Below are 72,089 nucleotides of genomic sequence, written 5' to 3' on the forward strand. Positions count from 1 at the left end.
TTTTCTAAAGGTGGTCTATCTGTTGTTCTCCTTAGTCCCCAGAACTTTGCTACCTTTCTGTCCTTGGATCTGACCTTGCCTCGCCTCACCCTCCTCCTTATTATATTAGTTCTTCCTATAATATACATCCTATATTTGGAGTTATTTAATGCCTATAATGTTTAATGGACTGTAAGCTCCATGAAGGAAGGGACCATATCTATCTTACCCACCCAGAACTTAATATAATTTTGATCCATAATAGGTTCTCAATAAATGATTGAATAACTTTTTCCTATAACAACACACAAATGCACAGAATACATGTAGAAGTATGTTCATTGCAGCTTTGCTGGCAATAATACTAAATGATTCAAACTAAGTGACCAAGAGAGTTAAGTGAATTAGAGTAATTAGAGCACCTCTGTAATATGGAATAATGTGCTAAGCAAAACTACCAGAGAAAGAAAAGAAATCTCACAATTTATTTCAAAGTCAAGTTAGATATTATTCCTTAATTATGTCCTGCCTTAGATAATCAATGCCTTTGCATTCCTCTCCATCTCACAAAGAGAACTGGTTTGATGCTTCCTTTTGAAAGACTCAAGTCCAAACTTGACATTCTCTGCATGATTTAGGAAGTTGAACATATTTATTAGGATATCCATTGGTTGTCACCAATGATTATGACCATTATCATCTCCGAAAATTTACTCAATCCTTACTATGTGCCAGGCACCATGCAAACACTCGGTGAGTGTTATTCATATTGAATCTAATCAACTTGTGAAGTAGGTATTTTTATACCAACTTTACAGATTAGGCTCAGGGATTGTGGCAGAGAAACCATAAAATAATCCTCAATGGTGCTACCTCCTGGTGTGCACACCTTTGTGTAATCTCCTCCCCTAAGTCTGGGAGGAATTTGTCACTTGATTCTAACCGAATACAGCAAATGTGATAGGATGTCACTCCCATGATTACTTCATACTATATAAGACTAGCAGACTGGAGTCAGAGACTCCCCTTGAGACTTGGATGAGATAAGTAGCCATATTGGAGAAGTTCATGTGGGAAGGAATCATGGGAAGCCTCTAGAATCTGAGGGCAGCTGACAGCCACTAAAAAGAAGGGGGACTTCAGTCATACAATCTGCCATATAGCCTCAAGGAAATGAACTCTGCAGACAACCTGAATGAGCAGATTCTTCCCCAGGTAAGTTTCCACATGAAAGCCAGCCTGGTCCCTACCTTCATGCAGCCTTGTGAGACCCTGAACAGAGGATCCAATTAAGCTGTGCTCAGACTCCTCACCGTGGAAATCATTGAGATAATAAATACATGCTATTTTAAATCACTAGGCTTGTGGTAATTTGTGATGCAGCAATAGAAAACAAATGCAGGGAGGTTACGTTTCTAATCCTAAATCCCCCAGAAGTTGTGGGACTGGCTGTCTGACCCAGGCCTGTTGCCTCACAAATGCAGGTTTATCGGGACCATACCCTGCTTTGGCTCCCCCAAGTGGTGCTTTCAAGATTGTGTGAGCTCCCAGCCTGACTCCAAAACATGACTTAGCTGAGTTTCTCTAATCATTCAAAACAAAGGCTCATCCCTGACCTGGATCACCTAGGGGATCGAACTATCTTTTCACATATGCTGAAGCTGCCTGATGCAGCAACAATAATATGGGTCCGTGTTGGGCCCTAGTCAAGAAATGTCATAGATCAGTGGCTCTGGAAGGACTTCCTCAATATGTGGGCTCTGATACACATTCACCGCACCTCATAGTGGGGCTTGATGTATAGACGGTTAGTTACTCAGTGAGCTGGATGGCAGCAGGCAAATTGTAGCACTTCGCTTTCAATGATTTGCTGTTCAGTGGCATCAGTATAACACCTATCAGTGTCCTATTAATCAGAATGGACAATCATCTAGTCTTGAGCTCCCAGAATTGCCTGAGAATATCAATGTATGAGAAATAATTATGGCATTAGATATGGTGCTGTGCGCTTCTATTATTGTCTAAGTGAAGGCATTTGTAAACCACATCAATTTACTACTACACTAAAGGCAAAATGTTATCTAAGAGATGGATGAAACTATCTCTTATATATTATGGAGACCTAAAACCATAGTAGTTCACTCATCCAATATCATCATATCAGCAACCAGAACTTACAAATTTCTTCTTTACAAGAAGCTCTCATGAAAATATTTTCTTTATTTGCTATATCCTCCTATTAAGGTGGATGGAGAAAATCAATACAGGGATTGATTCTTTTGCGGGGAAGCTAAATGAAAAGGGAAATAAATACATGTATTCTATTTTGTCCTGAGTCTTGTTACAGTTGGAAGCATTTCAAGAAGCAAATGTTAAAAATAATGACATTGAGTAAGTGCATATTTTATGGCTTATTTATTAGTTTAACTCTTATTTGCCATGTATCTACCAAGTTCAGAAGCTTACTGTGTACCTGGAAAGAATACAAAAGTAATAGAAATCTGATCTCTGTTTCTAGAGGCTTTCAAATACATGGATCTAAAAATAACCACTCAGGCTAATTCAAGCACAAAGAGCCACTGAGACACGTCTGGCCATTCTTATAGACATATTTCATCAGTACACATGGACACAGAGAAAAGCCTGGAAGTAAGTACATCACAATGTCAACCATGGTTACCCCTCGATGGTGAGATTATATGTAATTTTTTAAAAGTATTTGTACTTCTTAAGTAAATAAAAATAGTCTTTAAAAATGAAAAGAAAAGGTCTTTCAAACCATTAGGTCTACATTAACTAAACAGATCCACCAAATCCACCAAAACAAGGATGCACATTCATTCTTCTTTTAGCAAAAAGCTATTTAGGGGTAAATAAAGAATATTCACGGTGCCATATTTTGTTAAATTTTGTCTTCTTAGAACTGAGTGATATCGACAATAGTGTTTAAGCATTCCTTCATTACTTTCTTCTCAGTAGAAGTTCAGGCTTAATTTATTATTTTGTTTTTGCTTTGACTAAAATTTCAAAAATTTTATAGCAGCACATGCTATGAAAGACCTGATTGTAACACAACACCTTTGAATAGTTTGCATGAGATAAGCCCCAGGAATGCTGGAGGAAGGGGTTCTTGGGATTGAGAGTTGAGAAAACATCTGGCAGCAGAATTCAGCCACAGATTAAGGGCACACATTGTAGGCCCGTTGGATGTTGGGGAGGAAGTGGTTATGTTGAGCACAAATGCAAAACACTCCATAAATGACTTTCTCTACTGCCCATGTATGAAATAGCTAGAAGGATGTTCTACACTCCCTACAACACCCCCCAGAGAAAAGGAGAGGGGTCTTTGATCTTTCTCCCTGACTGCTCCCCTCCACACTGTCACAGGCCATGCATGCTCATGCTGGACACTTCACCACGTGTCCAGCCTCTGGACAGCAATGCCAGCTGGAATCCCAGACGGCTTTTTCACTGTGGGTGTAGGCGGAGTGAGAAGGGTTCTTTATATGTTGACTTTCATATGTTGAGTTCTCTATTCTTCAAATTAAATACCTTGGCAATGGGTGAACCCCAGAGGGCTGAGTTTGCCACACTCAGTCCCACAGCTGCTTCTCCAGAGCAGGGATCACATCTGCCTTACTCCCCACTGGAGACCTGGCACCTCAAATAGTACCTAGCACATCACAGGGGCTTGATAGGTAATTCAAGCATTTATTTATTTATGTTTTTAGTTTTTATGTATTTATTTTGAGAGAGAGAGTGAGCAGGGGAGGGGCAGAGAGAGAGGGAGAGAGAGAATCCCAAGCAGGGTCTGTGCTATCAGAGCAGAGCCCGATGTGGGACTTGAATCACAAATCGTTCATGACCTGAGCGGAAACCAAGAGTTGGACGCTTAACCAAATGAGCCACCCAGGTGCCCCTCAATAGGCAGTTTAGAAGTGATGTAGTGAAGGAGTGAAGGAATGCAAACTTTCCCTTGGTCACTTTCGAAACCTCCCATCTGGAATAATAACAGTAACCTCCTAACTGACCTCCTCCTTTCTACTTTCGCCCCCTCTATAATCCATTCTCCACACCAGAGCCAGAATGATCTTTTTAAAAACAAATAAGATTCTAAAATTCGATCATGGTGATGGCTGAACAATTCTGTAAATATACTAAAACCATTGAAATGCACACTTCAAATGGGTGAATTTTAGAAGTGTGTAAATTTTATCTCAATAAGGCTATGAAAAAATTGTCATTCCCCTACTCAAAATCCTCCACTGGCTCCCCCATTTCACTTAGAATTCACCAGATTACTTACTGTGACTTGCAAAATCCTATCCCATGGTCTCTGCCTACTCTCCATCCTCATTTCCCACCAGCTACCACTTCCCTGCCACTAATCCCTGAGCCTGCCTATCTTGTTCCTGCCTTAAGGTCTTGCACATGCTTCTAGCTCTGCCCACACTGCTCTTCTCTATAATATTCTGAGTGAGGCCTCTTATTCAGGTCTTCCCATTCTGGCCCATGCTATTGCCAACCACCACCTTTCAATTCCACTTTTCATCATACTAGGTTTTCATCGCACTTCTTACTCTTTGAAAATTATATTGTTTTTTTTCTTTATTGTTTCCTTTACTCAAACATAAATTCTGTGAGGGGAGAGACTCTTCTTGTGTTTACCTCTGAAGAACAATGCCTGAGACACATAGTAGGTGCTAACAAATGTACATTAGATATTGACTGACTGTTTCCCGCATAGACAGTTTATTCTGCCAAGCCTGTCAGGGAAAAATTAGTATCTACCTTAGTATATCTTTATAACTGCATATATATATATATATATATATATATAAAGAAAAAATTCTCATTGCTTTGGAGTAATTTTTAATTTTTTTACATGCATAGCAAAACTAGGTAGCTTCTGTCTGGGAACAGCATTTCCAAAGTTAAAAGATTAAAATAATGTTAATATTCCGCTATATAAAGATATGTTATAATGCTGCTAAAGTTTTAAACATATGTACTTTGGGGGGTTAGGAGTGGAGTTGGCAGGTCTTCCAGTCTGGACGATTACTAAAAGCAGCTGGGTACTTACAAAAACACCTAGACCGTAAGAAGTACGTCCTCATTCTACTTTCCTTGACTGTTTAGAACTCTCAGAAAACCAAGGTGATATTTGTAAAACATATGCGCAATTACAGAAAGTTTTCCTTTTAATTCTACACTCTAATTATAATTTCAAGAATGATACAGCTCAATCAGAGCCACACCCTCTGAACCACTTTTAATAACATCTAACATTCACATAGCTTTAGTTGCTTCAAAGAACTTCCACATGAATTGTCTCATGTGACCTTTGCAACGGACTATGGGAAAGAGAAGTGTTATTATTAGTACTTTTTTGAGGAGGAAACCCAAGTTCAAAGAGTTAAGACTTGAGCAAGGTCTCACTGTTAGTAAGGAGGGATTCTAGCCAAGTGTTATTCTGACAAATCTCTTGCCTTTTTTCCCTAAGGCCTCATTTGGGAAACCGTAACTGTTCCTACGTATTAAGCAACAAAAAGTGATAGCGATCAAAAATGCTGCAAGGAATTAATAGCTGGTAATAGGATTAAGAGAGATTTGTATTCAATGGTTTACTTCATTTTAATAATCTGTGTGTTCCTGAAAAGTCACCAGTTTGGCCTCTAGTATCACAAAGTGCACACATACACAATCTAACTTGTTTGTTGTAGCTCTATTGACTAATGGAAATATCACTAATGCTTAAGCAATCTGGTTTTTATATTTTTAATGATTATTGCCACTGTTCATAAATGGTTTTATAAATCATAGGTTGAACTTTTAAAGCTTTTCATGAGGAAATCAGGTTTTAACAAATAACGCTTTATATCAAGAAATAACTTTTTAGCAACATTTAAGAAGTGCTTGCTTACTTTCAGAGTTTTTAAAAAATCTTTAGTGTCAAGAGATTTGTAAGATTTTATATTCTACATGGAACCTCATTGACATTAGGTAACTGATGGCCTTTTTTAAACCCACAGGATGTCTGATATTTCTGTTCTAGTTTTTATCATGCATTAATTTCTCGTAAGTCTTTGATAAATCTGTCAAGCTAATCTTCAAGGATTTTTCCTTAAGCTGTAACTACTTAGCATTCCCATCAAAACTGACACAGCTTCTCCAAAGCAATTCCAAAAACTAGTATATCCTTACATAAATATCTAAGTGTTTAATCCCTAGAGACACCTCTTGAGCTGCTATTTTGGTTAGTAAGAATAAATTTTGACGTATAAAAACCTTAGGAGAAACTGTAACAATTCTTTCTTGAAAGTTCTGTTGATTACTTGGAATGAGAAAAACCCTCAACCAGTTTATTCACTATTCACGTTTTATTATTATTCTTGGCAACCAACTGTCATTTAGAAATCAAACTATACTCTAAGTAATTTGCATTTTCTTTTTTTTCCCATATCATTCTTTCCCAGTCCCTCTCCCTGCACAGCTCCACCTCCTCCACAAAACCGACAATTATTTTACTTTCTGTGAACAAAGAACATCTCAGTTGCCCACCGTAATGACCCATTTATCTATTCTTTGCCATTAAAAGTAACTCCTATAGGTATCATTAGTCCAATAACTCATCTTCATGCAGGACCTGAGGGGCTACTAGATCTCAAAGTGCTCTCTTTGAATCAAAGGTTTAATGATGTTCTGCAGTTTTTAGATTAAATATATTTTATCAAGAATCAATTGCTTCAAAGTTTGGAACAGCTCTATCATAAAACTAACTTGCTATTTCATCAGCATATGTATCTGAATTACGTCATCTCCTGGTTCTGTTGTGTGAGCCACATACATGGAGATCGAGAGATAAATCTGTTCAAGAAGACATGAGATGCAGAAGACAAAGTAAAAGTCTAATATTCTATGAATGTATTAATCACACAAACATGTGATCTCAGTAAGCTGACAGGAACAATGTTCTCCCAGAACTGCTAAATTTAGCATACTGGCTAATAAACTTTGGTTTGGGCACCACCTAACGGCAGAAAATGTTTCTTAAAAATCCTACTTTGCTTTCTGAGGCTTGCTCATTTTTGTATTTTATATTGATTCAGAAAATGTCTCTTCTTTATTGAACTAAACAGTTTTAAGTGTTCAGTTTTCTTAAAAAGATTAAGCCCTTTCCATGCCTACTTTGGAACAATAAACCACCTCTTACAAGGGGAAAATGCCCCAGTGAAATGAATATTCCAAAAACTGCTACTCCATCCTTATTTAAATTTAGCCTCATAATTTAGAAAGATGTTTTTAATTGAATCATTTTAATTATTTAAGAGTTCTCTAACACTTCCACACCATATATCTTTATAATAACCTGTCACAAAGAAAACAGCTTATCTTCCTGAAAACATGGTACTTTGTAGAATTAAGTGATTTAACATATCTAATTAGCTGCTAAAACCAATTCTGAATGCAATAGTGATATACACACTTTTAAACCATACATGTTTAGTGTTTTTCAAGAGGCCGTTGCCTGAACCTAATGGTTGTTTCGTTTTGTGATTCCACAAAGAGGCAAAATATTTGGGGTAGTACAGACCAAAACCAATGTTTTAAGAAAAAGTATTTATTATTTACACCACTGAAATAGTCCCGTAAGAACAATATACACCATGTTTATTTGAAAGGACTGGATTCCTTTCAAATACAAGATCTGTATAAAGCAATACTGTCAACACAAACAGTGGTCACATTACATATCTGCGGGCTTAGGCATTGCAAATAATTTTTTTTTTAATCTTATGGCTAAATATTTTCACTGAAACACAGTGTTTGCACTTAGACAATATACAGCTGGAACAGAACAAAAACTTTTTGTTCATGCTTTTTAGGGCTGAACCAGTGATACGTCCCACTTAAAAACGTATTGCCTTTAATTGCTTTTATGACAATGGTTTTAGGCAGAAGTGCTTCTACTTAGCCACCAAAAAGACACTTTTGTTCCTTAGTTTTATTCTTCAGTCTTATGTTTTCTATTTCTCATACTATGAGACATACTTGTATCACAGCTGATGTTTTCCAGTTTTACTCAAAGAACACAGACATACATATAGACCAAACTGAGACAGATCAAAGTGTAGAGATGTAAATAGTGCACAGTAAGAAGAGAAATCGTGTCTACAACAAAGGAATAAAAAAAAACTCTCAGTGATTTTAAGCATACCAAACTAGGTTCCTTACGCAAAAACTTTTTTTTTTTTTTTTGGTTTTAAAGGGAAAAGCAGTAGCTTCAACATGGGTTTGGCCTTAGACTTAGTTAGACAACAGCACAATGAGACAAAAACGCAAAACATAACTTGTTTCCAAAGCCACAAAATGACACTGTTGAGTATATATTTTTGTCCACTTTTTTGTGTGTGGGGGGAAAAAAACTCAGTACTCAATGCTGGAGAAAATATTTTTCAAGAGTAACAGTATATTCATATAGGGGGAAAAGGATTTTTTAAGCGTATTGCTATGATCTTCAAAAAATATAAAATTAAATTTACAAAAAAACTGGAAGACCAAGTATAAGCAGTCTGATATTCGCTGCAGTGTCCAGCACTATCATAATGATTTCTAGCAGAAAAGCAAGAAGTTCGTGATCTCAAGTATCCTCGGTAACTGCTCATGTAACTGGTAACTACTGTCCTTGCTTCTTTGACAGATACCTGCAAGAAATAAAATAAAGATGTCTACCCTGTATCACAATAAATTCACAATAACAGTCTAATTCCTCCCAAAGGAAGCAGTTAATTTTAATAACAAAACTTTTCCAGATGAGTAATAATTGTTAATAATCACTAATACCTGTTGACTGTTTATGTGCCATCCACTGGTTTTGTTTGGTTGGGATTTTTTTGTTGTTGTTGTTGTAGAGAGAGAGAAAGAGAGAGAGAGAAAATGAGCAGGGAAGAGACAGGGGGGAGGGAGAGAGAATCCCAAGCAGGCTCCAGCTGTCAGCTCAGAGCCTGATTCGGAGCTTGATACCATGAACCACCTGAGGCGAAATCAAGAGGTGGACACTTAACCCACTGAGCCACGCAGGTGCCCCCCCCCCAATGTTTTAAGTACAGGTATTAATTCGTTTAGTCCTCATAACAGCTCAATGAAGAGCTTTTATTTATTTTGAGAGAGAGACAGAGAGAGAGGGTGCACAAGCAGGGGAGGGGCAGAGAGAGAGAGAGAGAGAGAGAGAGAAAGAATCCCAAGCAAGCTCTGCATTGTCAGCAGGGAGCCCAAAGCAAGGCCTGAACCCAGGAACAATGAGATCATGACCTGAGCCAAAACCAAGAGCTAAACACTTAACTGACTGAGCCACCCAGGCAGGCCAAAAGATCTTTCTTTTAGAATTTATTCCTATTTTACAGGCATGAAAAGGGTAAGCAATTTGCCCAAGTTCAACGAACTAGAAAGTGGCAGAGCTTAGATTCAAAACAAGGCTCTGGAGACTGCACTCTCTCCCTTCGTACTGTATGACTTCCTAATGTGAAAGTGATATATTAACTAACATTGCAATTTTCATAAAGAATTTCACACTCATTTAAAGACCTTATTTTTCTTGAGTAAAGACTGTGGGCCACAGATACTAAAAGACTCTGATCAAGAGTGTAAAGATGTGAAGATGTTAATTTACTAAGTAAACAATTTTTCCTTCACATTATTTTATAGGAATCTACCATTAAATTCAAAGTTTTATCTCTATTTCTCACATGTATAAATTACTATACTTAGTAGTATTGGGTGGGAAAGAGTTCTTAAAATCAGAAGACCTGGACAAGTTTTTTTGTTTTGTTTTGTTTTGAATATTTATTTTTGAGAGGGAGAGAAAGAGGGAGGGAGGGAGGGAGGGAGGGGCAGAGAGAGGCAGGGACAGAGGATCCAAAGCAAGCTCTGTGCTGACAGCAGCAAGCCCAATGCAAGGCTCAGACTCAAGAACCATGAGATCATGACCTAAGCTGAAGTCGGACGCTTAACCAACTGAGCCAAGATGCCCCAAGAAGACCTGGACAAGTTTTTATGGTGCAAAACGTGCTCAATTTGTAGCATTTATTATCTCCATTCCTTAGTTACACCATCTGTAATTTGGAGATGAGAATAAAAATGCCTGCTTTATCTTCCTAATAGAATTATGAGGATCATCTAATAAGAAGCTATATGTCAGCACAGAGCCCAATGCAGGGCTTGAAGCACTTGAACCCACAAAAGAAAGAGCTTTCTTTTAGAGTTTATTCCTGTTTAGCCTATTTTAGCCTATTACATGAATGGTTTCTTTTGTTGCTGTATTAATGCAACCAGATCTTTTAAAGATCTAATTCCAAAAAATTACTTGCAGTACACATAATCCTGTCCACTTCTCCAGAAGTTATCCCTGCTTCATTATCTTGATGTTTATATGCAGTCTATATGTAGATTTGTGCTAATGTAGATATGTTTGTGCTTAGAAAAAAGGCTAGAAGATCATAAATCAAGATGGTAACTGTGGTTCTCTTTAGAAAAGAAAATCATTAAGTAATTGTTTCTCTACTGGATTAAAGTTTTCAAATTTTTCTGCTATACAGAGCAATTACTTGCAGAGTGATTTTTAACAGAAAAAAATTTGTGTGTTTTATTTTATCCTGACTTTATTTTACATATAAGAACAGGGACTACATTCTCATATGATTTATAAAAGGGCGACCTATCTAGCGTCACAGAATTAATTTCCAAGTAGCATCACAAATGTGTACCAATCTCAAATCCTCTCTCCTAGAAGTATTAAAGACCCTAAGAGATGCGGGTTTATGAACCAGTTAGAGGTTAAGATGAAAAGGAAAAATACTTTTGGGGGAGATGTCACTGGATTAGAAAACAGTTTTAGAATTCACGCATCTTAAATAAAATTCAGAATTATGTGTATACCAGGGTCACCAGATAATTTTTTCATTCATTAATGTAAATGGGAAATGAATAAGCAATTAGCACTTACCTTTCCCAATATTTGTGATTTAGGTCCAAAAAGTCATCTAATTTTGCTATTTCCTTGAGGTACTGAGTTAATTTTAAAAGTTCCTTGTCTTTATCTCGATTTAGGTGCGCTTTCATAAAAGGCCTTATCTGTTAGGAAGCAAACATCCAACACTTCACATTACAATAAGGAAACTGGCACAAATCTACCCTACCCTCTCATTAGGATTCAGTAATGAGATTAAAATATCACTAAAGAGGACTTTTGCACTGTCTCAGTGTAATAAACTGACAGTCACGCTATAATGTTCCTAATGCAAGTTAAGAGTTCTTCCACCTCATTTACCTTACGTTACCTTTTCAGTCTGAACCTGGCAACACCAGCTTTCTTACGGTACTTGAACTCTACGTGGCTTCTCTACTTTGTAAAACTGCCAGACTTTTTCCTCTTCTATCAATCCAGCTGCTTCTTACCAATTAATTCATGCCACCTAACTCATAAAATGTTAATCCAAATACAAGCTTGATCTAACAGGGGAGTGAAATAAATTTTAACAATGATGATTTCCATTTCCGTGTTTTTCTATAAAATTTTACATAGCTATTATGTATTTATATAACATATTTTCTCTCGTTTTACCGCAAGTATTTTTATCATTAAAGTCCCCGTAAAAGTATTTTTAGCTCCGCAAGAGTTTTCCCATAAAAAGAAGTCATATTTTCCAGATTTTTAAGGTTGATATATTTTACGATGAAAAGCATTCATTTCAAAAGCATGAAAGTCAGGATGGTAGATAGGGTAGAGAATTGTTAACTAGTAAGGGATATTTCTATCTTGACTTGGTGGTAATTACATGTGTTATCTTTGTATCTATTTGTTAAATTATAAATTTTATGCACTTTTCTTTGTCACAGTTCCAATAAAGAGTTTTGTCTTTTTAGGTTATCAGTTCAAATATCTTTATAAAACTCAAGACAACCTTTCAACAATTTTTAATTAATTTTAGATGAAGCGATGTCTGGGATTTGCTTTAATTACAGAGAGGGAAGTAGGCTGGGTACAGAGCAAACAATCATCTAAGAATTAATAAGTTGTTTAAACTGAATGATGCAAACACAGAAGTTCATTATATAATCCTATATAGTTCTATTTATATTTGGATTTTTCCATTTTATAAAAATTTTTTTTAAAAATCATATTCTTAAAACACACATATAAGGAGAACTGAATAAATCACACTTAGTAAAGTATTAATATATCCTTATCATGATTTAGAGAAAATGCAAACTGCTTATTAGTTATTAATTTTACATAGTAAACTGAAAAACAGAAGACATTTAGTTCTGTCCCCTGTTAAGTACAATGAACCCAAAGAGGTCCATACCCTATCAAGAATAGGAAAGGTCTTAAATATTTTACATATATATATATATATATATATATATATATATATATATATACTTTTCTTCTCTGTTATTGGAAAAACACACCACCAGCTTGAAATGGACAGAAGAAAATTTTCCCTATGTTCTACTCGCATCAGAACAGCTTGGTGTCAGGACCCCCATTAGTCAGTTAGGCTTCCACAACTTTAAGGGCACCAATCAGAGCTGTCAGGGGGAGTCTGCACAGATGCAGGCAGTTGTAGATTCTGCCTCCAAACAGATAGAGTGGTCAGTGCTGTCTCACAGCAGCAGCTATGCATGCAGGAGATCAGGAAAATTCTCTTCAAGAATCAGACCTTGCTTAAGCCCTGGGGCTGGGAGTAAAGAGGCATGATATCAGGATGTGATGAAAGGAGTTTCTACATAATCTTGGGCAGTATTATAATGTTTCAAAGTATTCCTTCATTCAAGTAAAAAAAGATAACATGCTAACTTTTAAACTATTAACATACAATGTGCCAATGGGATTCCTAGTTTAACAGTAGGAAGGGATTTTGACTAAAAGAGAAAGTACAGTTTCTGTGGCTGGTAAATAAGATTTACCAAGGTCCTGCTAAGTTAGGTTGACTTTCTAAATATTTAGTCTTAAGCACTATTAAACAGCAAAACTAAAATACTCCTATGACTCTGGATCTAAAAGTTAAACTAGTTAAGTGCAAAAAAAGTCTATTATTCACCCAACTTCACTTGATCTAGCATAATCATTTCTTTTTGTACCATTCTTCAAAAATGATCTCACTAACAGGACAGGCAACATATGTGACCACTACAGTATCATATCAAAGAAACATTTTTAGGAACTTAAGATGGTCTAGATTATCTGCATTTTCTTATATCATCATTTCCTTGTACAAATAACAATATGAAGTTTTCAGAGTACTGATTTATCCATGACCAAAACTCAAGTTTTGTTAGTTCAGTACTGTATTTATTCATAATTCACAATGCCTTCCATATTCCATGTCAAACCTTAAGATTGGCAAGCTTATATCATAAGTTTGCTCTTTTATTTATTTATTTTTTAATTTTTTTTTAACATTTATTTATTTTTGAGACAGAGAGAGACAGAGCATGAACGGGGGAGGGTCAGAGAGAAGGAGACACAGAATCTGAAACAGGCTCCAGGCTCTGAGCTGTCAGCACAGAGCCCGACACGGGGCTCGAACTCACGGACCGTGAAATCATGACCTGAGCCGAAGTCGGATGCTTAACCGACTGAGCCACCCAGGCCCCCCAAGTTTGCTCTTTTAAAAAGAAGCAGTCTTTAAGATCTCTGTGAAATCTTTTTTGAGACTTCTATCAAGAGCATTATGAAACCATGACAACAAAACACAGTAAGAATATTTCTCAATTTCAAAACGGCTTCTATGTCAATGTGGGCAGATCATTAATAATTACCTTCTTTTTTTTTTTAATGTTTATTTATTTTTGAGAGAGAGATAGAGTGTGAGTGGGGGAGGAGCAGAGAGAGAGGGAGAGACAGAATCTGAAGCAGGCTCCAGGCTCTGAGCTGTCAGCACAGAGCCCGATGTGGGGTTTGAACTCACAAACTGTGAGATCATGACCTGAGCTGAAGTCAGACGCCCAACTGACTGAGCCACCCAGGCGCCCCAATAATTACCTTCTTAAAAGAGGTTTTCAAAAGGAGACATGTGAGAGATTACCTATAGAATGTTTAAAAATATCTCTCCTGAATTAAAATTTGGGCAGTTTGGAGACTTAGGTATTTTTAGGAATTCATTCAGTGATTCTACAGACTACCTTGTTTAAAAAAATAATAATAATCCTGCTCTAAACTAACATGAAGAACTAGAAGTTTATATCATCTTTGCATCCAGAGATAAGTAGGGCCCAAATGTGGGCTGGAAAAATAAAGTTTCTTCTAAACACACATGAAACTAAGGATTATGTAATTTTTTTAAGTTAAAGCTTTCCTCAAAAAATCACTCCTTGAACATCATGATGACTTCACTTCCTGTCCTGAGCAGGTATTAACCACTAGTTTCATTTGGTTTAGATCAAATGAATCTTTCCTCAAGAATTTATTTCTGTACAACACCCGGTAAACTACGCACAAGAAAAACACTTCTTCCAAAGCCTCAAACAGACACCATTTTTAAAGAGGAACATAACCACCAACCTACCTCAAGTACTTTTCATCCAAGTCAATAGCTTTTACAATTGCTGCAACTCACTACTGAGATCAGCATTCTGTCTCTCAGCTATCCTCATACACTAAAGAGTACATCCAGAGTCTATAAGGAAAGCTTAAAAAATGTACTTTCTTGTAAGTTTTCTCTTTTAAAGTTATCAAGAACCCAACTTGTGGAAAGGTTCAGGACTGAGAATAAAAATATCTTAGGGTTCATATTTCCATTTCAGATTGAGATTCCACTTGTATTAGTATAATATGAAGCTATCTTTTCCATTTTCACATCGTACTGACATTCAGGCAACCATAGGTACCAGAAATGTAAAGTTTCAAATTTTTCTCTTACCAATGTTATGCTGCCACCAGGATTAAATGTTACCATCATATCTACAAAACTGCATCTGACTTCATGCTAAAATCACTGGCTTAGGAATCAAGTCACTTAGATTCTAACTCAAATTCTGTCATTAACCAGTCACATACATAACTTTGGGCAAGTTACAAATTTTCTGATCCTCCGATTGTTTACATAAAGTTAAGAAGATAGACAAAATGATTGAGATTCCTAGCTCTGGCATTTTATAACTCTAAGATCTCTACTTTTCCTGTATGAATTTTCAAAACCCTTAGTTTCAGTTTAAACAGGATAAAATAAGCTTTTACTGCCAGCTTTCAAGCTAACATCAACTAACATCAGAAATTCTAAGATTTGTATCGCTAATAAAATGTTTGATGCTTTCATGCTTTCACTTATGATGCTAAAAGTCAACAAAAGCCCGTATGTTGCTCCACAAAGCTGATTAAAAACACCTGGATAAATTGGCAAACTAAGAAGATATCAATGTGGGAAACAGAATGTTCAACTGTAGATGAATTTTTCTAAATATGTAAGCTTTCTTGCCTGTGACCATAATATAGGACTTCTGAAAATTTATGAAACTCAACAGTGCTAAAGTTCTACCACAAATTCCAGATTACATAAGCATAGTAAGTAAAATTATGTCTTACCTTTAATCCATTCTGTGGGTTCATTAGAAAATTTCTTCCAATGTCATCAAACATAATGGTGTTTTTTTTGCTGTAAAACTCCGAAAACTTTCCCCATATAACACCAAGAGGCTTTACCTTAGAATAAAAGTTTAGATTTAACTCAATTTTATCAGTAGTTCATCCTTTCTTAAAAGCAGAGATACCTGAAAATGCCCTGCAGAACTGCATCAGAGCACTCACTTTCTCCTGTAGGATGCTGACAGCTGGCTATGTGAAAGGATCACAGCTGAGATGCAACACATTTTAAAACACAATGGATCTCACAATGTTAACATCTGAAAGGTCTGTTCATGTCTACCTGACTAAACTCACTGTAAGACTTTCCATAATTTTAATGTGAAGATTGGAGGTCAAAGGAGGGGTAATTATTTAAAAAGAATCTGAAGTAATTGAGTAGTCACATGACTTCCTGAGCTAATACGTGCCCCTCAGAGCCTGAATGTCACATGGGGTCTGTTTTCAAAATTAGAAAACCTTAATAATAAACAATGTACCTGGCTCTATTAATACAGAACTTAAATATTTTGTAGAGGAAAGAAAATTGATTCTGCCTTTAATTTAGTGGCACAGGTGCACAACTTCTAGGGCAACTGCTTAACTTCAAACGCACTATAATTTGTAATCTCTTGCTTTTATTTCTGAGCTGTTGTTTTTACAGAAGGAGAGTAAGAAAGCACGTGACCAGGGGGAGAGGGGGAGAGGGAGAGAGATCCTCTTAAGCAGGTTCCACGCTCAGCATGGAACCTGACGTGAGGCTTGATTCCACAACACTGGGATCATGACCTTAGCCAAAATCAAGAGCCAGATGGTCAACTGACTGAACCACCCAGACGCCCCTAGTTCTGAGTTCCTTTTTTTTTTTTTTTTAAGTTTATTTATTTATTTTTGAGAGAGACAGAGACAGCATGAGCAGGGGAGGGGCAGAGAGATAGGGAGTGAAAAATAATCCCAAGCAGACTCCCTGCTGTCAGCAGGGAGCCTGATGCAGGGCTTGAACTCACAAAATGTGAGATCATGACCTGAGCTGAAACAGAGTCAGACGCTTAACCAACTGAGCCACCCAGGCACCCCTAGTTCTGATTTCTTAAAATAAGTCTTCAAAAAGATAATTCCTTACACATTCCTATCTGTTGGTACTTGCATATATTCTCTATAAAACCACACAAGAATGTAGGAAGAGAAGACTAACTGGCTAGAGGGCCAGGTGGGAAGAGGACTTTTCATTACATACTTCATTTTTGAATATCAATTTATTATACACATTTAGAAAATTTTTTAAATAAATTAATTTTTAGAAGTATTTTTTGCTGAAGACAGGAGTCTCATTTATGGTAATATGAGATTCTATGATAATACTATTATCTGAGATTAAATGGTAGTATACAAATGATGACAAAAGTTGTCATTTAAAAATATTCTTTTTTACTTTCTACAACATATTTTAATATGGAGAAAGACTTTTTTCTTCTTAGTGTCTTAGCTACTGCAAAGAATGATATTGAAATTACTTTACTATTTAAAATACTTTAATTTTATTTGCCTTAATTACTTTTAACTATTTGTTTACTACTGAAACAGACCCCCCAAATACTTCAAGACAAAGATCGAACTGACCCAGTAAGCCAATTCTTCATTTTCTTAGCTAACAAAAAGACTTAAGAAAGAGGACAAGAGCTCTGGTTTATGACACCCAGGGTTAGAAATCCTGCATCCTCTTAAATAGTGCTGTCACTTTCTAATTACGTCAAGTGCACTCTGTTCCCTAAAACATGGACTACTTTGTTCTCAATGAAATACTGCTGACTATAGGAAAAAAACATGAAAACACAAAAAAAGCACACAAGAACACTTAAAATTACCTGTAATCCAATCATTACCAAGGATAATAATTAGCTATTCTGATAATACTGTATTTGCCTCCAGTCTTTTTTATAAACATCAACAGCTTTTGAGTTCACAGATGTTTTGTTAGGTGGGAACCTGAACCAAATAAGAGCTAAAAGCTATTTCTAACAGTCAGCAAATACTGCCCTCTAAGTATTTTTTTCACTTTAATGACGTATCATGAAAAATTTTTCATTCACTAAATATTCTATTACATCATTCCATTACATGAACAAAAATTTTTATACCCAATTCTCTACTATTGGATATTGAGGATTTATTCACTTTTTTTTGAAGTATAATTAACACACAGTGTATTATTAGTTTCAAGTGTACAACACAGTGATTCAACAATTCTGCACATTACTTGGTGCTCCCCACGGTAAGTGCAGTCACCATCTATATCACCATACAACGTCATTACAACATTATTGACTATATTGCCTATGCTGTACTTTTCATCTCCATGACTTATTTATTTCATAACTGGAAGTCTGTACCTTTTAATCTCCTTCATCTATTTCACCCATCTCCTCACCTATCTCCTCTCTGGCAACCACCAGATTTATTTTTATTTCTAATTTTTAACTATTATAAACACTACTCTGTTTAACACTTCCCAAACTCGTTTTAGTGTTTAGATTTTATGAATGTACTATTTTAGTACATTATGTTTTTCCCTTCATGTATGAAGTATTTCCTTTACTGAATAAATCTCCATCACTTAAATAAATCTATATATGATTTCAATGATTTCAATACAGTCCCCAATAGGCTTTCCTAGTTTGCTAATAGTTCTCCCCAATTCCTACTAGTTCATGAGCTTCCCAAAGCTATAGACTATGTCTCCTCATCTCCAACAGTGCCTTCCACAATATGTTCTAATAGGAGTTCAATAATAGGACTGGTTACTTGATGAGTAAACAAATTAAAGAACTCTTAATGTTTTTAGCCCAACCTTTTCCTCGGACAGTCTTGTTGCTCTTCTCTAGGGCTACACATACATCATAGCAAAGTACATACATTATGGTATCTGTTTTTATTTATCAAATTTTATATGGCGCGGGGTGAGTATGTTTTGGTTTGCTTCTAGTGTTTTCCTTGATGACACCTACCCTGTTTTTAGCAACACTGTGCTGCCATCATCATGGAATAATTATCCATGACCGTTGACACTCCTACCTCAAGATCTTTAATTCTATCATTAAAATTCCAATCTATTAGCCCTACATATATCTTCCTATGTCAAACTCAACTGATGCTTTCTATCCTCTCAGATATACTTCCTAACTCTTTCTGTAGTTTATTCCATCAATATAAATACAAAAAGTACGCTAGAGGGGCGCTCAGTTGGCTCAGTCAATACAGCATGCAACTCTTGATCTCAGGGTTATGAGTTCAATTCCCACAATGGATGTAGAGATTAGTTACAAAAATAAAATCTTTAAAAAAAAAAAAAAGGTACGCTAGAAAATAAACAAGTCTTTAAACAGAAGATGTTTTTTTTTAAGTTTATTTATTTTGAGAGAGAGAGAGAGAATGAGAATGTGCAAGCATGGGAGAGGCAGAAAAAGAGGGAGAGAGAGGATCCCAAGCAGGCTCCTCACTTTCAGCGGGGAGCCCGATGTGGGGCCTGAACTCCTGAACCCTGGGATCATGACCTGAGCCGAAACTAAGAGTCAGTCTATTAACCAACTGAGCCACCCAGGTACCTTGGAAGTAAAATGATTTCTTACATCTATTAATCCTCTCCTTGGAGTATGTACTGTTATCATAGCAGCACTGTCCAACATGAAGGTAATCTTATAATTTGCATTTGTGCTCACTCCCAGCTCCTATAAATACAAATATTCATGTGGTTAAAACATAATAATATGAAACATTCCAAGCTTTCTGAATACTCCAGCTACAATTTCCTACAATGCCAACTTTCTACCCTACTGGCCACCACACCTTGCTCAACAATTAGCAAGTTTTTTAGTTTCATTTTACTAAGTCAATAAATGAGTCCAAAGAAATTAAACTAGAAACAGACTACATCCCATTTTGTATTTCAGAAGAACATCACTTCTTTAAGTATTACAACCAAGGCAAAAGAAGGGGGGAAAAGGATTGTAAATGGAGGATTAAAAAAATGGGGGAGCTGTGCTGTACTTTTTTTGAAAAAGACTTAATTGTTCAATACAATCCACTATCAAACAGACTTTAAACACACCTCTATTCCTTTTTTTTTTCAATATATGAAATTTATTGTCAAATTGGTTTCCATACAACACCCAGTGCTCATCCCAAAAGGTGCCCTCCTCAATACCCATCACCCACCCTGCCCTCCCTCCCACCCCCCATCAACCCTCAGTTTGTTCTCAGTTTTTAAGAGTCTCTTATGCTTTGGCTCTCTCCCACTCTAACCTCTTTTTTTTTCCTTCCCCTCCCCCATGGGTTTCTGTTAAGTTTCTCAGGATCCACATAAGAGTGAAACCATATGGTATCTGTCTTTCTCTGTATGGCTTATTTCACTTAGCATCACACTCTCCAGTTCCATCCACGTTGCTACAAAGGGCCATATTTCATTCTTTCTCATTGCCACGTAGTACTCCATTGAACACACCTCTATTCCTAATAAACGGCATTTGTTTATCTACTAAATGCCCTCTGATGAGATGAAATCAATTCAACTTGGAACTTCTAAAAAGACAAATGCAATTTCAAAACATTCTTAAATGGATTGTCTAACACTTACTTTCATTTTAGCTTCAATCCACTTCATATTTGTTGCAGCTAAAATATGAAGAATGATAATATGATACAAATGAAAAGCTTGGACTTCATTTAAAATTTTTTTCTTCTCTATAAGTAAGTTTTCTAAGCAAGATTAAAAGTTCAAATGCATCACAAATAAGAATTCCTAACATATTTATGGTAATTTTAAGTATTCTTAAAAATAAACTTATTTTTAGTGTGTCAACACAAAATGGAATTTTAACAACTCTTATCTAAAAGATACAGGTCACCAATGTTCAAAAGAATTTTGAATCTAGGTAATTCATAAATTAAAACCTAAACTCCTTTTTAAAAACAGCCCTAAAACTATTTTCTTATCAATGCAAACTTAAATATAGGGTGCCTGGATCTCCAATCTATTTCCACATTCCCACTGCCATGCAATGCACTGCTATGCAATGCATGCAATGCATAGATATTGGTATCTATGTCAATATAAGCAAATCAGTATTATGTGCCAAAAGTTGATGCCAAAGTTGACTGCTAGGTCCGATGAAAATTAGCATTTTGCCAGGCTCAGGAAACTTAGTGCTAAGTGCTCAGAAACTTAGTGTCTAGGAGCTTTTAACAATGAGTCTGAGACAACTAAATTAATAAATTCTATCTATGTATCTGCTCATTGTGAGACACCAACCAGTTTCTCAAGATCACTGATATTAAAATTCAACCCTGTTTTATATGCCCTTCTGGTCCCAAGTTACTAGACTAAACTACATTTTAAACATTTTACCTAATTTTTTTTTAATTTAAAAAATTTTTTTAAGTAAAATGCTTAAAAAGGAAACGAGTTTAATTATTTAAAGTGTGTATATGTGTATGTATGTATTTTTTAAAGGCAAAATAGGTACCTGAGCTCTCAAAATAAAAATCTTTGCATACATATACAAAAACAGAAAGAATCACCTTACACACAAAACTGGTCAGTTGAACTAGAATTTGAGAGACTGATGTATCTACAATGACAACGATCACAAGATAGGGAAAAACAATTTTTTTTTTAATTCAGTATCTATTTTGGGTCTATAATACCCAAATGAAAATAAAAATATTCATAGCTAATAAAAAGGGTTTCCAATTAAGAAATTACTATACGACAGACATACTGACACTTTTATTCTTGCAACTACCCTGTAATATAGGTTTACTTATCTTCATTTCTCAGACAAGGAACTTAAGGCTCAGAGAGATTAACTGACCTCCCCAGTGTCACAAAGTAAGGACCAAGTCAGAATTAAAACTCTATTTAGCTCTAAAGTAAAGTGCCTTTTTCAACATATGGCCACAAAAATATCATAATTTATAAAAATAACTTATTTTAAACCTATGACGGTAAAAAGTTCTCTAAATTTCTAAGTCTAGTTTAATAACATTTAGAGGAAAACCTTTTTTTCTCAAATGTCATCTTAGGTGTCAGTTGAACAAAAATATGTTCCCAGGAAGCTCTCTTCTCTGTATGTTATAAACCAAGAAATTATGTATTTAACTATGTATTTAACCTTAATGGCTATGAACTCATATTAATACTGAACAGAAATTAATAATTTCCTCTGATTAAAAGGAAAAGTACAAAGGAAATTTAAAGATTGAAGTAACAACTATGTGGTCACTCATCAAAAACCCAGTACAATTAAATGCAGCATCTTTAACTGATGAGATTTTATTTAATTCATAATCAGGATAGCTCATTTATGCCTATGACTTGCCAAGAGGCAACGTTAAATGTTTGAGAGGTAAGATATAAATCATCCCTTAGCAATAAAGTCTTACCAGAAAAAAATGTCCATTGAACTAAACAGTGTGCTCAGTATGTAATAAATTTACTTTTTGGAGCAAACTGATCTTATTACGGACCTGTAAGTTCCTGGAATGGGCCACCAACCACAATTTAAGCAATATTGCTTTAGTCCATCTATTAATTTCCCTTAAGTAAATTCACATTCCTTTACTTCTGAAGAACATCACTGTGATTTTTCTACACATATCTTTCTCCAAGTGTTTTGAAACTACAGTGATAAAGGAGAAAGCAACAATATCTGGAGGCTTCAAAGATTCTACAGTAAAGATCAGAAAGAAAAGTTCTCATCAAGGTGAGGTCTTACGGAAATAAGATCATTTTTGTTCTGACAGCATCATCTACTCTCTTTCTACATTTAACTATTTCAATGGTAATGGTAAATGTAAGTTTAAATTGTGTTGCAAGAAAGTTAAATATGCTTCATTAGAAATTTGCTAAAGCAAATGAAAAACGTATCATATTTAACCTGAGGTCATGTTAAGTCACTTTATAAAGCAGAACAACTTACAGAACAACATTACTTCCATAGAAATCTAAACAAAAAATATAGCTCACACCAAATAACAATGTCATAATCCTCATATGCAGATGTGAGGAATTCGTGAAGATATGGCCGCATTAATTCTACTCCAGTCTCTGCACAAGACCTATGGTCTAAAAGAAAATCAGTCACAGATGATTATTAGTTTGTTATCATAGATAAGTACGTGATATCAACGAAACTTATAAAATGTAATATAAACATTCAGATGCAAATTACGTAAGACTGAATTACATTGGCTGATAAACAGAGGTCTTTCAAAGCACACAATTTAAAATCCTTGCAATCTAATTTTAATTAATCGACTTTAATTTGTGAAGAGCAATACCCAGAATTCAGGCTTATACAGTAAACTGTAAATTTATTTTTCACATAGCCTCTAAAATATAGATGTTATTTTGTGACATGGAAAGCAAACTAGAGCCACCTATACTCACTTTTAGCCATTCACCTTCCAGATAGAATCACATTTCTCCAAAATGACAGGCCCAATTAACTTAATTATCAAATTTGAAAATAAGTATACATTAACCTATGACCTGTACTTAAAGTTTAGGATGAGAGCTAAATAAATTCATGCTTGTATCAGGAGTTAACTAATCACTTTTAGCAATATTTTTGGATGAAATAAACATCTTCTTTCTCTTTTTTTGACATGAGAAATTTTAAATTCAAGAATCTGCCCTGAACATAATTAAATGAAAATCCAGGGATAAAATATCAAAAATAAGTTTTAAATAATCCTCATAAAAATTTAAATGTTAATCAACAGGGAATACCTTGGTTAAATTATGATGCATCCATTAACTACAGTACTGTGTGACTAAAAACTATACACATTTAATTCACAATGAGTATATTGAATGACTGCGATATTCAATATATCATCAAGTAAAAGTAAAAAGGATACACATACAAACACACCCTGGAAGATACACACCAAATATAAGAATAGTTATCTTTGGGTTTTGGGGTTACAGGTAACTTCTAAATTTTCTATAATGAATGATTTACTTTTTATAATAAGAAAAGCTTTCAAATATTTCATACTGGAAGAAAAAAAGTCAACAAAGGAAAAAAAGAGTTGTTATAGGTAACAGGAGATGAAGCACAATTTCAGCTGACTTACCAAATAACGTATAATCAACATCTAGTACCAAAAGCTTTTTCCCTTCCCTGGGAGGATTCAAAATCTCCACTTTGTACTCCTTCACTCTGCGGGAAATTTTCAATAGGTTTTCTTCCCTAGTAGAAAAATAAAATCAGATGAAACATTCACCTTTTTTTTTTCACATTATAACCCATTTCCTTTGATAGTGAAAAGCACTTACCTATTTTCTACTTCAACTACTTCATCTTCAATATCAAAGTCGTTGACAACATCATCATTGTCTGGAGGTGGACCTAAGACATCTTCCTATTAAGATGAAAAAATGGTTTTGTTTTACCAGATTATCTTTAACATAACAAATGCATGCATAGCATAAAAAGCAAATAAAAGATACAATCTGAGTTCAAGAATCTTTCAAAGATAGACTGTGAGAAAATTTCCATATTTTATACTTCATTATATATGTTCACTGGACAGATTTAACCATGTTAAATTTGACCATTTGCACTACACTTACAGCTAACTATATACTAACAAGTTCCCTAATATTTGTTTTCTGCTGAGTTAATACCACATACATTGGGAAGCTTTAATTTTTCACTGACTGTTAAACTGACAATTTTACCACAATTAAAATTATGATATAACAGTGTAATATAAATCATAGTATCTTCAAAGGGACAAATGGTAACAAAAGTAAACATTTACCAAGCTCTCCTCACGAGTTCCCATCATCATGATTTTAGTATTTGGTTTCAGTTTGAGAGCTCCAAGCTTAACATCATTTTCTGCAGGTTTGCCTACAATACAAGCAAATGACTGTTTTCTCACTAAAGTTCAGGTGCTGGTTTCACTATCCCATTATATAAAACCCTAACATTAAAAGGTTTGGTACAGATTCCACAGCAGTTTCTTTTTTCTTAAATTAACAAACTGTCACTGCTGAATTAGCAATGTCTAACACACTAAGAAGTAACAACTAACGCAAGATTTTTTTTCCCCAACTCCATCTAAGAGGAACACTTTTATTCAGCTAGCTAAATGAAACAAATTCATGTTATATTTTGCCATTCAAAATGAAGATGTTTTCCAAAAAGTCTTGAACATTGAGCACCTAAGATAAAACTAAAGATTTACTGGGGCACCTGGGTGGCTCGGTCGGTTAAGCGTCCGACTTTGGCTCAGGTCATGATCTCACGGTCCGTGAGTCCATGAGTCCGTGAGTTCGAGCCCCGTGTCGGGCTCTGTGCTGACAGCTCAGAGCCTGGAGCCTGTTTCAGATTCTGTGTCTCCCTCTTTCTCTGCTCCTTCCCTGTTCATGCTCTGTCTCTCTCTGTCTCAAAAATAAATAAACGTTAAAAAAAAATTAAAAAAAAAAAAACTAAAGATTTACTGCTACCCAAAATTCACCTTTCCATGATATGATAAACACAAACACTTTTAAGCTGTATATGAACACTGCCTATAATTTTTAAATCATCATTATTTTTGAAGCAGCAAAGATAATTTAGGGAGAGTAGAAGAACCAAACTGTAATGAAAAAGCTGTGCTAGAACAAAGATGTCAGAAATTACGCTGTTTTACCTGAGGCTTCTGTGCCAAAGGTTTAACAAGCAAACACCAACTGTCAGAACAATCAAAAGTAATCTTAATAGTGATGGTATTTTCAAGTAACTTTTAAAATTCACACTTTTACTATAAAACAATTTTAGGAATATCCTTATCAAATAAATCTCCAAGGGGAAAGACTTACTAAAGAGAAAAGATAATAGCTAATATAAAAAAATCACAAACATATCAATGCAAGAAGTTTAAAGCGAAGAGAGAATTACCTTTAACTTTGAGTCCAAGTAACTTTTGGCGTTCTGGTAGCACTCCTGTAAGGGTCTTAAGAAATTGCTTGAGATCTAGCACAGTATCATCTTCTGAAAGTGTGGTCACTGAATATTCCTGTCCACCCCATTTTACAATGATAGGGAGAGCCATCCTTGAAACATACGATCAAGCAGCTTTTACTCAGAAAAAGATTCCTAAAAAGAGAGAGATATACAAGTAAATAAGTTAAAATAGATACATCAAAGATGTAGCCAAACTTGTAACTAAATTTTAGGAGCAATGTAGTTTGAGTCTTTCTTTACAAATTGATGGTGGAGAAACAAGATTTTCTCCTTACAGAAATGCTACCAGAACACCAAAAGTTATTAGGATTCAAAGTTAAAATTCCCCTACCCTCCCAATTTTTGGCTTAAGTTACTACTTCATAACACTCAGATTCTGCCTGTCCAATCGTTAAGCTGCAATGATAAGCTACCTATACCTTCCTCTTTGACCAGGTTTATGCTACAGGCAAGTTTCTCCATGATGGACCATTCATATTTATTTAACATTTAAGAAGTGGTACAGAGAGTTGTTAAAAGGGCAAACTCTAGAGTACCTGGGTTCAGATCCCAGCTTTCCCACTTACTAGCTATTTGACTTTGGGAAGTTACCAGACTCTTAGTGTGTCTAGGTTTACAGACTCTTAGTGTCTAGATAATACTACCTACTGTGGGGTTCTTATGAGGGTTAAATTAGCTAATATTTATAAGTCACATAGACCTGGCACATAGAAAGCACTACACAAATTAAGCACTGGCTAAATAAATTTTCTTAAAAACTGGAACTGAAGTATTCCAGGCACTGTGCTAAATAGCAAACAGCCATTATTTGTTTCATATTTAGTAAGTTGTACAGTTTTCATGCAATGTCATTTAACAAGGTTGATAAGAATTGTCCCTCTTTTACAATTAAGGAAATGAGAGTTCGGAGAGTAATCTTCGGAGAAGTATGTAATCTTTTCATGGGCACATAGCTGGGAACACAAAGGTCTTCTGACTAAATTTCATGTTTCTTCTCCTACATCACAACTGTGTCTCTTGAAAGATCAGTAAATACAAAACACACAGACACAGATATAAGCACACAGAATTATACAGGAGCCTCTATTCTCATCAACCATTAACATGTAGGTCTCTTCCCTCTAAAAGCTGTCTACCAGTCTTCCTAGGTGCATTTCCCGCACAGGTCAGAGAACGGAATTTCCTAATTTCAAAAGTATTGGACTTTACAAATGCTATCACTTATTTAATGAAATATTTGCTTGCATTCTTCCTGAATTATGACCAACAGCAAGGCAGCAAACTGAATCATGTGAAAATAATTTAGAAACTTAAACTGTCTTCACCATGTCCACTAAAAGATAGCACCATAAATTCACTTAATACTTACTCTCTTATGTTTACAACCTACACTACTGAAATTTAAATAAAGTATGTTAATTTAGGGCAATGTAATCCATTTTAGAGATAACTTGCTAGCAAATGTTATGATCGTCAATAAAGCGCCAAACAGACCTCTTGAACCAAACTGAAATATGGTTTAAATACTATTTTTCTGTGAAGGTGGGAATAAAAATGAAAATTCACAAGAGCTAGCAATGCAACCAGTACTAACAGTTTATGTTGTGTTGAGGGGAGCATAGAGTTTGGAGTGAGGTCACCTGAGCTCCAGATGAGTTTAGACAAGTCACCTCTAGACCAGCATTCTCAAAGTGTGGTCTCAGACCAATGACAGCATGACCCTACTTGGTAACTTGTTAAAAACATAATTGGGGCTGGAGAGAAAGGACCTAGCAATTTGAGTTTTAACAGTCCCTGTCCCAGCCTTCCCCAACCCCACCATTTCTGAGGCACACTAAAAGTTTGAGAGCCAATACTCTAGACTCCTCAATTTTCTCGGCTAAGAAAGAAAATACGCTGAATGGCATGGGCTCTTATGCTTAATAAAGTAGTATACAAATGTTATACATCACCTATACCACTAGTGGGAATTCCAAGTTAGCAGGTGCTCTAAAGGACCAAGCATAACAAAACAAATACCATTAATATTTTTAAATTCATAGCCCTAAAACTACTTTTCAACTTCATTTTTACAATAGTGAGATCATTCACAATGGAACAACACAATGCAAACGCATGAGTCATTTTGTTTTCACATTTAACCTTTCTCACACAATTCTAATACAGGAAAACCTTGGATTCTGAGTAACTTGTTGTGCGAGTGTTCCCCACGATGTGCAAATTTTCCTAATAAACTTTAACTTGATAAACGAATGATGTCCTGCAATAGTAGTATGTGACACTACATGATCACATTTAAATGATCCCATGATCACAACTAAGCCAATGGTTCTTGAAATTTGCTTTGATATACAAGTACTTTAGATTACAAGCATGTTTCCAGAACGAATTATGCTCCCAAACCAAGGTTTTACTGTACTTTGTATCTTTCTAGGCCCTATCAGATTTATAAACTGAAAAAGGATTTGGGAGGGGGGTCAATTAAACCCAAACAAGTAAGTAAGGTTCACACCTTTAGGGTGAACCTAGAGTCAGGAAGAGCTGTTTGGGTTAGCTCTTCTGCCTAACACACTGTACTGACTTGCCTAGTCAGTTCCAAAATTCCTGACCCCAAATGAGGTAATTAAGATCTACTTAACAAGAACAGTGCTAAGGATGAGATAACACCCTGACAGCACTTTGTAAACTGTGGAGAGGAAGACAAATGGTGGAGATAACAGAATAAGGCCAGCACGCTAAACAACTTAATTAACTCACTTAATCTTCACAATCCTGAACAACTATTGTCTTCATCATAGGGATTCAAAAACTGAAAAAGAAAGAAAACAACTTGTCCAAGACCACACAACTAAAATGTGGCAAAGGTGGAATTCTGAAACTAACAGCAGCAGAAGTTAACACCTTGGGAATTGGGAGTAGGTTAACTTTTCAACAAGCCTACAGCACAGCAGCAGCAACTGCGTGATAGTGCAGAGGCAGCAGCCCTGGGACAACATACAAGCATAGTCCATACTCAAAAACCCCCGGAGGCTGGGATGCCTTCAATAAGAAGGAGGAGGAGAGATGATCAAACCCCGGAGGGGGGAGGAATGAAGTTTGGGGACGCAAAACCCACTGGGGGACGGGAAGCCCACGACATAGACAAGGCCGGATGGGAGGGCGGCGGCCCCTGCGACGAGCGGGCCGGGGCCGGAGGCCTGGGCCGCAGACTAGGGCAGACGCGGCCCAGGGCGCCCACAAGCAGCCTCCAGCCCTCCAGGGCCGACCGCAGGGGAGGCCCGCCGCGCCAACAGCAGGGCTCAGCTTCGGCCCCTCGGCCCCAACGGCCTCTCAGTGGGCAACGCACCGAGGTGCCCCGCGTCCCCTCACCTGGAGCGCGGCGGAACCGGCAGCAGTGGACGCAAGAACCGGCCGCGGCGGAACAGAGGGTGACCGGAAGTGAAAGACGGACCGGAACCGGCTAACGAACCGGAAGTTCAATTTTGAAACGGAAACGCGCGGGAGACCAAACAGCTTCTCGTGTTTGTCTTTGGTGAGGCTAGTCCTATATAGCTGCTATCAGGGATCTCCTCACCTGGCGACGGAGCCAGGCCTTTCCGAGACAGTTACCCCCTGTTCAGATACCTACGATCCCTGGATGGCTGCCCGTCCGCCCCCGTTCTGCGCATGCGCCCTCTAGTGGGCGCAGAGCTGGTGGGTGCTTAAGGGATTTGATGTCTTTGGTATTGTTTCGCCAAAGTCGGAGGTGGGTCAGTGGTGTTGCGCTGGCTTCCCGGGGGGTGCTGAGACCTTCGTAGGACTCTGCCGTAGGACTCGTGTGGCTGTGTCATGTTCCGGATGAGGGCTAAAAGGTGACCTTTGATGACTGATGACTTTAGACTCCCTCCTTGGCATCAGGGGCTACCTGCACTAGTGATTTTAGGAGCCTAAACATCTACCCATTTTATCCAGTGTAAGCGTAAATTGAGGACCGTCAGGAATGGGAAGGGGCAAGCCTAAATCGCTCAGAAAACCAAGGCAGCGAATCTCAGTATGAGAGCTGCCATCGAGGTTACTCCAGTATAGAATTTTGCCTCCACCTGCCCATCCCCGCCCCCACTCCATTTTTCCCTCTGAATGCGAGGTAAGCCATTTACAAACCCTGACAAAAGAACTGTAGATTTTAATGGAAATTCAGAGCAGTTCCAATCTGATTCATACAATGAACTCCCAACGTGCATCACTTGATGTTAGGCAGGAGGAAACAAAAAAAAAAAAATTGCCACTAGATTGTTGTATATGGTGCCAAGCAAAACTTAAAATTTTGAAAAGGAAGGGAAAATGAGAATATTGGCCTCACATAAGCACCAGTCTTTGAATTATGTATTTTTTTTCCTTCTAATTGGCAGTGATGTAACTGATTCAGGTTTCCCTTTTGGCTGTGACCAAGAGAAGCAAAGAACCAAGTTTTGTGTCCTAACAATTTTTTAGTTAAGGCAAACACTATTTTATGTTCTCCTTACCTCTCTCTTTTGGTAATTTTTATTGCACTAGTAATGCATGAAAAGTCTCTCATTTTTAAAAATGAAACATTTTCAATAAAAGGAAAAAACTATATACCCTCTTTCTTTAAAAAAAAAGGGGGGGGGTGGGGGCAGAGAGAGGAAAGGAAAACCCCAAATTAAAAGAATTTGTACAAGAATCACACATTAACAGTCCAGCCAAAGAGATGGTCAGAAACCAGGGATTGAACTCTAGAATGAATTACAGTTTTCTTTCAACCCAGTCTGTACCTTGTTCATGTGCTAACCAGTTGCTTGGCCACTTTATATTTTTTTGCTGTTATTAGAGAAGCTTGTTTTTGTTCATCATAAGTGTCAACTAAAGCATTTTAAAGTTTAATTCTAAGCAACAGGAATCATAAAGAGATTCTTCTTTTTAATAGTAAAATAGCCATTAAACGAAAGGTCTGATAAGTTTGGTGTTCCCCGAGTGTGGATAATTTAATAATTCCTAATTGTTGAACAGTGGCATTTCTCAGAGAATAATGGTAGCAAACTATTTTGGACAGAGTCCATCTAACAGATGATTTGCCTATATGTCAGTTCTTCCAAGTCCATTTCTATTAAGGTAAACATTCATGAAATCAAAAATTATGTTAATAAAGGAGCTGGATTCCTGGTAACTGGGAATAAATACAAAATGGACTTTTAAAAAGTGCTCATAGCAACTCACAAGTGCCATTAGGAAGTGAATAATTAAACTTCTGCCTCTTGTTGCTCACTAGACCCTCTCTTCTAATGTACTTGTGCCTCACTCATAATTCGTTGAAGCAACTAGAGGCCTGGGAATTCCGAGAGTTTCAGTAGGTTGTTGGGTCTAAGATACTAAAAGAAACATGGAACCAATTTCATAAAATCTGATGTTAAACTGCTGATATCACTGTGATCGTGTTTGGATTGTGAGACTAAAGGACATTGCTGCCCCCCAGCCAGACATCCACTACCACCTTGCTTTTACCTCCATGTTCCCCTGACCTGTTTACTTCCTTCCCCTTTCTCTCATGCCATTTTCTTTCTCTCCCCCCCAGTTGAAAAATACTTCCCTTCTTTCTTTCTTGTTTTCTTTCTTTTAAATTTTAGTTACTACAGCGCTTTATTTCTCTCATCTAGAATCTGTTCCCTTGACCTTTCTCTGACTGCAGTCAGTGTGCTGAAAATGGTCAGAATCTGGCCCATATGGCAGACTCCACAGTATCTTAACTTGGCCCGGCAAGTTTACTTTCTCTATTTAGGTTGCTTTTCCAAATGGCAACTGAAAACCACAACTGTCTTTAAACCTCAGATCTTCCAGTTTACATCCTGTTCTTGGCAGATGACTTTCTCTTATATTTTTGATAAGAAAATAGAAGGTCTCAAAAAGGAATTGCTTCAACTTCAGACCTCTGACTCTATAAACTAAATTATATCTGTACTTGTCTTTGCCCCTTTTGCTTCTATTTCAATGTGGTAGTTTCCTTCCACCTGAAGCCAACCCTTATACTTGTGCTCTGGCTCCTTCCTTCTCAGCTTTCTTTAATTCTGTTATCCTCTCTCACACCTATATTTTTAACCTTTCTCTCTACTGGTTCATTTCCATCAATGATAAACATGCTTTGATATCTTGCCATCAAGATACCTTTCCTTTCACAGCTGAGAATTTCAAAAAAATTTTCTTTAATGTTTATTTATTTTTGAGAGAGAGGCGGAGTGCAAGCAGGGGAGGGACAGAGAGAGACAGAATCAGAAGGAGGCTCCAGGCTCTGCGCTGTCCCACAAACCGTGAGATCATGACCTGAGCCAAAGTCGGAAGCTTAACCAACTGAGCCACCCCGGCAGCCCTGCTGAGTATTTCAAACATTGTTTATATTTGTGTAAACTTGACACAAACTGTAATTGTGTATTTATCTCAAAAAAATTGTTTAGTGACAGTCTGTCACTATATTGTAAGCTTTGTGAGGAAACAGACCATATCTGATTAATTCACCATTATATTTTTGGAGTCTAGCATTGATGTTGGCTAAAGCAGGTAATCAAATATTTGCTGAATGGATGAATATTAATGAAGAAAACATCAAGTAATGAGAGCTTGTTATACAATAATACATATTATGCATAGAATACTGCATATCCATGAATGATGATAATTTGTATATGACTCTAGATGCACGGGAAAGTTCTGACATACACACCGAAATGTTAACAGTTCACGGCACCATAGGATGCACTCAGTATCTGTTAAATGAGTGAATTAAAATTCTCTCTTGATGGCATCATAGAGGAAGTGATTTTCATCTTGTTTATATTTTTCTATATTTGGATTTTGAAATGCAATAACTTTGCATTTTTTAAAAAATTCAAATAAGAGATATATCCTTAACACATAATTTTATGCCTATCTTTGCAAGTCTTTTCTATGCTGTAGACGTATACCCATTTGTATGCACAGTTTATGTGTAATTAAAAAAATAATTACAGATTTACAGGCAGTTGCAAAAAGGGAGATCATGTGCACCCTTCACTGAGTTTTTTTTCCAATGATTATGTCTTACACAGCTATACTGCAGTATCAAAACACTAACATTGGTACTTGTGTTTACATATAATTCTATGCCATATGTTACACGTACAGATTCACATAACCACTACAGTCAAGATACGGAACTCTTCCATCACCACAAAGATATCCTTGTGCTGCCCTTTGTACCCACCCACACCCCCATTCCTCCTCCCATTCCTAACCCTTGGTCACTAATTCGTTTCCCATCTTTATGCTTTTTGTCATTTCTAGAATGTTATGTAAATGGAGTCATACAATATATGCCTTTTTTAAGAATGTTCATTTATTTATTTTGAGAGAGAGAGTGAGCATGAAGGGGGAAGGGGAAGAGAGAAAGGGAGAGAGAAGAATTCCAAGCAGTCTCTGCCCTGCCAGTGCAGAGCTCGACTTGGGGCTTAAACTCACGAACCATGAGATCATGACCTGAGCCAAAATCAAGAGTCAGATGCTTAACAGACTGAACCACCTAGGCGCCCCAAACATATGTCTTTAGAAATTTTTTTTTTTCATTCACCGTAAGACACTTGAGACCTATTCAAACTATTGTTTGTAGCAACTCCCTTTTGTGGCTGAGTAGAATACCCTGGCATGGATTTACCACAATTTGTCTATTTATTCACCAGTTTGGAAATTTTGGGGTTTTTTTTTTTTTTTCAGTTTTTGGCTTTTACAAACAAAATAGACCATTTATAGGTAATGTAATTACTGATATGTTAAAGCTTCAGTCTGCCAATTTATTGTTTGCTGTTCCTTCTGCTTTTGGTTTTTCTGTTTTCTTTTTCATGTCTTTCAGCTGGTTACTTGAACACGATTTTACAAGTCCATTTTGATTTGTCTGTAATGTTTTCAAGTATATCTTTTTGTATAAATTTTCAGTGGTTGCTCTAGGTATTACATTATGTATACATAACTTATCACAGCCTACTGGAGATGGCATTTTATTAGTTTGAGTGAAATATAAAAACCTTAACTCCATCTGAGTTTCTTTACTCTCCCCAGTTTGTAACTTTTTTTTAAGTTTGTTTATTTATTTTGAGAGAGAGCACGTATGCAAATGTGCATGCATGGGAGCAGGTGAGGGGTGGAGAGAGTGAGAGAGAATCCCAAGCAGGCTACGTGCTGTCAGTGCAGAGCCCAATGTGGGGCTTTATCTCACAAACATGAGATCATGACAAGCCGAAATCAAGAGTCAGACGCTTAACTGACTGAGCCACCCAAACACCCCCAGAAATTTTTTCTTTAAATACTTCTTCAGGTCTACCCTCTTTCTCCTCTCCTCCCAGGACTCTAGTGGCACAAATGTTAGATCTTTTAGTATAGCTCACAGGTCCTCAAGACTGTTAATTTTTTTTAAAATCCATTTTCTTTTTATTGTTCAGATTGGGTCACTTCTATTATATATCTTCAGGTTTACTGATTCTTCTGTACTCCTCTATTCTTCTGTTGAGCCCATCCACTAATTTAAAAAGTTTTTTACTTTAGGACATTGTAATCTTTCAGTTCTAAAATGTCTATCTGTCTTTTCTTTATGTCTTTCATTTCTTTGCTGAAACTTTTTGTTTCAAGCATGTTCATAATTGTTTATTGAATCATTTTTAATGCTGGCTGTTTTAAAATCCTTATCAAGTAATTCCAACATCTGTGTTCTCTCAGTGTTGGCATCTGTTGTCTTTCTCATCCAAATTGAGATTTTCCTGGTTGTTAGTATGAAAAGTACCTTTCTACTGTATCCTGAACATTTGGGGTATTACATTATGATACTCTGGATCTTATTTAAATCTTCTGTTTTATCAGGCCTTCTCTGACACCACAGAGTGGGGTTACGGGGATGCCACCCTATAACTTCCTGGTCAGGGTATAAGTTCATATCCCCATTAGGCATTCTTTGTCACCCCATGTGACGAAGGGGTATATAGGAGTGGGAGTTCAGGTTCTCCACTAGACTTCAACTGAAAGCCACCATAGTTGGGAGGTAGAAGGATGCCTCATGGCTACTCCCCACATGGCCTCCACTGACATTATGGGAGATGGGGTTGGGGGAGGACCACATTTCCATTAGAAGATGGTAAAAGTTCTGGCTTCCCACTCAGCTTTCTCTGACACTACCCTGGTAGAGGGTTGGGGTACCTCATTATAGTCTGGCATGAGTGAAAGTCTACATTTCCCACTGGGCTATTGCTTACAGGGGTGGGGGTGGGACCACCACTTTTTCTGATACTTGGTTGGTGTATGGCAGTATGTTGGGCGTCTCCAAGAATATTCTCATGTTCAGTGATACAGCAGGAGTACTCACAGGACTCAATGTATAGTTGTATTCCTCAATGATATTTTCAGTAAATGTTACAAAGCATAATCAGCAAAGGAAAATTTTTGTGGAGTGAAGTCTAGAGGAAACCAGGCACAAGATTCTAAGAGTTCTCCCCCAGTAGAATTGCCCAGGATGCACTTAATTTTTCCATCAGTGAATTGTGAGAATGGGTATAATGTGTTGTCTTCTGGGGAAGTTCATCAGAAACTCAGTGCCCAAGGTTTTTTGGTCTGGTCATATAGGTACCCACTGCTTAGCACCAATTCCAGACCCTCAAAAGGAAAGCAGATGTACAGTTTAAACCCTATCATTTGCATGAACAGTCAAGGCACAGTGAAGCATCTGTATCATTTTAGGAAAGTTTAATAATCGGTGTCGGGAACTGTTTTTATCAGTGAAGTTCCCAGAGGCTAGCCAAAGGCCCACCTTGCAAGCAGGACGTTCTATGGCTCAGGCCTCTCAATGTTAACCTTTTTCTGCATGAGTGGTTATTAACTGAATGTTTCTTTCTTGCTAGGCTCTTCCTTTCCTGGTGCTTTGTCTAGAGAGAGCAGGCTTTTGGGGCCTTTTTTGTGTCTGAGCCTGCTGGCATTTCTAGGTTGCCTGCATCTCCAGCACCCGGTCTGAGAAATATGAAGCAAAAAGAAAACCCAGGGAATTCACTGCCATGTCTTTCAAGGTAACTAGCCAATCTGCCTTTTCTCCATCTTTTCAGAGTTTTCATGTATTTGTTTCATAATTCCATCCAGGGTTTTTAGTTGTACTTAGCAGGAGGGATGGGGAGAAGTGCAGCTACTCCACCTCGTCCCAGACCTGGAAGTCTCTGCATTACTTTTATAATTAGGAAAAAAGTGAGTTTTAAATTTTTCATTGTGTTCATTGAAAACAAAATATGTATATTACATAGATTTAATTGATTTTATTGAATTAAGAACACTTAACCTGAGATCTATCCTCTTAAAAAAAGTACCATATGGTATTGTTAACTATGGGCACAAAGTTGTATGGTAGATCCCTGGAACTTAGTTTTAAGCCTGAAATTGGTAGGCTTAGTTTAAATAGAGGGTCAAGGGGTACCTGGGTGGCTCAGTCAGTTAAGTAAGTGTCTGACTCTCTGATCCACTCAGCTCATGACCTCACGGTTTTGTGAGTTTGAGCCCTGCATCGAGCTCTGTGCTGACAGTGCAGAGCCTGCTTGGGATTCTCTCTGTCTCTCTCTCTCCCCCTCTCTCTGCCCCTCCCCTGCTCATGCTGTCTCTGTCTCTCTCAAAATAAGTAAATAAACTTAAAAATAAATAAATAAATAAATAAATGGTCTAGAAATTACCAACTATAGGGGAAAAAAATCATGACTTGATTGCACTTATTCTAATAGTAAAGTTTATTTCTCCCAATAATGAAAATAATGTGTATTCATTATAGAAAATCGATTTTACTTTATTTAGTAAATGGAATGAAAATGTTAAAGTCAATAAAAATTACAGGGTGACAGAAGATCCAGATTCATTTAACTTTGCCATCATTTTATAGGGAAAATATCAAGAGGAGAAATTTTCCTATAGTTGAAACAGGCCCCCATAGATGGCCCTAGAGCCAGTTTTCCAGGCCCAGTGTTAACTGCAAAACTCGTGCTTCTTGTATATTTCCAAAGTTGTGCATTGGAGGTTGTATCTTTTCAGTTGTGGGAGAAATAATTACAAATGTCCCTATCCACAAATTCTAGACTAATGAACTATTTCTGAAATGAAAATTTTAGTATAATATATTGCTAACTAATCAACATTCAATTTGAAATCTTAAACAAGAACATCAAATTGTTATTATGTTGCAGCATTTCACATTATAATGGCAATTTCATTTATTTGTTTTCTTTATCCATGGTGACTCATAAGTGGATAAATTAATATCTCCCATTCTTTAAGAAATATTAATGAAATGTCTAGACTGTTACAATTTAAACATTTACAGCATGACAAAGCAAGCTTTGATCACCAACAAGCTATCTGTAATGAATAGGCTACCATTATTTTATTCATTATATTTCCAGTTGTGAGGAAACATTTCTTTAGCAATGTGTTTATGTCCAAAGAGCATTAGATAGGGTTCTAATGCAGCCTTGCCTAAAATTATCGTCCTCAAGGTGATCAATTTCTCCTGACCTCAGTCCCTGTTTATAAAAATGAGTTTACTGAATAATCAAAAGATTTTTTTTAATTCTATATTTCAGAATCTCTAGGGTTTCATTCAGTAGTTCCCAAATAACAGCGTGTAGACCTGTGACATAGTTTCCATCAGTTTTCCACTTGCAAAATGACAAATAAAAAGATCATGTAGTACATTGGAAAAATCATGTTCTTTCTTTTTATTGAAAACTAGTATTGCCTCTCTCTTGTTCACATTTATCTTTGCTGGAATTTCCAGAGCTTCATTATTCACATTGAAATAAACTTCACAGAGAATTTACATTTAGTACTTAGAATTTCATTGATAATGTGAAAGTGGTACTGTTTTTGATGCTGTATAAATATTACTTCAGATGATTTGTTTTGAAATAGTTTTCCTGATTTTAAATAACGGAAACTTAATCAGGCTGGGTTGAGCCAAAAAGATGGGGCTGGGGAGGAAGGGAGGCATCAGGAGGGCATGGTACCTGACCTAGGGAATTCGTTGAATGTTGTTGAAACAGGAGCCAAGGCAAGCTTAAGGTCCTTAACAATAAATCTACAGACCTTATTTACCCCTAGAGTACTGCTATGAATATGACTCTGACTCCCAGTCTGTCACTCAGCTCCAAATCCCCAAGTCCTGAGATCCACTCATACTGGCCTAACTAGGTCACATTGATTCTGGACCCATCAACTCCTCAAAGTGCATCAGGTTCTGCCTGAGCCTGCCCCTGTCTCCTGGGGAGGGTTCTTAGAGAAGAGGCCTCTCTGTAAGGCCAAGCAGCCACTCCTCAGGTGTCCTCTACATTGACAGTTAATGGTGTTAATTCTCTTCCTGACAGCTCTCAATATTACTTTTTCTCTTCTTAACATTTTAGCTAATTCAGTGTTCATTTATCCGCTCTTTTGTTTAACGATAATCACATCTTATCAATAAACAAGTCATTCATTTTCTTTTTATCCATCCATGTCGCAGCTCTTCAGATTTACATTAACTTTAAATTTTGCCACCTACAAATTTATTTTATGCCATCACTATTACTAGCCTTTATAAGAAGTATTAAACAGTTCCAAATTAGTTCATGGTTCTCAAATATTGAAATGTTTCATAATTTAAATATGAATCCATTAATTTTTTTCTTAAACTTGCTCCCTCTGGATTTGATTACATTTTAAGAACTCCAATTATGACACTAGTCAAGATTATTATTCTCCTTTTGGTATAGTGAATCTAACCTGTAACTTTTTTCTCTTCACTGCTTTCCACCATAATATTTCTAATTGGCAGTAATCATGATAGCAGCTGTTATTTATTCATGCAAGCACCATAGATGTGTTATTTCATTTAATTCTCACAACAGCCTTATGGATGTTAGGTTAAAATTTTTTTGTCCCAAAACACAAAAAAGGGCAAACTCTGCATTCTGCATTTGGCCCATGGTTTGAGAAAATCATTGGCAGCAGTCTGTTTAAAACTAGAATCTGTTGCTTGGTGCTCTACCTCTGACCTTGGTTTAACTCAATTTCTGCTTCCTCAACAGGGCTGGGGAATGCAGCTTCAGGACTCCAATAGCATATCACTGGCATTGCTTTTTACATGTATTGATTTGTATTTCCAATCAATGATTAGCACATCTGATGTCTGATACCATTCCCTCCAGAGGTCTTCTGTGACAACTGATATGGACATGATACTTTGACGACAATGTTACTGGGGAGTTTAAGTTAAACAATTGAAATACTATCTTCAGACTATCGAGAAACAGAGAAAATGACATTCACTTTTAAATAAATTTATAAACACTATCTTAAAAATTACAGTTCTGCTGAGCTTCCATTTGAGCAATTGTGTAATCACATAATGACAGGAGAAAGACTAAAGAAGAGCAAATTGAAAAACAGTTTAGGAGACAAAATTATTATGTTTTCCTGGATCAGTAGAAGAGACTTGTTTAATAGCAATATCAAAAATAATATACTTTTTGTAGAAATTGAATAAAATGGAAGCAATTTACTAACAAAACTCCTATTTATGTGATGTATATTTATGAAACATTGTCCTGAGAACTGTAATTCTATAATGTTTCCATTTGAGCACTTGTATACCACTTAACTAATAGCAATAAAACTAAAAAGAGAAAACACTGAAAATTATTTTATTAGGCAAAATTCTTGCTGTGTTCCTGAATTATTTTAGTGGACTTGTCAACGACGACAAAAATACTGTAAAAAACATACCTACAAATAGAATAAAATGGAAACAATTTCCTTTTAAGAATCATGTTTAAATAATATACAGTAATAAAACAGTGTCTTAAGAATTATAATTCCATCTTCCATTTGAGGCATGGAATGATCACTTAATAGCAGTGAAACTAGGAGAAAATATCAAAAGTTACGTTAGGAGAAAGCAAAAATGCACTTTTCTTATGATTCTGGTCTTTAGAAATAGGCTCATTAGAAGGCTAGATCAATTCTGAAGGTGCCTCACTTCTGTTTTAATGTTGTGTGAACAGAAAAACCAAAATCCAGCACTTGTTTAGAGATGTTTCTTGTTGCCAATGAAGAATGTGCTGGGCCAAGGACATCCCTCTGTGGAAAAGATTCTTGAGAGGTCCAAACTGGTTTTCCAGAGAAAAGAACATGACAGGAGGTTCTCTTGTCAGGAACTATTTCCTGGGACCCATCTGTGCTATCTGACCTTTGACAGGAGGATGACTTAGAACAACAGAGCCCAGGGTCAGCTGCCTTCCATTCAGGTGAGAGGATTGAATCTGGCATAATTAAATGACCAAGGTCATCCATGGTGTCATTCCTATTGGCCTGTATTTCCGCAAGTGCATGTCTTAGAGTTGTCAAAAGAAGGTCTTGAGGATCCTCCAGCACGGAGAGCACCAGAACAACTTGTCTTGCTGTTGTGGAGGAAATGCTGTGTCAGGATGCAGTCAGCCTGAGGACTGTGGTCCACACAGGCACAAGATCCTGGATCTTCAAGCCATCCCAACTTAATGGACCTCTTTCCTTGTACCAGGGAGTTTCAGCAGCTCCTGAGCCTCTGCCAAATGCCCATTTTGGGACACCAGGGACATAAAGATACTTTTTGCAAAGTCGAGATTTAAATTCTTCCTAAATCACTTATTTCTCTGAAGTATGGATTTTATTTTCTTACCAACGTTTTTTTCAGCCAACAGATATCTCACCAAATATAAGCCTTTTTCCCTCATGATAATTGATAATCAAAGACCCAATGGTTCTTTCTGATTTTCTTTTTTTTTTTTTTTTTTTTTTAATGTTTATTTATTTTTGAGACAGAGCATGAACAGGGGAGGGTCAGAGAGAGAGGGAGACACAGAATCTGAAACAGGCTCCGGGCTCCAAGCTGTCAGCACAGAGCCTGATGCAGGGCTCGAACCCGGACCACAAGATCATGACCTGGGCTGAAGTTGGACGCTCAACCGACTGAGCCACCCAGGCGCCCCGTTCTTTCTGATTTTCTAAAAGGATTTGGCTTGTATTCTATAAGTGTCCACATCTTCACATGCATAGAGGATCTTTTCATCTGCTATGGACAGATTCTTTTCTCCGTTTCCATAGTAAATCACTTGAAGTGGACTGCTTCATAGTCCATTTCCTTCATTGGTACAGTTTAGAAATGACTTTAAGTTTCTGCTGAAACTCTGGAATCTCACTTTAAAACTGGATCTCTCTGACTGCAATGAAGCTTGTGAGTTTTTGTGACTAATATGATTTGTAAGTACATTTAGTGTTTTTACTTCTTCAGATAATTCAGTGTATATTTCTTTAATAGGCTTTAAAGACATATTTACTTTAGCTACATAAATCCGTTTTTTTCAGAACTCCATTAGGCTAACATGAGTAAATCTTCATGGCCTTGGATTAGGCAATGGTTTCTTAAATATGATACCAAAAGCATCATCAACAAAAGGAAAAATTGTTAGGTCACATTTCCCAAAAAGTAAAAACTTTATGCATCGAAGGATATTATCAAGAAAGTGAAAAGACATTCCACAAAATGTGATAAAATATTTGAAAATCCTGTACCTCAGAACCAAAGCATACCTATCTTATCCTTTGTGGGATATACAAAGAACTCTTACAACTCAACAACTTAAAGACAACTCAATTACAAATGGGCAAAGGATCTAAATATTTCTCCAAAGAAAGATTGAGTCTCTCTTATAATATCAGCCCTCAGCTCAACTTGCTCCAAATGCTTTGATAGCTCTTCAAAGTCTCTCTGATAGCCCCAAGTGAAGAGTTGGATATTTCCAGGTATTTATGAATGGCCACAATTTTTGTATTGATGATTTTGGTCTCAAGTCTGGTTTACGTTAAAGAAGAATGAGAGCCTCCAGATTGTCTCAGAATAAGGCTCATTTTCTAAAAATATTGATGTCTTTTCTGCACAAGAGCAGAAACTCCAATGGGCAGGTTTTTTTTTGTTTTTATTTGCATAAAATTATATTTTTAATAAAAATCTATGACTGGAAATACCATTATATTTCACAGCTACTGGTGGGGCTCTGTGAGAAGCACTGTTCTAATTAACTCTTATTCTTCAGCTATCAGCTCAAATGCCCTTTCCTCATGTAGGCTTTTGTGAACTCACAGACTAGGTCAGGTACTTGATTATGAACTCCAGAGAAACATAATCCTTTCCTTAAACTTACAGTTCATAATCACATTCCCCATTTCCACCTAGAAACAGCCATCGTCCTGAATTTGGTGTTAAGCATGACCTTTGTTTTAAAGGTTAACACATAAGTATATACCTCTAACATGAGGTTGCGCCTGGGTAGTTCAGTCGATTAACCATCGATTTCTGCTCAGGTCATGATCTCCCAGTTTGTGAGTTTGAGCCCCGTGTTGGGTGGGCTCTGTGATGACAGCTCAGAGCCTGGAGCCTGCTTTGGATTTGGTGTCTCTGCCCTCTCTCTGCCCTGCCCCCACTCCTGCCCTGTCTTTCTCTGGCTCTCAAAAATAAACCTTAAAAAAATTACAAAATGGGGTGCCTGGGTGGCTCAGTTGGTTAAGCATCTGACAGGCTCAGGTCATGCTCTCACAGTTCTTGAGTTTGAGCCCCATGTGGGTCTCTGCTGACAGCTCAGAGCCTGGAGCCTGTTTCGGAGTCTGTGTTTCCCTCTCTCTCTCTGCCCCTCCCCCCACTCATACTCTGTCTCTCAAAAATAGATAAATTATTTAAAAAATGTTTTTAATTAAAAAAATGTTATTCGGGTTTGTCTATTAAGCTACATCAATTAAATCACATATGGCATTCTGTGATTACTTTCACACTGTTAATGGGATTCGGCCATTTTATGTGTGTGCTTGTATTAATTTTCACTGCTGTATTAAAAATCCGTGACATAGATACATCACAATTTTATCATCCATTTTATTGCCAATAGAAATTTGAATCTGGCCAAAGTTTTTGCCTATTGGGACTCTTATAAGCTATTTTACATTGGAGTTTCTTATAGTGTCTTTTGCTTCATGTGTGCACAGATACTTTAATTTTATCTTTAGGAATAGAATTGTTTGGTATATGATCCGTGCTTATATGACCCTACCAGGGGATGGTAAATTGCTTTCCAAAGTTATGCCAAATTATATCTCCATGAGGAATATATGAGTTTGCCCTGCTCGATACTTTTTTTTAAATTAATTAATTTATTTAGAGAGAGCACTCGCGTATGTGCAAATTGGGGAGGAACAGAGAGAGAGGAGAGGGAGAGAATCCCAAGCAGCCTCCACACTGTCACTGCAGAGCCTGACACTTGCTTTGAACTCAGGAACCGTGAGATCAGGACCTGAGCTGAATTCAAGAGTTGGACGCTCAACCGACAGAGCCCCTACCTGGCTTTACATTCTTGTCAAAACCTTAGTACTGTGTCATTTTTACATTTTTACATTTGTGCTAGTCTAGTGAGTTGAAATGGCTTCTCATTATGGTTTTAATTTTCACTTCCCTGACTACTGATGAGATTAAGCTTTTTTTTTTTTTTTTTTTCCATTTCTGGGCATTTGGATTTCTGTTTCTGTCAAGAATCTTTTTGCTTATTTTCTGTATGGTTGTTTGTCTTTTTCTTAGTGGTTAGTAGGAGTTATAGATTCTGGATACTAATATTTTGTGCATTATATGTGTTGTGACTATTTTCTTCCAGTTATGCTTTTCATTTTCATTCTCTTTATCATGTCTTGTTGAACAGAAGTTCTTAATTCTGAGTATGTTTAATGTTTTACCTTTTGCTTTATGGATTGCTCTTTTTGTATCTTCTATAAGAAATTTTTCCCTAGCACAGATCAGATATTCTGTATTTTATTTTGAAGCTTCAAAATTTTTACTATTTATATTTGATCCATGGAAATTAAATTTTGATTGTGGCATTAGCTAGGAATCCATTTTTACATGGGCTTGTTTTTCTCTTGTGTAAAACAAGTCTGAAGATAGCAATCTAGCAATTTTACTCCAAGGTGTTAGAAAGAGACTATTGGACAGACGCACCAGGAATCATATGAACAAGTTAATTATAACGTAAGAGCAGCAACAACAATAAAAAATCTGGAAATAACAGAAGGAATTTAATGTGGAGAACTAGTTTTAGAGCTTTGGCAGAGCTGAAAATAAGGTGAGGCATCTCGGAAATCGACAACTGCAGGGAACTGCTGCCATCTCTAGGAAAGAAGACAAAAGGAAGAGCTATAGTATGATTGGAGCCCAGGAACCAGGGTATGTGGCAGGACCCGGAAGTTAGAGGAGGAGCCTCCAGCACCACTGGATGTACTGTGCAGCCAGAGCTGGAGCCATGGTAGAGTGTGACCAGCAAGAACTGGACTATGGAGTAGATGCAGTCACTTCCTGAGATGCTGCCCTCTAGTCTACCGTCTGTGCCTCTATTGGCCAAACCTAACCAGAAGCCAGTGGGCAAGACATCCTGAGAAATGTGGGCTACCAAGGTCAGCATCCTGTGATATAGAGGTAAGCAGGGAAGGTCAGGGAATGGATTTGAGCACTAACAGACCAGTGACAGGCATAAGACACCTCTCACATCTGGCCCTAATGTACCTTCCTTCTCTCATTTCTACCACTCCTTTCTCTCTTGTTTTGTCTCGGCCATGTCAAGTTATTGGATATTTCCAGGCTATGCTATGTATATTCCCATTCTTTGGCTCTTTGTTTAAACCATCCCCTCAGCTTGGAATTCTTCCTTGTCTGCCTTGAAGTCTTACTCATCCTTCCAAGTATTAGTTTATGTCCTCATCCTTGAAACCTTGAAACCTTTCCAGTCACATTTGTAAGTTTCTCACCCTCCAAATACCCTTTAAGTATTTGGGTCCCTAAGATTCTGTCCTTGATCCTCTTTTAGCTCATGTCACTGGGTGACCTTAGTGGGTGATTTCGTCCATCCCCATGACTCTCAACTTCCACTTAAGTAGTGATGATTCACAAATTGTGTCTTTCCTAAACGCCAGACCCACATATATAGGTACTGATTAGACATTTCCACTTGCCTTTTTTATAATGCCTCAGATTCCGTATGTCTGAAACTTAACTACCAAACTCCCTTTCCCAGTATATTTGTACTATATTATATTCAATTACCCATGGGCCATATTTAGAAATCACCCAGTGCTACTCCTTTCTTATGATCCCTTCCCTAGTTATAATCAATCATACCAAATCCTGTCAATGCTACCTCATTTACATCTCTCAAAGATGCACTCTAAAACTTTGGCAACATATATTAAAAGTCTTAAAGATAATGTTATGGGTTGAATTGTGTCTCCCTGAAAATCATTTGTTGGAGTCCTAACATTTAATACTTAAGAATGTCATTAAAAAATTTTTTTAATGTTTATTTTTGAAAGGGGGGGGGGCGCACTAGTGGGGGAGGGGCAGAAAGAGAGGGAGACACAGAATCCGAAGCAGGCTCCAGGCTCTGAGCTGTCCCCACAGAGCCTGACATGGGGCTCGAACTCCTGAACCACAAGATCATGACCTGAGCCGAGGTCAGATGCTTAACCAACTGAGCCACCCAGGTGCCCCAAGAATATCATTTTATTTAGAAATCAGGTTATTGTAAAAGTCATACTGGAGTAGGGTGACCCCCTAATACAATATGACTGGTGTCCTTATAAAAAGGGAAATTTTGGACACTATAGGCAAACAGGGAGAATGCCATGTGAAGATAAAGACAGAGATCAGGGTAATGTAGCAGAACACAAGGATGGCCAATGATGGCCAGCAAACCACCAAGAGCCAGGAGAGTGGCATGGAACAGATTCTCACTGCCCACAGAAGAAATCAACCTTCTAACAGTTTGATCTTTACTTTCTAGGCTCCAGAACTGTGACAATAAAATTCTATTGTTTAAGCCTCCTGGCTTGTTCCAGCAGACACTTTGTTCCGGCAGCCTAGAAAGCTAATGATAAATATGTGTACTCTTTGACCAGAATTATCACACCTACTAATTAATCCTATGAAAATAATTGCACAAGTGAACGAAGGACAACTATAGTGTTCATAATAGCATAATCAGAAATAACCTAAGTGTCTTAACAGTGGGACACAGAGTGCATCATTTATGGTATATTCAAACAGTGGAATGCCATATAGCTTTTAACAGTGAGGGTGTATGTATAAAGCTTGAAAGAAAAGGACTTTCACAATATAGTTGTTACTTAAAAGGGGCTATATGAGTTATTATGATGTGTGTTTTTTTTGCAGCTTAAACTTCTGTGTATTATAAATGCATAGGAAAAAGTCTGAAAATATATCAACATATTTACAATAGAATTTCAGGTAATTCACATTTTTATCCTTTTGTTTATCCATCTTCTCTTAAGAGCTGTGGCTTAAAAATTAACCAGTGTTTCTAGTTTTCTTCCCCCGCTAGCCTCTTCTCTTTGCCTGGGTAGATTCACAATCCCTCCCTATCTTGGAAAGCAGGACGAAATAAAGAATAGGAGGGGGAGAGGAAGAAGGAAAGGGAAGTCAAGCTGATTGAAGATCTAGAACAGAAAAATTAGGAATTTAGAAAGCAAAATTATCAGTGTGACCTGTAGGAGGAAAAGTTTTGGGGAGGTATAGTTATGAATGAGAGAATCCAGTGTAATCTTGGTTGCAGAGAAATGTGGAAGAGAGAAAAAGAACACAGGAAAAGTGTTCCTGGGGGTTAAAAATGAGACCCTGTGGGGGCTCCTGGCTGGTTCAGTTGGTGCAGCATGTGACTGTTTATCTTGGGTTCATTGTGAGTTCAAGCCCTGCATTGGCCCTAGAAGCTTAATTTTAAAAAAAAATTTCTAGAAGAATAACAACAATAAAATACTTACTAAAAAATAAATGAAATTTATTTTCTGTAAAGATTGTTGAGCAATGCAAGTTAAAGCTCAGAATTTCATTTCATTTTTAAATAATTCTTACCTATTTAGACTGTACTTTTTAAAAAATATATTTATTTATTTTGAGAGAGAGAGAGAGAGAGAGAGAGAGAGAGAGAGAGAGAATCCCAAGCAGACTCCGTGCTGTCAGTGCAGAGCCCTATGTGGGGTTGATCTCATGAACTGTGAGATCATGACCTGAGCCAAAATCACAAGTTGGACACTTAACTGACTGAGCCACCCAGGTGCCACTACACCATACTTTTTAAAATGCAGTGTGCATATAGAGAAAAGACCCAATTGAGTCTAGGATTTATAGGTTATGGTTTTCTGTAATAAACATATAGACTGCAATTCACAAACTGAAATATGCAAGAAATATAACTATTTTTCTATCTTTGAACTTAACTTTTATTTGGGGATGGGTAATTATTCTATCAGGGGGAGAAGATGAGCCTCAGACAATGCAAGTTTTCTGAGGTAACATTTAAGTGGAGGTAGAGGATAAACATAGGCTTAGTTAATGTGAGTCACATGGAGAAGCCATCTGGGCCTCAGCTCTTAGAATGATAGCATCTTTTGAGATGTGCATCTTCCCATAAGGTCTTTGGTCTTTTGTCCACCCATGTTCCTGTCTTTTCTGGTTTGATGAGTCTCTTTGCTAGGGCCATGCTTTTTTTGAGGCAAGAAGGACCCTCACTGGGTCTATTTTATTCCCTGAACCACACAGGGTTTCCCTGAACCACACTGGGTTGTGGGTAAACTCTGGGGTCTTGTCACCTTCAGAGCTTAATATGGGACTGGGTTATGGGCCCATAAATGCACTTAAACTACCAGATGAGTCTGTCACTCTCAATTCTTGCTAGGGTTTCAGCCATTACATCGTCAACCCCCTAGCTACCTCCCAGCAGGTACCATGATTTCTTCCGATTTCTTCCTCATGGACACCTACTGATATTTATCTCTTTTCCATTATCTCCAATTCTCTCTCTCCCCCTTGGCCTTGGGAAGTCTTGCCACAGTTTTGTGCTATCTAGATTTCTTAGGCTTCTGAGCATCCCTTCACTCTCTATTTCTTAGACTTTTGTTCTGTCTTCTGTCCATGAAGTAGTCAGCTACCCAGTATTCCATCTATGGCCTACTTGTCTCTTCCCAGGTTCTCTTCCACTCCCAGAGAATTAACTACCACTTCTGTGTTGACTCCTGAATGTACAGTTCCAGTCCAAAATCAATGCCCAGTTGCTGTATCTGTCTTCATGATCTCCCATAAGTCAATAAAAACTTACCTCAAATTCTAAGGGGATACAAAGAAAGGATCTCTCATTTAGATATAACTGCAGCTGGCATCTCTCTGTCTGCACAGCTCAGGAACTTGATCATGTCACTTCCTTGCTCCACATCTTGAGGAAAAACATATAGTGGTCTACTCAGGAGCATGGCCACTTGACAGAAGGGATCATTTTATCATTGTTTAGAATTGTTGGCAATGTAATCATTCTTATTATTGTTTTCAAATACTCCACAGACAATGCCCCCTGTCTTTGTCTACACCCAGGGTGGACCGTTCCAGTTGCCTTCTCTTTGGTGTGCCACTGAGAACTGTAGGTCTCCAGCCTCCTCTCCTTATTTCCCTTCTGCCTTTCAAGTAAGGATCTAAAGAACGCTTTGCTGTTTCTCACTTCTGTGTTTTTTATCATGCTCTCCCCTCTGCCTGAAATTCCCCCATTCCATACACATACATCATCCGGCTTCCCCCTACTCTTTAAGATTCAGCTTAGTGTCACTTCCCCCAGGAAGCTGCCTCTGCTCACTCAACTCTGAGTTATGTGTCCCTTCTTGGGCTTCCATAATGTCTTCTAAATACTGAACCTCTGCATTGTCCACATTGTACTCTAATCTGTTCATGACTCCATCTTCCTCAGTTATTATGCACAAACCCAAGGTAGTCCTATTCATTTTTATATCTCCAAGATCTAGGGAAATATTTGTCTCTTAGTATGCCTTCAACAGAGGTTTACTGAAAGAGTGAAAAAATGAAATCATTATTTTATATTTCACCTATATTGATTAAGGTTTAACACATTTAGTGTTTCTGAACTATTAGATGTACATGCTGATAGTAAAGGGTGTTTAGTATTATTCTTAGGATGTAAGTTATAAATTCTACAGAACACTTATTTTCATGAAAAAAAAATGTTTATTTAGTAATCTCTTAGTATCTTATTTCACTTCCTTTCCTGATGCCCTTTAGAAACCCTCATATGAACTTTCCACATATTTACTTAAGGCCTGACTAGTCTCCACACAGGCTGCCTTGATTCTGCACCATTCACAGATCGAAAGACATTTTTGAGTTTTAAAGAATGTTCTTCTCTAGATCTCTGCAGATCTTTTGTTGTAGTAAGACAGTTATGCTCAGTGACTGAGAGTTTGGGATTCAATTATTATTCCATTCATTTAACTACACCAATAAATGGCGACAGAATTCAGAATTCTGAGCTACAATAAGGTGGAATTTTAAGAGGCACTCGAAATTCTTGACAGCTGAAGTAGGGCCATTTTAAAATACACATGATGGGAAACTCAATTGTGAAATGTTCTCTTTGCAGTCTTCTCCAAAGAGATGCGTCTGGAAATGACTTCTTTTTCCAGGGGAGAAAATATAATCTGCTCCTCTCTTCCCATCACTGCCTTTAATAAACCATCAAGTCTTACAGATTTTTTTTTCCTCCCAATGTCTCTTATAACCATCCCATTTATTTTAACTGCAGCAGCCTTATGAATGTTCCATCACTTACCATATCTTATGTAGTGATTCTTTAGTGTTGAAATATTTTTAAAAAGCTGGAAGCAGTGGTGTACTTGTAAATGTATCACAACCAGCTCTTTGGGTACAGAAGCTCTGTTTGTAGCACTTGCCAATTTCCTTGGTGTAAATACTCCCACCAAGGCAGATTTCAAGCTATCAATTTGATGTCACTGAATAAAGAATTAGAGAGAGATGTACACACTCAGCTTTCATGAGCCAGTGCAGAGCTGCTACACGTCTGCTCCAGCACACCACTGGCTAAAAGATTAATGTTTCTCAAGCACCATTAAGTAGACTACTCCCAAATTCAGGAATCTACCTGGACCTCTAATGCTAACTGTGGAAACCACAAATATGGTCTGTTCACTCTTCTCTATCACAAGTACTATGCTAGGCTACTTGATTGAAGACTGCAATAGCCATTTAAGTGATCTCCCTGCTTCCACTCTGGCCCTAGAATTCTCCACACAGCACACAGACTGATATTTTTAAAATCTTAATTTGATTATGTCACCCGCAGGGAGGCAATGTGCCACACCAGGGACTATGCCTGCAGTGTTTCATGGAGTTATATAGTGCCCAGGCTGTATAATCAGCCATACCTAACACCTCTGCCCTCTGCTTAAAATCCTTGGTGGTTTTTTCACAACACTTGGGATTTGTATAATATTTATACTTGTGTAACAGATGGTGTAACATGGCCTCCGAGGGTCTATCTGATCTGACCTGAGCCTCCTCTCAATCCAGCTCCATCTGTTCTGTTCTAGCACATCCAGCCCTTTCCAGGGCCCCACCGGGAACTCTCCTCTCCTTGTTCTTCCCTTGGTAATCTCATTTTCTGAAGTCTCTGCTCACAAGACACTTTCTCAGAGAGGCCTTTCTTGAACCCCTAATCTAAATTAAGTCCTCTCAATTAGTCTTGTTTTTCTTCTAAACAAAGACTATTTATTAAAAATATTATTTTTATATTTTTTTATTTTCATAACAATGCTTTGTAGTTTACTGTCATCAATTCTCACATTTAGGTCAAAATGAATACAGGGGTCCCTGGATGGCTCAGTCAGTGGAGCCTGTGACTCTTGATCTCCAAAGCTAGAGCAAGATTCCTGTTACTTATGTATTGGATTTCACTGTATCATACCTTTTCTGAGTCATTACATACAGAATAGTGAGATGAATGGATGGGTAAGGTCCAAAGGGAAACAGTACTAGGGACAAAATCACATTGATTAATGTTACCAAAATACTAACCCAGCACACACACTTTGGCAGTTTGTTTGGCAATTCCAAATGTTTATGGAATATTAATATTTGATGTCAGCCTTCCACTAGATTATAAACACCATGAGGGCAGAGATCATATCTCTTTGGTTTATTTTTATATTAAAAAGTACCTAGAATAGTACCTGGCACATAGTAGAAACTGAATAAATATTTGTTGAAGGCGTAAATAAATTTAAACCCCTTAGGATGACATTCAATATGTTTAACCAAATGATGATAACTCCTTGCTTTAAGAAGCTAATTTTACTTCTGTATTGACCGACTTTCCATGTCACCTGAAGTGGTATAGTTATTGCCTCTGTTTGTCACTTATTCAAGACTATATCACTTTTTTGAATATTTTGTTTTCTTGCTAAAAATATTCTTTCTCTTCTCTAATCATCTTTTCTCCTTTCAAACTGACTTTTGAAAACTGGCCGTAAAACTGACCTCCAAACAACCTCCCGTGGTTGGCCTTGCTTGTCTATTCACTTAGTTTCATTCATTCCTCCTTTGAAAAATATTAAACAGTCACTGTGTATTGCACATCATTTTGGGCATTGGAAACATAAATATAAATAAGACAGAGAAAGTCTCTGTTTCAATAACCAACTACATAATTAAAGTATCTCCAAATAGTGGTGAATGCTATTAAAACACAAATATAGGATGATGTGTAAGAAAATGATTGGGGCAGAACATTAGGTAAGGATTTAGGAAAGGACTTTTGAGGAGGCAGTGTTTGGTCTGATGTGAAGAAGATGTGAGAATAGAGCATTTCCAACAGCATTTCTGGCATGAAGGTGAACAGGTACATGGACCTAGTGCAGGCACAAAGCATTCCTGGAAAAGCAGGGGTGAGATCATGACTGGAGCTACCTGAGCGAGAAAGAGAGTGGTAGGAGTAAGGGTAGAGAGGCGGGCAATGCCAGATCAAGCAGGAACCTGTAGGCTAAGAACAGGAGTAGGGATTTTACTGTAAATGTAAGGGGGTATTTTAGAAGCTTTGAAACTTGGGCATGTCATGGCCTGATTGATGTTTCAAAAGACTCATTTGGCTGTTGGGTTGGTTATATACATCGACTGCAAAAGTGAAAGCAGAAAGACCAGGAAGAAAGTAATTGCACTAACTCTAGAGATGATGATAGCTTAGCATGAACTAGGGTGGTAGTGAAAACGGAGCAAACAGGGATATGTTCTAGAGGTAAAGCTAATAGGCTTCCTTGGATTTGTTGGGGGTGGGAATGGAGGCTGGGGTGGATGTGGAAAGAACAAAATCAAATTTGATTATTAGATTTTTTTTTTTTTTTAATTTGAGCAACTGGGTGTTGATGGTACCAAATACTAAGATGTAGAAGCAAGGACAAAAAGATTAAGGTGGGAATGGAGATGGGGTGGGGAGTGGGAGTCAAGCATTCTATTTAATTCTTGTAAGTGCAGATGTCAAGTTTGACCTTGAGAGTATGAGCCTGGAGCCCAGTGGAAAGCCAGAGCATGTAGTGGTCAAGAGAGGAGGCTCTGGACCCATCTTACACAGTTTCAAATCCTGGCTCCTTCTCTCTATGTAGGCTTGAACAATTTACTTAACCTCCTTGTGCTTCAGTTTCTTCATCCATACGTTGGGGATAAAAATAGTACCCCATAAATTTGTTGTAAGGATTAAATTAATACACAGAAAGAATTTACAATAGAGTCTGGCACATAGGAAGCATCCAATAAGTTTTAACTATGATTATCAATATGGGTACAGGTGAGGGCTAGAACATAAATTTGGGAGTCATCAGTGGAATTTTAAAACCATGGGATTAGATGATATACCCTCAGGAGAGAGTATATTTAATTTTTTTAACGTTTTTTTTTTTTGAGAGAGAGAGAGAGCACAAGCAGGGAAGGGACAGAGAGAGAGGGAGACACAGAATCCAAAGCAGGCTCCAGGTTCTGAGTTGTCAGCACAGAGCCTGTGGGGGGGCTCGAACCCACAGACCGGGAGATCATGATCTGAGCAGAAGTCGGACACTTAACCCACTGAGCCTCCCAGGTGCCCCGAGAGAGTGTATTTAAAGAAGGCAAGGGGCAGGGAGTACCCAGATTCACGTCATGATCTCGTGATATATATATATATATAGAGAGAGAGAGAGAGAGAGAAACATTTAAAAACAGAAGAAGAAGGCAAGGGGCCCTGGGCCAAGCCATGGGTCACTGCAACATTTAGAGTTGAATTAGGGGAAGCAAAGTAGCCCCAGAAGGAGAGTGAGGGGGAGCTGCCAGGAGGAAGGAAGAAACCAGCAGTGTGCAGTCACAGGAGTTATACTGAGTTGAATCCTGTCCGCCCAGAATTCATGTCCATCTGGAATCTCAGAATGTGACCATATTTGGAAATATGGTTTCTGCACATGCAGTTGGCTAAGTTCAGATAAGGTCATACTGGATACTGATGAGCCCAGAATTGAATAACTGATAATCTTATAAGAAGGCCATGTGATGATGGAGGCAGAGATTGGAGTGATGCATCATCTGTAAGACAAGGAGTGCCAAGGATTTCTGGGAGCTGCCAGAAGCTGGAAGAGGCAAGGCATGGTTCTTCCTTAGAGCCTTCAGAGGGAACACGGCCCTGCTGATACCTTGATTTTGAACTCCTAGCCTCCAGAACTGAAAGAAAAAAAATTTCTGTCGTTTTTAGTTTCCCAATTGTGGAACTTTCTCACAGCGGCCCTAGGAATCCAGTGCAGAAATCAAGAAATGGAAATGTTTTTGGAAAGAAGGAAATGACAGATTCTTTGAAATGCTACTGGTAGTAGTAGTAGAATAAGATGAGGACTGGCAAGGGACTGTTGGACCTGACAATGAGGAAGTCTTTGATGATCTCACTGGGAATGGTTTCAAGGGGTATTTGGGGTGGACTTGTAAGTGGAGTGGGTTGAGGGGCAAATGGAGAGTGAGGAAATTGAGATAGCGCTATAGACAACTTCTCAGAAAATCTTCGCAGTGATATGGGGGGTGATGGTTGCAAGGCATGAAGGGAGGGATTTTTTAAAGACTGCCATCCTAAGCATGTTTGTATGCTAGTAGTAGTTATCCATGAGAGAAGGAAGAGAAGTTGATGGTATGGGGGGGAGGGGGAAGGGGAATTATTATAGGTTCTAAGTCCTTGAACAGCAAGAGAGGCTGTGATCCAGATCTCTAGTGGAGGACATGACCTTTGACAGAAGCAGGGAAACTTCTCCCACCTGAGGGGAGTGAAGACCAAGAATATCACCACGAAGCTGGTAGATCATGGAAGAAAGTTGAGGAACTTGATCGGTTGCATCCATCTTCTCAGCTACTCAGCTGAAAGTGAATGGAGGAGAGAGAGTAGGTGGTATTGGAAGTTTGAGAAGAAAGCAGAGTGAGCCACTCTGGGGAGTCGAGAACAACCTCACTAGAACAATGCAATGGTTCTGTGTAGCAGCACTGAAGGCTAAGCTTTGAGATTCATGGTCGCTTGTGTGGTTTGTCCAGCAATCTCAGCTGCTCAAGTGCAGGTGCTGAGCAGATGGTGGGAAGGAAAGTTAACATTTATAAATGAGACATTTAAATGGTAGACTGTAGAATCTATGCTGGGTAAAGAAAGAGGTAGGACATAAGAAAGGTATGTGAAGAGTTGGTAGGGTCAGTGGATTGGAAGCTTGATGCTAAGAAGAACACACGAATATATTTTTAAAAAGAATCAATATTTGTAGGAGTGATCACAGAGAAAGATGCTCAAAATTGAAATTCTGGAAGTTGATGTTAATGACAGTTTGAGAATTAACTATGATAACAAATGGGTGGGAGAAAAAGATCATTTACACGAGAATGTTAAATGAGGAGATTAGGAAGGGGATTAGGAGAAACAACTGCTTGACAGACAGAGGGTTCCCTTTGGGGGCAAAGAAAATGGTTTAGAACTAGGTAGAGGTGGTGTTTGCCCAATATTGTGAATATACTAAATGCCACTCAATCGTTCACTTTAAAATGCCTACTTTGGGGGGCTCCTGGGTGGCTCAGTTGGTTTAGTGTCTGACTCTTGGTTTTGGCTCAGGTCATGATCTCACATTTTGTGGGTTCGAGCCCCATGTCGGGCCTGCTTGGAATTCTCTCTGTCTCCCTTTCTCTGCCCCTCCCCTACTTATGCTGTCTCTGTCTCTCTCAAAATAATAAATAAATTTAAAAAAACGACAACAACATGTGGCTAATTTGATGTTACGTGAATTTCACCACAATTTAAAAAAAAGAAAAAGGAAAAAAATCCCACATGGATTATCTATGTTGTTGAAGTCACAAAAAATGGGAGCACAAAAACTCTATGAGGTGGATAGGACAATTATCTCCATCCTAAAAAATGAAGGAACAGAGGTATAGAGAGGTCAAGTGATTTGCCCAGTGTCACACAGGTAGTCAGGGGTAAAGCTTAGGGGGGGGAAAAAAAAACAAGAGTAAAGCTTAGAGGGGGTGCCTGAGTGGCTCAGTCGGTTAAACATCCAACTTCAGCTCAGGTCATGATCTCACCGTTCTTGAGTTTGAGCTCTGAGTCAGGCTCTGTGCTAACAGCTCGGAGCCTGAAGCCTGCTTCAGATTCTGTGTCTCCCTCTCTCTCTGCCCCTCCCCCATTCATGCGCGTGCTTGCTCTCTCTGTCTCTTAAAATTGAATATTAAAAAAAAAAAATAAAAGAACAAGGCTTAGATTTAACTGAAGTTTGGGTTCTGGACTCAGAGACGTGTCTCTATGAACAAACTCATTACCTCTTCTGGTATATGGCTAGACCGACAGGAAGCAGAGCACAATGTGATAATTCATTTAAACTACCTAGCATAGAGCCTAGAACATAGTAAATGCCCAGTAACTATTACTGTCCTGTGCTAACTACTCAGTATTGCTTCATTTCCTGTTAAAGTCCAGACTCCTTAGCATGCCATGGAAAGTCCCAATTTACTTCATCTCTCCCTACATTCCCTCTGGAAATCTGAGATCAAATCATAATTATACTGCTTTTCATTTCTTGCATGTACTTTACACTCTGGGGGTATCTGATTTTGTTACCCACTAGCCGTCAACATTTTTATCCAGAAAATTTATTTTATTTTATTTATTTGCCCTGCCCTCCAAGGCAAACTTGGGCAGATCCCAAGACTTCTTAATGGATGGGCAGTCCTACTCACTTTAAGTTACAAATCACAGTCTTGATTCGGTAATTAGAATGTGTCCAGTCAGAAGATTGATTAAATGCTTCAATCTCCCTTCAGTGAAAGATCTCTCCATATGTGAAGTGGTGGACTTCTGCTCTGTCCCCACTGCCTTCCTTCCAGTGTACCAGCAACTGCATCAGACCCTACCTGGGTGGAAACCGCTCTAAGTGGGACAGGTCAGGGATGGGGAAGTTCATACTTGTTGGGGGTCTTCAACTTCTCTGGGTCTAGCAGATGGCTACACTTGAAGCTTTCTCTTTTAGTACCTAGTGCACTTTTTTTTTTTTTTAATAGCAGTTGATTGAAAAGATACAGGGATAATACAACAAAAAGTGATTTGCTAATAGCCCCAGGATGCTAGTCCACACAGTGACTTAGAAGGGGGACCTGGTTGCAAGAGTACTTAGGCTGCTTCCTCATTGGTTGCTGGTTATTTTGTAGAATCTGAACAGTCAGCACCGGACTGCTACTGGTCTATCAACTAGGAGAAGCTAGCTGGCTTTTCATAACTGACCAACTAACGCAAGCTGGTGGCTCTCCATGGGTTGTTTGAAGATTCTTCTTTTTTTAAATTTTTTTTTATGTAAAAAAAATTTTTTTAATCTTTATTTTAGAGAGAGAGTGAGCAGACACAGTGCAAGTGGGGGAGGAACAGAGAGAGAGGGAGACACAGAATCTAAAGTAGGCTCCAGGTTCTGAGTTGTCAGCCCAGAGCCCAACACAGGGCTCGAAGTCATGGGCTGAAGTCGGATGCTTAACCGACTGAGCCATCTAGGTGCCCCAAAATTCATTTTTTTTAAATGTTTGTTTATTTGAGAGAGAGAGAGTCTCAAGCAGTCTATGCGCCCTCAGCACACAGCCCTATGTGGGGGCTCGATCCCATGAACTGCCAGATCATGACTGAGCTGAAATTGATTCAGAAGCTTCACTGACTGAGCCACCCAAGTACCCCTAGAAGATTCTTAATTCTTCAATGACCTGGGTGGATGCATCCCTATTCTAGGTGATCACATGTGACCCTAGGAATTGGATTCTTATCTCCAACTTCTTACTATCAGTCTCCTCTGTCCTTCTATTTAGTCCTATTGTACAGGACTCCAGACAACTGGGGCCATGTGGTGCACATCTGCTCCTTGGGAAACACCCACACACCTTTTGCTTCCTTTGATAAACTCTAATAATGCTCGTCCGTCCCAAGACAGCCACACTGTCTTTTACTCTCTCAGTCTTTTGCAGAGAACATATTTCAACTTCTGTGAATGGTCTCACAGAAGATCTCTCTACCATCAGACCTGAGCAGAAGGAGGTAGTGTCCCCCATGATGCTTCCTTTGCTTGGTACTGACAGCAACAGCTCTCTCCAGAGAAACTTCTCTCAAATCCCCTCTCTGCTCACGCTTTTACACCATTATCTGGATAAATGGGTCCAGGAGCCTTGGAACTAGTTTGCTCACATTCCTTTTGTAAACTATGCCCAGGGAGAATTTACTTCACACCCGTGCTGACATCCCATTGTATTGTTTTGGCAAATCCCTGAGGCAGGATGTGTCCCATGTTAACATCCTGAAATGTGTATGTAAAATGTGTGCTCTTCCCCTCTTTGCCTCAAGTCTTTACTTACCAGGTGACTCCTTATCTATTTTTCAACAATTAGAATGCCTTTTCCTTCCTTCCACCCTGTGACCCCACAGAATGCGCTAATCCATCCCATTTGTATTTCCATGGTAAACTTTGCCTACCTTATCATAACCAATTTATTTAGCTTTATATTAAAGCCATTTATGGGTCTGTCTCCAAACCCAAGAGACTGAAAGTTCCCAGGGACAGGGACTCTTGAGATTTACTCTTTCATATTCAAAGACTAATATAAAATGTAAATTACCATTAGTAGTAGCATCAAAAACATAAAATATCTAGGAATTAATGTAATAAAAGGTAATGCAAGACCTCCATGTGAAAAACTAAAAATCTGAACTAGATCTTAGGAAACTTGACAAGCCAAAATTCCAAATTTGATTCCAAAATTGATAAAGAAATACAAAGAGCCAAGATTCTCTTGAGGAAAAGAAAACAAAACAAAAGAAAGAAATTCAGGGGAGAGGACTTGCTCAACAACCTATCAAGACTTCTTATTTAGCTAGAGTAATTGAAACAGTTTGGTATCCACATCAAGGTAAACAAACCAGTGGAATGGAATAGTAAGTTCAGAAACAAACTTACTCAAATATACACACCTGACTTACAATGGATGACACTGTGGAGCAGGGGGGGAACAGGCTTAAAAGAAGCATTTAATAGAAATTAAATTAAGAATTTATGTTCATTAAAAAATACCATTTAGAGAATGAAAAGGAAGCTATGGAACAAGAGGAGATTTTTGCAGTGTATATAATTGACAAGGGGCTTACATTCAGAATATAAAGGATTATAAAACAAAAAGCAAAAGATAAACAACCCAGGAGAAAATTGGGTAAGAGACTTGAACAACTCACAAAAGAGGAAGTACAAAGGCCAGGAAATACGTGAAAAGGTACTCAACCTCATAAGCAGTTGGGGAAATGCAAGTTACAAACTCACTAGAGTGGTTAAAATTTGAAAGACTGACAACGTCAATTGTAAGCTAGAATGCAGAGCAATGGGAACTCTGAGGGATTGCTGCTGGGAGTGTAAATTGGTGCAAACACCTCTAAGTTGAATACTTCCAGACTATGGCCCAGCAATTCTTTTCTAAAGAAATGTGTGCCCATGTGCACTGGGAGACAAGAGCAAAAATGTTGATAGCATAATTTGTAGCAGCCCCAAACTGGAGTTTGGGTGTTCATGAACCCAAATGCTCATATATAGCAGAATGAATAAACAAATATTCTATGCATGTGATAGCATTCTATACCGCAATGAAAATGGCTGAACCGCAGTTTCACACAAGAATATAATTGAATCTCAAACACAACGTTAAGCAGAAAAATCTGGTCACCAAAGAATACATACTATAGGCATCCATGTATATAAAATTCAAGTACAGGCAAAACTAAACTACAGTATTTAGAGATTCACACTTGGGTGGTTAAACAAAGAAAAGGAAGTGACTATATTAAAGTCAGAAAAATGGTTACCTTTGTGGTGAGATAGTTGTGATGGGAAAGAGTATGTGGGGATTTTCTGGGGTATTAGCAAGCTTCTATTTCTGGAGAGTGATTAAATAGCTTTGTTTTATAATTTGTTAAGTTGTACAATTGTGTTTCTATTTATTATTTTTTTAAGTTACTTCCTTCTGTTTATAACAGCATATTACACTACAGATTAAAAGGATTGAATGCCTTAGGACTCTTTTAACTGCAAATAATAGAAAACTCACCCCACAGTAGCTAAGCAAAAGTAATGTATTGGCTGATATGAAGAATAGAAGGTGGACATGCTGGCTTCACATGAGGCTTAGAACAGGACTCATACACTGTGACCAGGTCCTGGTTTCTTTTTGTGTTGCAGGTTCTTTGACCTGCTTTGAGACATTTTCAGGCTGGCTCTTACCTTTTGGATCCGAGATGACTGCCCGTAGTCCTTGAAATTATGGGATTCCTTTTTTAGATCTAGCAGGAAAGAGAAAGCTCTGGTCAAAAGCTCTGGTGTTGAGTCTTGTCCTGATTGACTTGGGTCATGAGTCCTTCCCTGGACTAATCACTAAGGGAGATAGGGTAAAGTGATTAATCCACAACAGACTGTATGGCTAGAATGTTCAAGATGATATTAAAAAGAGAAAAAAGAGAATAATAGATATTGGGAAGGTAACTAACAAATGTCTATGACAATCAGTACCCATTCTATTTAGCTAATATCATCATGCTTGAAAAGCAACACACAATTTTGCATTACTAGCCATCTCTGTCTTAATCAGAATTAAACAGAGAAAGTGGCTGGGTAAAATAGAGGTACACCAGCAGAGCTTAAATCTGAAAATGATAGCAACAATACATTTTTCCCTCCTGCTGATGTTAGAGATTCCAAACAGTCCACAAGTACTCAGATGGATTAAAAGCAAAACTGGTTTGTAATACATAAAACTAAGGCAATGGGTGAAACTTGGGTGGATCTTGGTTAGGAAAAATGTTACCTGTGAAAGATATTTTGGGGAGAAATGTGAAAATTGGAACATCAGCCGGATAGTAAAAGATTAGGGAATTATCATTTATTTTCTTAGGTGTGGCAAGGTCATTTGGTAATATTGGAGAAAGCTGTTATTTTTAGAAGAGGCAGCCTGCAGTATTAAGGGGTGCAATGTGTTGATGTCTGCAATTTACTCTCAAATAGCTTAACAAACAACACATACATATGAAGCAAATACTCAAAACGTTAACAATTGCTGAATATAGATGAGCATATGAGTGATGATTGCAATTTTTTTAACAATTCTGTATATTTGAAGCTCTACAAGATAAAAAAAAGTTGGCAAAATAAAAAATGTTTTGGGGGAAAATCTGAAAAATCCAAACCAAATAAAACAGGACTTGTTTCTATTTTTTTTCCCTCCTGTAGCCTCCTGTAGACCTTAGGTCTACAGGAGGTAGAAGAAGATAAATTTATTTTGTTATTAAAACAGTGTAAGTTCTATTGCTTTTCCAATCATCCATGAAAAATATATATTCAGCACCAACCATGTATATGCATTTCTTATTGTTAATAGGCAGTTATAAATTTATCTCTGTCTGACTTTATTACAGAATAAATGTTGCCAACCGGATACCAAAGACAGAGGGAACTACCAACAACATATATACTGAGGGCTTACTTTGTACCAGGAACATTAATATACATAGTTTTATTTATTTTTTATTATAATCCTGTGAAATAGATACTGTCATTAATCCTTGTTTTACAGATGACAAATGGAGGTGTTTGTAAATTATGAACACGTGGCACAGAGTCCCATATCTAACAAGTAGGGGGTATCTGAATCTAACACTAAATCTGTCCTTGTACACTGCTGGTGGGGATGTAAAATGGAGCAGCCACTTTAGAAAACAGTGGCAGTTGCTCAGAAAGTTAAACACAGTTACCACGTGACCGGGTGATTCAATTCTACTCCTAACTATATACCCAAGACAAATGAAAATATGTGTCCACACAAAGACTTATATGCGAATGTTGATAGCAGTACTATTCGTAAGAGCCAAAAAAAGTGGAAACCACTCATATATCTATCAACTAGTGAATGGATAGACAAAATGTGATATAGCTATACAATGGAATGTTATTTGGCAATAAAAGGAAATGAAATAACTATACATGCTACAACATGGATGCACTTTGTTGCTAAGGGAAAGAAGGCAGACACAAAAGATCACATTTTGTATGACATAACCTATATGAAATGTCTAGAATAGCTAAATCTGTAAGGGAGAGAAGGATTAGTAGTTGCCTAAGCGGGGGAGGCAAAGAGAATGACTGCTAAGGGATACAGCAGGTTTTTTGTTGTTGTTTTGTTTTGTTTTGTTTTTGGAAGAGAGGTGGTGATGAAAATGTTCTAAAATTGATTGTGATGGTCGCACAACTCTGTGAATCTACTAAAAACCATGGAATTGCACACTTTAAAAGTGTATTGTATCATATGTGAATTAGATCTCAATTATATCTCAAAAAAAGTTTATTTCCCCTTTACTGAACCATGTTGCCTAAGAAAACTTTAGTTTTCCTCTTAGAATCAGCTTTAAAAATCAAACCATAAGGGTAGTCAGGTCGAAAGAGATTTTATATGTCATTTAGACTCTTCTATTCAAAAAGTTAATTATTTTGGAATTAGATGGAGAAAACCTCAAAGTGCCCATAGGAATAAAGTAAGTGAATAAAATGCATACATGAGAATTCACCTTCATATCTCCAGAGTTGGCTCTCTGAGTTTTTTGGATTTGGGCCCCATTACGTGAAGTCTGTTATGTGAGATCTTATCTCTGGATCTAGAAGGCGTAGTGAACTGGCCATCAGCTATCTGCAGATTTGCAACAGAGGACAGTTTCTATGGGATTTATTAGCAATAGCTGGTTTTATAAGGCATTCAGGGACGAGTCTTTTGGAATGGCTAGAGCTGTAACAAACATGCACTCTTCCAAACTTTACGCTGACTTCCTCCTTAAAGTTGCATACATTTAGTGAATAGGAAGATGACCTTTGGAATCCTGAATGGTCTCCCATTCCATAGTCATAAACATTCCAGTTCTTTCCTTCTACCCCTGAAGCTAATTCCTTTTATGGCCAGGTTTGTGGTATTTGGACATTTGCTTAAGCTTGGTTTCAGGTACTTATAGTAAGTCTTGCTCCTAACCTTTGCTTTTTTGGGTGCCTCTAGAAAGTGCTTTCTACACTGTAACTGCTTTTATTTGAGTAGTCTTCTCTACTGCCCCACCCCCAGTCTTTTTCCCTCTTTTTTTTTTTTTTCTTTTTTCTTTTTAGTTTGATTCAGTTACCTGCATCTGGTAATGTGGAGCTTTCCCAAAACTGGATTAGCAGCAATATAATAGCAGTAACCCTTTCATTACCAGAGTAATTTTCTTCACTTGTTTTGAACTTAGCATTTATAGGCAGCTGCTGTAAAACTCAAAGGTGAAAAAGACGTGACTTTGTCCTGCTTTTACAAGTCCAGAGTACTTATTAGTGAGGGTTATAGAACTTTGAAGCCATTTTTTTTTTCCTTTAAAAAAGGAAATGTGAGTGCTGAGGTAAGCTTTTCCTCCATTTAAACAAAACACACAAATCCGGTAACAATATTAAAGGAATATTTTCAATATTCTGCAGTTTACCCTAAAAGAATAAATAAATCCAGTAAGAATTTAAGGTTATATAGATTTTGACTTCTTTGCAATCTGTTTCTGGCCTTATGTTTTCTTGCCTGAAGTCAGTAAAGTTGTTAAAATGCGGTGATGGAAACCAAGGTATAAGGCTTTGCTATCTTGGGCAGTTTTCTGTTCTAGTCATTAGTCATGCGGCCTCTGTAATTTAATTTCTTACTTACCAGGCTGTATAAAGAGACTCATAAAACGGCCTTTCTAGGATGTAGCATGCCTGATTATTCTAGTCTAAGGCAGCAGGATGAAAGCTGTCTACAGAGAGTTATGAACATACTTCCCAGAAATTTTTAAAACTTCATTTCTATAGAGCTATCAAACTAGTGGAAGGGAAGTTACTCAGAATTTGAATGTCAGATGCCTCTAGGAAAGCTTTCTTTTACAATTTTAGCAAGATACAAAGGTTGTGAGGTATTGGAGATTTATGTTTAAAGCACAGAGGCCATAGAGTTGAATTTCCAAGGAAGGCCCCCAACACAGAGATCTACATTGAAATACATTAATTTCTCTTGTAACAGGCCGAAGTTGAGGTTTCACAATTTCAGGATGATCCAGGATAGTTGCAACATTTTACCCACTCCTGGGTGTGTGTCTTTGTGTATATAGGCACTACCAACATCAAAGGCCAGACTGGTTTCTAGTAGCTACAGGCTCTCCAGTTACCGACCAAAGACACAGCAAGGAATAGTGTAGGATTTTTTGTTTCCTGGAGAAGGGGTGTCAGGGGGTGAGGGATTTGTAGAGAGTCGGTGAAGTCCTAGAAAAACTGGGGAATAAGGTGTCTTGCCAAAGCAAAAAACACTAGCAGCATCCTTGATTTGTTCTGTGCACGTGAGACATGCTTCAGGCTTTGTATTGTGGGTAAGTGGGGAACAGTTCCAGCCCTAAAAGGTATATTGCCATTTAAATTAAGGTAGGGATGCTGGTCAATGGGGCACCTTGGGAAGGGGGTGTGTCCACTTACCTCTATTTTGAACCTTCGACCAAAAGCAACACACAAATACTATTCAATTTCGTATTACAATAAAATTCTTTGAACAAATTCTTTAAGGGGTGTAAGTTTAAAATTAAAGATAGTGAACGTTTTCAATTCACTTATTCAGGCATCCAGTCACTTATTCAACAGAGGCTTATGGAGCGCCTATTCTATGCTAGGCACTGCTGAGCCATCACAGACTTGGTCCCTGACGCCATGGAGTTGACAGTCTAGCCCAGTCAGTGAGGGAGTTAAAAAAAATTCAGGCATCATTGCTACTGCGGTTGCACCGGGTGAAGATCAGCCCCTCCAATTCTCCCACGTGGTCGCAGCAGGTGAGTGTGGGTGTGAGCGTTCGCGGCTTCTGGTATTTGAGGAGTGTGAGAGCGCACGTATGTCAGAATGGCGCGTGTCACAGTGTGCGTGCAAGGGTCGGGGTGGTAAGCGTCTCCACAGACGCTTGGGCCCGGCTGCGTGGGCCGCGGGAGGACTGCGTCTCCCGCCCACGTACTGGGGGCGGCGCGGGAACCACCCGGCCCGTGCGATTGTGAGTGAGCGCAAGAGCGCGCGCGCGGGGGCGGGGGCGGGGCGCGGCGCGGCGCGCGCAGGCGCAGAGAGCTAGAGCGGACCGCGGCCGCCGCAGAGCGCCGGGGGCGGGAGGAGCGAGCGCAGTAGGCCATGGCCGCCGTCGCCTGCTGAGGGGCTCGGCCCGCGAGCGCCTGCCGCCGCGGACGATGGTGACCGCACGGGTCGGGCCGCTGCCGCCGCCGCTGCCGCCGCCTCCCAAGACGCTGCAACCAAGGCCCGGCGCGGAGGAGCCGCCGCTGTGAGCCGCGCCGTCCCGGCCCCCGCCGCCGCCGCCCGAGAAGAACGGGAGGGCGGGCGAGAGAGCCGGGGAGTTGCGGAGCTCGCCTGCCCGCCGGCGGCGCCGCCGCCCTGCGGGGAGAGAGGCCACTGCCCGAGGTGACCGAGCCGTCCGCCCTAGCTGGCCTCTTCTCATCCAGGCTCCCCCGCCCCCTTCGCTTCCCACATCCTTCCTTCTCCCCTCCCCCACCCTTTTGCCGGCTTCTTCCTCTCCCCCCTCCCCCGCCCCTTCCTCGGTTCACCTCCCACCTTCTTCCAGTCTCGGCGGCGTCCACATCCCCTCTTCTCCCCTGGCATCCCCTCCCTCCTAACCAGCTGCCCCTCTTGCAGACCTCTTGGCCCCCCACCAGCTCTCTCCGACTCTCTGCCCTCCCTTCCCACCCCCCTTCCCCGTACAGAGTCCCCTCCGCCAGCTCCAGGCCCTTGAGCGCCGCCTCCTTAATTGCCCACCCTCCCGGAGACATCCCTTACCTCCCCTGGCATTCCTAAGATGCTCTCTCTCTCTGAGCTCTGCCCCATCGCATCCCTAGGACCCCCTTTCGAGGTCTTTTCTAAGCAGCTTCCTGAGCTGCCCCTTCCTAGGTGCTCCTTTCCAGCCCCTTTTCTCTAGTTCCCACTTCCAACTTTCCCTCTTTTGCGTCTTTGTCCGCTTTGCTTCTAAGCTTCCCTCCCTCTTTCCTTTTGACTTATCCTTTGGTCTACGCAGCCCCAAACTCAGCCTCCTCTTTCCTTCTTTCATGCGGTTTGAGGTTGTTTGGGGGTGCGGAAAGGCCTGCCAAGCCATTCTTCGAATGGGGGCCCATTTGCTCTGCATCCCATCTGTCCTTTTTCACTGTGAGAGCGTTCTCTATCCCTTCCTTTTTGTCCCCATCGCGTCCTCTCTCGGCTGCCATCCCTTCTCCACCTCACTCCTGTTTTGCTTTTCCCACCCAAGACCCTTGCCTTCCCTTTAGGAATGAGTCCCCTTTCTGCTCGGGGATGATGAACTTGGCCCGTGTCTTTCTTTGGAAGCTTTTCGGTGCGTGGCGCCGCGGAGCCAGCACCCTTGGCCAGACAAGAGGGGAGCTCCCTGGCACGGGCCTCTTTACTGGCAGAGTTTTTGCGAACGTAATCCCCTAGCCCCGCGGCGGCAGCGGCCCTGCTGCTGCGCTGCCTGCTTTGCAGCGAGCTGGGTTGGGGTTACTATAGTTCAAACGCGGCTGAGATCAGCAGGCGTGGAGGGCGGGGGAGGAGGTGCGGGGAGAGAGGAAGGGGGCTTTGCAGTGAGAAGGCATCAAAGATTAATGGATGGCTTTGCATCGCTGTCTGCAGTAAACAGGAAACTAGTTGGAAAGGAAAGGAGAGGATTGTGTGCCTTTTTATTTTTTAAAATGCGGACTGTGCTCTTCTACTGAATCTTGAATCATGCCCAAAGGATGAGCTGTCGGTGCTGCAGTCGTGACCCAGGCTGAGCGCCCAATGGCAGAGAGAGCAGTTTTTATTCCCTCTGTCTGGCTCCTTAAGAGTTGAAAGATGGTCCTGTTATTCAGAGTGGATTCTGTATCTTTGCCACTTTGGAGATGAGAAGCCACAGAATTGCTAGTAGTTTATGTGGAAACCAGGTACATACAAAGTTAGCTAGCAATAGTGTGGGAGTGGGGAGGACCAGCTATATTTAAAACATGTGCCAATGCTTATGTAAGAGGTGCGTTCTCCTCCTGGGTATCTCAGTTTTGGCTGAGTTTACTTATGATTTTAGGCTCTAGCTTTGCCCTATAACATTTTCAGGGGTTACCATCCTAATGTATGGACAGCCAGAAAATTTTTCTTGAGATTGGTTTTAGCAGATGGTAGAATTTTTTTTTTTTCCATTGGATTGGACAAAGAAAGGAGATTAATGGTGATTTATTTTTTTTCTTTCGAAGCGGAAGAAAGGTGTAGAAACTTTCAGCCTTAAATTATCTATCATACTGAATTTAAAATTGGGTCATATGATTTTCTCATTTATTTCTTATTTTTTATTTGCCTTTTTAAAAAGGGAGTTTACCTGCCTTTTTAAAAAGGAGATATGAATAGCCTTCTTTTTTTTGGTAAGATCCCATTTTCCGTTTCTTTTTCTTAATTCTTCAACAGACAAGCTATTACTTTAAAAACATACATTTTCCATATTCCGGATGATTTGTGTGATTTCTTCATAAAACAAAAATCAAAGTGTTTCCAGGAAGGTGTAGAATGAGACTGTGTTTCCTAACCCACAAATATGAATGGTGAGCTGTGCAACGTTATACTTGTACAGGACATTACTGTGTAAGTAGTGATTGCTGCTTCCAAGCCTGGGAAAGTCATCTAATGAAATCATTGTGGTCCTGTTTTTGGTTAGCTTTGTTGAGTTTTTGTTTTGTTTTGTTTTGTTTTTTGCCATTTTTGGAAGGGATTTTTTTTTTTTAAGGTGTTTCACTGTGTAAAACATCTTTAAGCTTGAGTCACATTTAGTTTACATTACTTGCTGAGACATTGTGTTGGCATATTACTTTCCCAGTTCTGTTAACATTTCGAGGAGGACATATAAAAATCTTTCATGGAGGGGAAAATATGTGTAATTGAACATGACAGGAAATAACTTCAATATTTGGCCTTAGGAGTGTCATCTTTGCGTTCAGCTCCTTTACTTATTTTTGAGGATAATTTGGTATTATTATGATTTTAAGAGAATTTTAAGCTTCCTCTGACTTGGAATATACTCATTAGCTCTGATAATAAATCTAGGAAAAAGATAAATTAGGCTTCAACCAAACATCATAGAAATACAATAATCTTTTTATGCCAGGGGAGAAAGCTCCATTTTTACTTCATGCTTCTAATGAGTGGCTTAGCAAATGTGAGTGACTTCAGTGATTTTAAACAAGATAAATGTTTCCACATTTTGTTTAGATGTTAATTTAGTGTGTGGTGCCGGAGTGTAGTGTGTGGTATTTGTGATGGTGATCACCCTATCATGTGGCACTTACACTTTAGAAATCACAAAGTTGGGCTGGGGAGTGTGTGTGTGTGTGTGTGTGTGTGTGTGTATGTGTATGTGTATGTGTATGTGTATGTGTATGTGTCTTTCCACAGCTTTTGTGGGTAATATTTTAGATCTGGTTTTCCATGAATTTGTTTCCTCTATGTCCACTTACAGGCCCAGCTTTTCAATGACTTGCTAAAATATAACTCACAGAAATAAATGTTTATAAGCAGTGGGGTTGTTATTAAGTGGGCATATTTCGTTCTATAAAAGGTCCTCCTTAATTCAGACATTTGGGTCTTGGGTTTACTATGCAGTAGAATTTGGGGATCAGTCTCGGATATTCTGTATTGAGAGCTTTAGGAACTCAAGATTTCCCTTTTTCTATATGAGGCAGGAATAGTGGTTATTGAGAGGGAATTTGTACCATTATGCTAATGGCCCTCTTCTGTAATAGAGTTGAATCTCCAGAAGAATTGAGATTTTTTTTCATGTTAGTTGTTCGTATCTTGATTTCATATCTTGATGCAGGAGTGGTTATTGGTTTACTTAAAATTTTTTTTTCTTTACCCCTTTGAGAGCTGCAATAAATGGTAAAAATGGGTACATGTAAAAACAGCAAAACATTAAAAAAGGAGGAAGGCTCTAACTCAGATGAAATAAATATGGACCACAAGTACTAACTTAGTAATAGTCCCTACAAAAGCAGTAGTGATTTATATTGGATTCTAGAATATGAAAAAAGTATATTCCATTATAGTATAAAGCCTGTCAGTGATATTGTTATCTTAGTCCATAATGATTTTCACACAGGACTAGTGTTTTGTGAGAAAAATCCATTATTCGTGTACTTTGAAATAAACTCCCAACTGAGTTTGACTGTTTATCTGTTTGACCACCTTAGTAAGTAGTTATGTTCTATATATTTCCTTAAGTCATCTAGATAGCTTAGGCATATTATACTTTTTATAAAGAATTTCTTTTTTTAATCCCCAATAATATTCTACAACATTTGGCAAACAGAAAAGGAAATAAAAGTCACCTTAGCCTTATTGTTGGAAGGATGTTAATGTGATATTTTGGTATTATTTCTTCTCAAGATTTTTTTTTTCTCTCATGAGCTTTGAGAAATTGAAATTCCTGAATGGTGTAATTTGCACTAAATGTTGAGTAGAGTTTTTATTTTTCAGTGCTTTTTTTCCCCCCATAGGACACAACGGTTAGGTTTTAATTCTGACAATATTTATTTCTTATGTAGGAAAATTATTAAAGTGATCTTGTTCATTTAAAGTAATCACAATTACAATACTTATTAAAAAATATGTTAATTGTGCATTCTTAGGATAACTTTTAAGTAATGGGAATGATTTATGATCATTCAATGATTGATATAATGTATCAGTTTTTCAGTGATTGACAAACTTCTATTAATGGTTTGCCAAGTTGAGCTCTTTTTTTTTTTTTTTAAACTGAGCTAGCAAGCTATGAAAATTAGAGGGTAAAATGGAAATACTGACAAATATTTAACCATAGCATAGTAATCTGTCACTGTAATTTTCTTCAGAAATAAATGTTTTCATTTGTCCTGTAATGTCTGAGATTACTGCCAAAGCTGGAAATGTGTTTAGCTTTCTCAGCAAAATTCTTAAAAGGATATTGTCAGAGCCAACAATCCAGAATTATCATTACTTTTAAAATTGTCTTTAACACACTTGTTTGCCTGATTCTTATAATTCCTTGGATTAATTTGCAGTACTGTCATACAAAGCAGTGTTGCACAGAATTGTCCTTCTAAATAATAGATTGTCCTGGAGATCTTTCATTTCCTTTTTTTTTTTTTTTTTTTTAATTCTATTCGTACTAGTCATCAACAGCTGAGCACAGACAGGGGCTGCAGACTCCATGTGCCAGTGTATCTGTATATCACAGGAAGAATTTGATGTTGCAATTGTTTCCCACTTTGAAGGCAGATTATGGGAATATCAAATGAAGAGTTTAATGATTCAAGGAAATAATATGGTGAACAATGTTTTCTTTACCTGTATCGTGAGTTTCTCTGAATTGTATCTACATCATGTAAATTCAGTACTTCAATTTTGATTGCAAGTAATATAGAAAAGGATAAGTCTTTGAGATGCTGCAAACTAAATGTGTAGTTAGCAAATTTTTATTGAATAGCTTAGGCTTTTTTTTTTTAATCAGTTAAATTTTGCTCTTTTTTAAGACCTACATAAATCTCACTTTTATAGGAGTGAATTTTTCCTTTCAAGTTAATTGGACAAAAGCTGTAGTATTATTAGGGTGTTTTGTTGCTAGTGCCTAGAGTTGGAGTTAAGCTTTTAAAAATAAAGTTTGAGGCCTTACCACTTATGCAGACTGGGAAGACCTGTAAGGAAGGGTCAGTGTGAAAACCCAATATAAAGATTGCTTCATCAAAGCCTAGAAGTAGTAGCTGTGGCTGAGGAGTTTTATACATTGTCATGTAGTGTTTGTATAGATATGGCAATCCATTAGATTCCTAAGAGGATATCTAGAAGCTGTTTGAGGTGACTTATTTTTTTTATATGTTATATCTCCTGAATTTTAGGTCTGCTCAAAGAAAAAACATGGCTGCAAAGGAAAAACTGGAGGCAGTGTTAAATGTGGCCCTGAGGGTGCCAAGCATCATGCTGTTGGATGTCCTGTACAGATGGGATGTCAGCTCCTTCTTCCAGCAGATCCAAAGAAGTAGCCTCAGTAACAACCCTCTTTTCCAGTATAAGTATTTGGCTCTTAATATGCATTATGTAGGTAAGTGTCTATATCACCTTTGCTAATCTGTTAGTGAGCATTCTGATTTATATCTTTGTAAGATGATTTTGAATTTTAGTAAAATGAGGTTTGGTTACGTTGAAATGACAGTGATACAGTCATTGATGAATGTTTATGAATCTTGTTTGTAATATGTCTTACCATTGCATATGAATTATTAGGGCTAGAGGAGAACAGACAGTTTTGGGTTTATTTTACTGGATGAAACTAGAAGGCAGAAGAAAACATTTTAGATTTTAATATGATAAAATGTAAATGAGAACAAATTTTCCAGACATTTGGTCTGTTCTAATTTGTCTATTAAGGGTTTTGTTAGTAACAAAGAAGGGAGGCTTCCTAAATGCAATATTCTTTATTGTTCCAGAACATTAGTATCAATGGAACATAAGGCATTTATTTCAGTTAAATGAAATGTTGGAAATGACATTTGTAATATTAAAAATATATATATTCCTTGAAATATAATTGATATGATTTGGAGTTAGTGGTTAAAGTAATGTTGAGGTTAAAGAGGTAGAAGTCAAGAAATACAAGCAGGAAGGGCACCTGGCTGGCTCAGTCAGTAGCACATGCTACTCTTGATCTTGGGGTTGTGAGTTTGAGCCTCATGTTGGGTGCAGACATTACTTAAAATAAAATCTCAAGGGGCACCTGGCCTGGTTGACTCACTCGATTAAGCCTCCGACTTTGGCTCAGGTCATGATCTCACAGTTCGTGAATTTGAGCCCCATGTCGGGCTCTGTGCTGACAGCACGGAGCCTGGAACTTGTTTCCAGTTCTGTATCTCCCTGTCTCTTTGCTCCTCCCCTGCTCAAGCTCTGTCTCTCTCTCTCTCAAAAATAAACATTAAAAAAAAAAAAAAATTAGAATCTTAAAATAAGGAAAAGAAATACAGGCAGGAAACAGGTAAAAATTCATCTAGTATGACAGTGATGATCCTTGATATTTATTTATTTTTTTTTTAAATTTTTTTTTTTTAATGTTTATTTATTTTTGAGACAGAGAGAGACAGAGCATGAACGGGGGAGGGTCAGAGAGAGGGAGACACAGAATCTGAAACAGGATCCGGGCTCTGAGCTGTCAGCACAGAGCCCGACGCGGGGCTTGAACTCACAGACTGTGAGATCATGACCTAAGCCGAAGTCTGCCACTTAACCGACTGAGCCACCCAGGCGCCCCATGATCCTTGATTTTTAGATTAATTTTTGGTTTATATGTAATCATAGCAATAATGTTTCATTTGGCATTACTATAACATAACTCAAGATGTGGTTTGATGATAGTGGTTTAATAATATTATTATTAGAGTTGTCCATCAAGAAGTATATATTTTATAGAATTGTGAAGGGTTTGTCCTGTCTCAGTGAGATTTATTTTTATCTATGGAAGGACTTTTTGGGTTCCAAAGCTCAGCCCTGAAAACCCCTTACATCTCTAAGAGATTCCCAAGTAAGCCATTGTGGGAAGAAGTATAGTAGAAAAGGCAGTGCACTAGAAGTAAAACATCTGGGTACAATAAATTCATCTCTCTTAGATGGCATTACCTTGGGAAATTCTTTGAAATGAGAATGTTCTTTTATGCTGCAAAGCACTATAATTCTCAGCCCTTTACTAAAAGCTTTGTGTGTTAGCCAATTCATGGAAAATAATTCCAATCTGTTGTAGAAGAACAATCGGGTACTTGGCTTAGATTTTTAGCTTAATCAGCAGAATAATTCACACTGTGCTTTAAAAAATGTGCTTATCACATATATTATTTCTGAGTAGATTGAAATAT

The 72,089-nt window shown here is 38.1% G+C and overlaps 2 protein-coding genes across 4 annotated transcripts in view; one reads left to right on the forward strand and one right to left on the reverse strand.

The window, feature by feature from the left end:
• Window positions 1–7,092: 7,092 nt before the first annotated feature.
• Window positions 7,093–29,338, reverse strand: UBLCP1 (ubiquitin like domain containing CTD phosphatase 1). 3 transcript variants are annotated; one of them, XM_049647874.1, is made up of 12 exons: window positions 28,987–29,338; window positions 28,375–28,426; window positions 25,552–25,749; window positions 24,428–24,519; window positions 23,940–24,025; window positions 23,738–23,853; window positions 22,623–22,721; window positions 20,232–20,269; window positions 19,228–19,326; window positions 15,566–15,682; window positions 10,982–11,109; window positions 7,093–8,684 (listed from the first exon to the last, which is right to left on the reverse strand). In XM_049647874.1, exons 3-12 carry the CDS (start codon window positions 25,703–25,705, stop codon window positions 8,657–8,659), a joined length of 957 nt encoding a protein of 318 aa, XP_049503831.1. In that variant the 5' UTR covers window positions 25,706–25,749; window positions 28,375–28,426; window positions 28,987–29,338; the 3' UTR covers window positions 7,093–8,656. The 3 variants fall into 3 exon arrangements, with proteins under 3 accessions (XP_049503831.1, XP_049503832.1, XP_049503830.1); XM_049647875.1 differs by lacking the exon at window positions 28,375–28,426 and having other exon boundaries at window positions 29,192–29,338; XM_049647873.1 differs by lacking the exon at window positions 28,375–28,426.
• Window positions 29,339–64,544: 35,206 nt separating this feature from the next.
• RNF145 (ring finger protein 145) overlaps window positions 64,545–72,089 on the forward strand; it is a 58,415-nt gene continuing 50,870 nt past the window's right edge. The window contains exons 1-2 of the mRNA XM_049647876.1: window positions 64,545–64,617; window positions 70,089–70,291. Coding sequence (XP_049503833.1) covers window positions 70,108–70,291 — 184 coding nt within the window. The 5' untranslated portion in view covers window positions 64,545–64,617; window positions 70,089–70,107. The remainder of the gene's footprint in view (window positions 64,618–70,088; window positions 70,292–72,089) is intronic.

The sequence above is a fragment of the Panthera uncia genome (assembly GCF_023721935.1).
Source record: "Panthera uncia isolate 11264 chromosome A1 unlocalized genomic scaffold, Puncia_PCG_1.0 HiC_scaffold_17, whole genome shotgun sequence".
Classification (NCBI taxonomy): domain Eukaryota; kingdom Metazoa; phylum Chordata; class Mammalia; order Carnivora; family Felidae; genus Panthera; species Panthera uncia.

Coding starts and splice junctions, on each gene's coding strand:
- UBLCP1 (XM_049647875.1), bottom strand. CDS start 25,705: ATGGCTCTCCCTATCATTGTAAAATGGGGTGGACAGGAATATTCAGTG. Junction 20,270..22,622: donor TTATGACATTGTTATTTGGT/GTGAGCTATATT, acceptor TTCATATTTTAG/CTGCAACAAATATGAAGTGG. Junction 11,110..15,565: donor ACCCACAGAATGGATTAAAG/GTAAGACATAAT, acceptor GCTTCCTAACAG/ATAAGGCCTTTTATGAAAGC.